A 72,089-nucleotide genomic window follows, 5' to 3' on the forward strand; every position below is an offset into this window, starting at 1 on the left:
GCGGGACAGATCTGCCCCCATGAGTTGTGTGATTGCCCATATTGTGGTCTTAGAGGACATATCGAAGTGGAATGCCAGATGAAGCTTTGCGACAAACTCTGGAAGAGTAACGCAAGTGATATTGAAGATATGTCATCAGTCACTGGACCAGAAGTGGTAGAAGTCGATAGCCATGAAGGAGATTGGCATAGTTCATCGAACTCTCCTCAGTATTCACCAAAATCCTATTTGTATGTTGTTTCCTCGTAGTCTATGCCAGATCCTCCTATTCCTCCAGTGTTGATGAAAGTTCAAGAGATATCGGATACACCTCTGAATACTTCTGCTTTTCCCCCCTCGTGTCAAGCCGCGACGATGTGGAAGTTGGAAGGATTATCAAGACCTTTACACCAGTAGGTGGTGATAATGATGTTCTGTTGTTTTTGGTAGAAACACTGAGTCAGTGTTTCATTTTTGGTTTGCCTATGTGATTAGATATGGTTTGTAACCCTGTCTTTGATGAAGGGTATTTTTGGCATGTAATGCATGAAAACATTTGCTTATGAAATGAAGTCTTGCTTTTGAAAGGTTGTATTGTTGCTTATACGATGTTTACTTGTTTAAGATGGTGTGGCATACTCGTTGTGATGATTTGATGGAATTGCTCAACAACCTCATGGAAGTCGTTGGTCGTCAGGCTGAAGCAATACGAAACATGGGTGATCATCTTCAGCAAACCGCCTAGGGATGAGAAATATATGTTTAGGCTCCTGTTACCATTATTCCCTATAAGCAGTTTATGAGCGTGAACCCTCCATCTTTTGATGGAAGATCGACTCCAAAGGCGGCAGATGACTGGATACGAGAGATTGAGCAAATCTTTTGAGTCTTGCAAGTGAGCGACGGCCAAAAAGTTGATTTCGGGACGTATCGACTTTGAAAGGATACAGAGAGGTGGTGAGCGACCACCTGGGAAATCAAGTTCGCAAACAAGCTAGTAACATGGGAACAGTTTGTGGAAGAATTCTACGCAGCATACTTCTCGGCTCATGAGAAGAGTAGGAAAATGCAAGAGTTCCTTGATCTACAACAAGGAAGCTCTACCTTGGCAGAATACATTACCAGATTTTGTTGTCTCAAGCGTTATTGTCCCAACTTATATGCCACGAAGAAGGATCAAGCATTAAAGTTTGCTCAAGGATTGAAGCTCATCCTTTGCACGAAGGTGTACACTCGTGCTCCGACGATAATCAAATTCAACTTTAGAGACAACTTCACTTTTAGAACAAGATTAGTTTGAGTCTTAGAGGACGCAATCTTTTAGAGGTCAGCAGCAGCAGCAAGGCTAAAGGAGTTGGCCTAAAAAGAGACAGTTTTAGAAGAATCCGGGTGGAAAGAAGTTCCATCCACCGATGAAGAAGAACCGATTCTACAATAATAACCAATAGCAGCAACACCAGTATCGGCGACCCCAACATCAGCATCCTCAGCAGCAATAGAGACAGATTGCAGCAACTCCGGGATGTCCAAAGTGCCATGTCGATCATCCAGGTCGATTGTGCCCTCGTGACACCGGGGGATGTCTCTATTGTGGCAAGATAGGCCACTACATAAAGAACTGTCGTAAGAAGCAGTCAGATGATTTAAAGAGAAATGTTCTCAGAACATCATAGACTACTTCAGAGACAGCCTCAACAACAACATCAGTGTGATCATGCAAAAACTTTTCTTTTCCCTTTTTCTGTCTTTCTTTTTTCCTTTCTGCCCTTTTTTCTTTTTAAAGGACAAAAAGAAAAGAAAGAAGAGAGAAGAGAAAGAAAGAAAGAAACGAAACAATTTTTGCAAGGTCTCACTTGACCTTTATTTGGAAAGGATTTTAAAATTTTACTTGCCTTCATTTTTAAAATTTTGCAGGAAAAATGGAGAGACAGGATTTGCTCATCGGTACGAGGTTCAACTATTCCTGGCACCTTTACCAGGGATAATTGAATCAAGGATCGAATTTTATGCCTTTTGCTTTGCCTAAATTTGTCTAATTGCTTATTCTAAAATCCTAAAATGTACAAAGAATCATGCTTGTGCAATGAAAATGCAAAGATGTATGCTTTTGAGGAAGTATTTCAGAAATTTTGGGATTCTTCCAAGTGATTTTGAAATAAATTTTGAAATTAGGACTGAATTAGAGAAAATCGATTTTGAGACTCAGAGTCAATTTCAAAACTTGATTTTGAATTTCAAAGTGAATTGAATTCGAGAATCAAACTCAGAATTTAGATAGAACTTGGAGGTTTTGGAGTTTAAAATGGAAATGGAGAATAAAACTTGAATTCAAACTTGAAATTTGAAATCAGAAGGGAATTTCAAAGTTGAATTGAAATTTGAAATTGGAATATTGAATTGATTTTGAAATTGAATTTTAAACTTGGAAATGAAGTTGGAAATTGAAATTTGAATTTAGATTTTAAAATTAAGATTGAAATTAGGTTGAGAATAGGATTTTGAATTTGAAATCAAGAAGGAATTTGAGAGTTGAAATTTTGAAATAAGATGGAATTGAGAATAAAAGTTGAAAATATATTTGAAAAGTTATCTCAGAAATCACTTGGAATTTGGAAAAAAAATTGAAAAATGATTTGAAAAGAAATGCAATTCTGTCCTAAATGATGAATGCTTTGAAAGGATTTGAAAATTGGAATTAAAGGCATATCTTATTCTTTAGGAGAATTGAAATAAGATTAATATTATAATACATTCATGACTATGGTCACAGATGTATTATAATATAATCTATATTTGAATTCTGATAAAGAATAAAATAAATTTTTGGTGCCTTTATAGGATTTGAAATGAGATAAACTTCAATATATCCTGACTATGGGCATGAATATATATTTTAAGTTAATCCACATACCAAATTCTGATAAAAAAAAGAAAATTTTAGAAAAATATGATGATTTTCAAAAGAGACCTAAGTGAAGGTCAAATGTTATTCCATAAAAGATAAAAACCCCAAGTATTGTTCACATTTTGACTATGGTCATAAATGTGAATCATTTACTTAGGATTAATTACCTCTTATTAGAAAGGTGCATGTGTCATTCATGTTTCACCATTCATGAATTTTTGAAATAAAAGAAAAATGATATAAAATATGTAATTTATGATATTTACATGCTCATACATTTTATTCTAGTGCTGGAAAGATAAAATTCTCATTAATATTAAACTATTACAACCCTGAAATTGAATTTGAATTTGAATTTGAAATTAAAATTCCTAGTCTAAGAAGGAAAATAGCGCTTTCTACATATTTCCTGCAAAGAATAAGTTAGCATAAGATAAAAGATGCATATGAAAAGAAATATCATATTGAATTTAAGATGCAGACGATGGAATGCTCATGTCTATGCTTCAAACTAATGAAATTTCAATGTATCATGTCAATGGGATAATGCATCTATAGATATACAAGGTGTGGAAATGAAGCACTATTACACTATAACGAAGGACATATATCTATATGCAAAAATGCAAAGATGAAACACCTATCTTATGCTGAAAGAAGAATGCATGTATGGGTATATACAATGTAAGAATGCTGGATATAGGGGTGTAGAAAGTATGTGGATAAGTAGCAAGTCGTTGTTGGGTGGAAAAGGTAAGTGTTGTTGTATATTGGAGTGTTGTGAATGACATCAGGTGGATCATACACAGCTATGAGTGCTGCAATGTAGTGTAGTGGGTGATAAGTGCAACATTGTGTAAAAGGATGTGTGAAATGGAAAAGTGTTGTGAGATGGTGAGGTTAAGAAGTGGAAGGTGGCAGCTGGAGGTTGGTATGGTGTAACATGTAAGATGGTTGATAAAAGGATACGGCAAGAGGTGTTCAGCAGGTGCACGTAGTGTACATGTGGGTAATGTCGCAAGGTAAAGGGTGCTATGCAGCAAGCAATTGGACATAGCATTTCTGCTATAAGTGACGTGGTTGTGAGTGAAGGGTTTACTGCAACGTGGAAAATGCAATGGTGTATGGATGTGCAAGTGTGGGTGTGATCATCGCAAAAATTTTCCTCTCTTGTGGTTTCTCTCTCTTCCTTCTCTTTTCCTTTTCTAACCTCTATTTTTCTCCTTTTTGAAAGGAGGAAAAATAAAAGATAGAAAAAAAAGAGAGAAGAGAAAAGAAGAGAAAGGAGAGGAATTCTTTCGCGGGGTCTCACTTGACCTTGATTTGAAAATATTTAGAAAATTACTCGCCTCCGTTTTGAAATATATTGCGGGAAAATAGAGAGACGGGATTCGCTCGTCGGTACGAGGTTCGACCATTCCTGGCGCCTTTACCAGGGGTAATCAAACAAAGGATCGAATTTATGCCTTTTGCTTTGCCTAAATATCATCTAAGAATTTATTCTAAGTCTCAATGCACAAAGAATCATGCTTGTGCAAATGCAAGGATGTATGCTCTTTTGAAAGATGTTTTGAAAATTTCCAAGTACTCTGAGATGAACTTGATAATGGAGTGAAGAAATTGTTTCTGCATAATAAAATTTAACTTGGAACTTGAGATAGATCAGAGAAATTCTAAGTCTTTGAAGCAATTAGAGTTTGGAATAATAAATCTTTAAATTTAAAAAGAATGATTTAAAGCTGAGATAAAAGGAAAGGAATGAATTTTCAAAGTCAGAAAATAGACTTTGAACTTAGATTGAGAAGAGATAAAATTTGAGATGGAATTGAATTTAAAATTCGAAATCATGATGGATTTTGAGAAATCCAAATGGTATTTAAAAATAGAAAATGGATTTAGGAAGTTCGGATGAAATCTGAAAATGGATTTAGATTTGAAATCTGGAAATGAAATGGAATTGGTTTTCAAAGTTGGAATTGAAAATAGAATTGGATTTGAAAGTTGGAATTGAAAATAGAATTTGATTTGAAATCTGGAATTCAAATCTGAAGTCTGGATCTTAAGATGGATTTGGATCTGAAATCTGAGATCCAAAGTAGAATTGGATTCTGGATCCTAAAATGGAATTGGATCTGAAGTCTGAGATCCAAGATGGAATTGGATTCTGGACCCTAAAATGGATTTGGATCTGAAGTCTGAGATCCAAGATGGAATTGGATTCTGGACCCTAAAATGGAATAGGATTTGAAGTCTGAGATCCAAAGTAGAATTAGGTTCTAGATCTAGAATTGGATTTTTGGAGTTTAAATTCAGAAGATGAATCAAGAACTTCCAAGTTCGAATTGAACTTGGAAAATGAAATTTAGAAATTGAATCTTGAATATACAAATGAATTTCAAAGTCAAATTAGACCTTGAATTTGAAGTTTTTGAATTTAGAATCAGAAGATGAATCAGAAATTTCAAAGTTAAATTGAACTTTGAAAATGGAATTTTGAGATATTGAATTGAATTTGAATTTGAATCTTGACAATGAGTTCGGAATTTGATTTGAAAATTGAATTTTGAGTATACAAATGAATTTCAAAGTCAAATTGGACCTTGAATTTAAAGTTTTGAATTGAGAATCAGAAGATGAATCAGAAATTTCAAAGTTAAATTGAACTTTGAAGTTTGATTTGAATTAGAATTTGAATTTTGGATGTACAAATGAATTTCAAAGTCAAATTGGACTTCGAATTTAAAGTTAAAATCTGAAAATGATATTTGAATTTTCAAGAGTTGAAAATTGATTTGAGAAGTGAAGAAGATATCTGAAGGAAATCACTTGGATTTATGAAAAAGAATTTTGAAAATATGATGCAATTTTATCCTAAAGGATGAATGAATTTAAAGAATTTTGAAATTGGATTTTGAAAAGCTATATTTCATTCTTCAAATGAATTGAAACAAGATTTGAAAATATAATACATCCTTGACTATGGTCATTGAATGTATTATATAATAATCTATATTTAAATTTTGGTGAAGAATGAAACATATTTTGGTGCTTTTATAGAGTTAAGAATGAAACTAACTCTCAAAATACCCTGACTATGGCCATTGGTATATGTATTGAATCAATTTTAGACTAAACTCTGATAAAAGAGGAAAATATTTAAAGAAAATATGATGAATTTTGAAAAAAAAGGATCCAGTGTTATTTTATAAAAGATAAAGATCCTAAGTTTTGTTTACATCCTGACTATGGCCATTGATGTAAATCATCAACTTAGGATTAATTACCTTTTACGAAATGGTGCACGTGCCATTCGTGTTTCACCATTGTGGGATTTTGAGAAATAAAGGCAAAAAGCATGAAAATAGATAGTTTATGATATTTACAATGCTCATTCATTCTATCTAATAGTTGGAAATGTAATTTCTCATTGATATCTAAGTTATCACAATCTTTGAAACTGAAAATTTGAAACAACTTCTATAATCCGAGAAGATTTTTCATGACTTCCTTGCAAAGAAATGAGTTAGCATAAAAATAGAAAAATGGCATATATCATATGGATATCTAAGAAAGTGTTTATATACTAAGATATAAATGATGGAAAGGATGGAGAATGAAAGACATACCTATATGTTTATATATACATATATATATATATATATATATATATATATATATATATATATATATATATATATATATATGAGTATATACATATATATATGTACATATATACACGTGTATATATATATATATATATATTCATATATATATATAGACATATTACATGTGACATACACTCAAAGTAGGTGGATGAGAGATAATCTGGTAGATGCAACAAGAAGGTACAACAGTGGATGTTGTATGAATTATAGCAAATGATGCATTTTGGATTTACAATCAGTAAACAACATACCTTTGGGGGGTAACTTTCAGCAAGTGTTAACAAAGTACTAAGGCAAATGTTCACTGAATACTAACAGGACGCAGTGGTGGTTGGGCATAGATGACAATTGTGAAGGTGGACATAGACAATGTGTGCACAGGGAAAAGTAAGATGTTTAATGGGATGATAATTACACAGCTATATAATGTAAATACTGATAAATAAGCATCAATTACTATCAAAGCACATGAATAAATTAACTAGTCAACTTCAGCAGGAGGGCAACTTGATTTTTCTGAACTAATCCATCCCAGTATAATCTCTTGGCGAGTTACACTCGGCAGCAAATATTAATCGGCAGTATGGTTCAGCAGATGAATTCCAAAATAAATTGAACCAATTAGTTTTAGCAAGACTTCAGTAGGTTGAACCTCCAGCGATATCTCTGATTTACAGCCCCTTTTCCCAGGTCATGACATGGTTAATATAAAATTAATGATGAAATGGCAGATAATGTATAGGAAAAAAGATCAGAGCATACAGTGATGACATCAACATGCTGAAACGATTTTCATTGAAAAGGTTTTGTAATATTGTTGACACCTGGTGATGTGATCTTGTGTCTTCCACAGCTTGACTTTTGATCCATAAGACCGGAGAAAGAGGTCAGTCACCCTGGGGCAATCCTGCACAAACATCTCCAATTAGCAGCAATGGTTCAAATTATAAATATAACATGATAAGTCAGCTTATTGAATAAGACCAAGACAGTTTCATCAACATATTATCCCACAAATGGGGTGCCTACACCATACCTCCGACCCTGACTCACTCATCTATCAGAGATGTATAAACAATAGCATTAGGCATTAATCTCCTCTCGTGCATTTCTTCCGACAAGCGATAAACTTCGTACAGGTGTGTTTGCTCATCCCATAATCATTGATAGGAATTCTGTAAGCCACCTTGTCAGGCACGAATGATTTTGCCACCATCTTTTCTAGCAATTACCCAACTGTCTGAAGGTTTTCAAACTTACAGTGACCATTTATCAATAGGATCAGAGGTTGGAAATTCTGGTATAATATTCTCATGTTCAACAGCAAAACCTTGCAGACGTATGTGAGTTAATACCTTGGGAGATGGGTACTGTATAAAACCATATGCAATCATGGAAAGTATATGATGTAATGATCGTGATGCATATTAGATGCAGCAAATGCGAAAGGCAACGACGATGATGTTACTCACAGCGAGAAATAAGAATTCCAGCAAAATACAGAAGATGTAAATCAAAACAGAGATAATATTGATACAGAAATTCATACGGACCATGGAAAACATAGCAAATCCAAATACTAAGATACAAAGGGAGGGCTGGTTCAGAAGATTCACTAATAAGCCTCTATTAGCACCCAGTGATGAAATATAAGTTTATCAACCAAAAAGCCAAAAAGTGGGTAGCTGCAGTGAATATAAAAAAAACAAAAAAAAAAAACTGATTTTACCTGTTAAGCAATACCTGAGTCAAAATTCTGAAGAGAGAAAAGGAAATTTTACAACCAACAATTTTCAGCAGAAAGTGAATTTAATCAAACCCAGAACATATATACATTGTTGTGCAAGTATGTTGAACCAACCAATTTGGTTGAAGATGGGCCTGCATATTTCAATCTAAATGACAAGTCCGAGAGAAGATCTTTATATTAAGATGACCATCAGACTAATGACTCCAAGATTCCAATCAAAACCCTGGATGAGCCGAGCTTATGGATTTAATATTTGTCACATTTATAACCAATGGATTTAATACTCGATACAAATGAAATTAAATTTGAAGTGGTTTGACATCAAACCTTCATGCGTGGATTGAGCATGATGAAACCCAGTTAATACCTCAGATTAACCATGGATGGACGCAAAATCAAAGGAATGATTGGATAGACCAGTACAACAATCACTCAGATTCAAGTTCAAGTAAATAAAAGAAAATGAGAGAGAAAACGAGGTGGTACTGAATGGAAGGGGTAGGCTTCACAAACCTGCAGCGAATGGTAATATACACAGAGAATGTTGTGCTGCTAATAGTGTCTGGACTCCATAATTCTTTTTGCAGAGGCTTTCCCTGGTGAGCCAAAAGACCCTTCAGAGGATTTTTCGCAACCTACTTGTGCTTTCGCATCTTACTTGAAGGCCAAAATATTGCTTATAGCATGAGAAAATTCCAGAGTTCCAGCAGTTTAGCAGCGGTACCTCTGCCACTCAAATGAACATTTAAAAAAAAACATTAGTGGCAAATGGCTTTACAGAGAACATAACTTAGGGATAGAACAAAGTCTACAGAACCACAGTTCAGCATTCCCCAGCACCCACACGCCCGGCGCAGCTGAATATTATATTTCAGTTTTAGATCCTAACTTGTTTTTAAGAAGACTTCCCTCTTTCAGACTCATAGCCAGCAAGAATGATGAGCAAGGGCAACCACAAAGTAAGTTTCGATCATTATGAATCATAAAGCGCCTTAATTTGGATAACCATTGTCCCAAAATCTGCTTAAAAGAAAGAAACATAGCCCTCCATATACGTGCACCAGAAAAGGAATGATATCTACCAGAAGTAAGTTTTGAACTTCTAATAACCACGAATCATAAAATGCCTCGACTTCGAGAGCCATCATCTGAAAGTCAGTTCCAAAGAACAAAGTCATAACCTTCCACACACACATACGTCTGAAAAGGAATCGCTACTCCACCAAGATCAAGCAACCACTTCAACCACCAGAATGTAAAAGTGATACTTTTCTTTACCAACAAGAGGATCCAAAAGAGAGAGATGATCAACCCTGACCCTAAATTATTGATGAATCTTTTAAGGACATTTGAATCTTAACGAGAAAGCAAACAGAACACTATGACGGATGAAATGAACAAATATAATCATGAGATCAAATGATTCAAAGTAGAAAATTCACTATAAAACCAGAACTCGACATGTAACAAGTTGTCTAAGTAAATGAATGCAAAGGGTCAGGGATCAAAACGCAAATCAAATCTGGTTAAACATAGATATACAATTTACTGAACATGGGGTGGGGATTTCCTGATATCATCCGATACTGCTAAAAAAAAATCACATGCTAAGGGATAAGTAATAGGAAGAAATAGAGAAAGATAAAAAAAAAGTGTAACGAAAGAAAACAAGGGAATGAAATGCAAAACGAGACCTCAAAACGCAAAACGATCCAGGGAAAACACACAGAAGATGCAGAAATATAAGAAAAATATATGAAAATCAAAGAAAATAAAATAACAGAATATAGATATGGGGATTAAAATTAACACGAGAACAGGAAATAGGATTCGGAGGCAAGGGAGTGTTGAATCAATTAATACCCAAATTGCTTGTAAGAAAAGAAAAAAAAAATAAAAGAAAGCAAAACAAATGTCAGAGTCAGATGACTTCCCTTGATGTCGCATATGTATGGATTGATCTTGCTATGAGCAGATCGACCCTCTACGAATGCTTTAATGGATTACCAAAATATAAGAAAGCAGAAAAGAAGCAAACAAAAGAACAGAGAAGAAGAAGGATGCTCACCACGGTCCCATGCTATATGATCAACCCTTCGTTCAACAGCCAGCAGGAAGATCAGAAGATGGGGAAAATGATAGAAAAAATGCGATTACTTACCTCTGGTGGCTAGGATAATCGATCGGCTTCCTTCAGCTGATCAGGAGGGTGAAACTAAGACAAGAGGAAGAAGAAAGAGGCAGAAAAGGGTAATGGTGGGGTGAAACACGATGATTCTGAAGGAAAGAGAAAGGGGGAAAAGGTGGAAACGGATCCTCGTGGAGGAGAAGAAGATGCAATGCGGAGGTGAAGAAGCGATGGTCTGAGGGTTTCCCCTTAACCAGTTTTTAAAGAAGGGGAGGAAGGATCCCGAATGGAGCAGTTAGGGATCGAGGGTGGAAAATGGCGATGGAGGATCGGTGGGTGGCGAAGAGAGGAAGAGAATGGAGTTTGAGAGTGGAGACTTCCGTTTCATATGTATAGAGGAGAGAGAGGTGCGCACATGGGGGTTTGGTGATGGTGGGATGAAGGGGGAAGAGCTTTGCGGTTGGAGGCACATGTGTGCTTCCGGAGGGAGAGAGATAGGGGCGATCGGCTGGAGTTGCTCTGGAGCGGAAGGTCTCGGTGGTAAAGGGGTTTGGGCGAGGGAAGGGTTCGAGAGGGTTCTCGAAACCCTCAGGTCTTCGTTAAAAAATGAACTTCGGTTTTAAAAGATTTTCAAAGAGCTCCCCCTCCTTTTTAAAAGTTCTTCAAAAAAAGGTTTTTTAGAAAATATTTTCAAAAAGAAAGTTTTCAACAACTTGTTTTTTTCCTTTTCTATATATATATATATATATATATATATATATATATATATATATATATATATATATATATATTTGTTCTTTTCTTTCATTTTCTATATTTTTTTTGATATTTTCGGAATAAAATCCTAAAATTTACGGAAAAACATAGATTTAAACTACTTTTTTTGTATTTTTGAGAAATATTTACAAAAGAAGGGTTTTTCAAGGCTATTTTGAGGAAATTTCTCCAGAAAATGGGTTTGGACCCAAGTTTTGATAAAATATTCGAGTTTTAAACCTCGAATCGAGGAATATAACACGATGGGTCCAAACGGATACCGGACGAAGTGTCTGAGCCTTTTAAAAGTTATTTTGGTAATTTTGAGAATTTAATTTAAAATTGGATGACAATGCTCAGATTTGGATCTTTTATCTGGATCTGGATCTGAAATTGAGTCAGATGTATAAAATGGATTTAAATTCAGAAAAAAACTTTGAGAAATAAAATGAAATTTAGATTTAAAAGTGACTCAATTACCCAGAAAATGAGGTCAGAGGCAAAAAGGAAATATTTACAATATTTTGAAAAATTTGGGGTGTTCACAAATGCCCCTCTTTGCTACTAAGTCGGTCGAAAGCCGAGCTTAGTGGCAAAGAAAACACTCCAAATTTTGAAAATGCCCCAATTTAGCAAACCTGAACTGGGTGTGGAAGAATTATGGCTTTTCAGGCTTAAAGCCTTGTCCTGAATGGCTTGGGAGAGACAAAACCCTCGAAAATGATATGACTGAATAGTAGAAATGAGGAAATCGTGATGGGACTTTGGGTGAAGATCCCAAAATTATGAAGGATAAGCATTTTGATCAAGTCTCATGGGTGAGACAAGATCAGCCTTTGGGATGACTCAGGTTTAGCCCTTAACCTGGATGGGAAGAAGACATATCAAAATAATTTGGATGGGGAAAATGGATATATGAGGACCTTGATGGGACATTTTTGAGAAAATGCCTCATGAAATGAAGCTCAAGTATGATCCATTCCTGAATGGATGTACAGAGCATGGATTCCTCGATGGGAAGAACCATGATGGGACTGGAAGAAAATACCTCGTCGAAACGAGGGAAACTCGTTGGAACGAGATTTAGGTTTAACCGAAACCTAAAAAAGGAAGATACCTCGATGAGCGAGGTTCAGGATTAACCCTTAACCTGAAGTGGACGACCAGATGGAATCCTCGAACGAAGAAACCATGATGGGACCTTTGGAGTTTGGATGAACAAATCCGAAAGGGGTTTGCGAGAAGGAGAAAAAAATGGGGTTCCTTAAAGCTTTGGAAAAAGGGATGACCTTGGGTGTCTCATTGTTGAGACTGAAATAGCTTTTGAAATTAATGACCTCTCGCAGAAAGTACAGGTTTGACCCTTAACCTAAATGGGTACGACCACACGGAATTCTTGACTGAAGAAACCGTGATGGGACAGGAGAGGTACTTCAACTGAATGAGACAACTCTTCTGGAGAACGAAAACAACTCTAGGTTGCATCAAAATGGATATTGAATACTTATTTCATTCTTGGAATAGCTAAAAATTTTTGCCAATAAGAAAAAAATTGTAGTTGATTCAAATGCTTGAAAATGTGCACGTGTGCAAAGATATTCCCTCTGTTACCTACAGCATTTTCTCCAATGAGGTTAACTCCTCGGTTTTAAGAGTCAAATTCAAAATTTTAGCGTTGATGACTTTCTGCAAGGAAGCTATCCATTTCTCTGATATGAGAAGAGAAGAAATATTCTTAATCTCATAAAAGCAAGTAGTGAAAAGACATTGATAAAAGAATTTTGCATAAGAAAATATGACTTCTGGCAATTTTGGCAGTCTGATATCTCGGTGTTTTCCCATGATGATCTTTCTTGCACTCTTTTTGAGTCATTGAGCTTTTTCGGGCTTTTTACATCATCCTTCATTTTGGAGATGTCCTGACTTTTCTCTCTTTTTCGGGGAAGGGTACGTCACAAACTCCTTCATCTTGGAGATGTTCTGATCCTTCATTTCTCTCAGGAATTATATTAATGTTATTGGCTCAAAAGGTCTTTAGATGATAGCAGAAATCAAATATCTTTTAGGGTTTGTCGGTAGGTTCATCGCACTCGCCTTCATATCGACGGTGATCTAAATTATCTCTGAAAGGATCTTTCACAAACTCCTTCATCTCGGAGATGATCCAAATCTTCTTTGGCCCCGGGGGTCTAGCTCGCCTATTCATCTTCATCTTGACGACAATTGAGAGATCCCTTTTGCAGATATTTGATTGCAACTTCAAAATGAGAGGATATGGATTAAGTGGGTTCTTTTTATCGCTCAGGATATTTCCACTGCCTAATTGCCAGAAAGTTGTCTTTAAACATGCGTCATAGCTATGATCGATATCAATTCGCTCCCGGCTTTTCAACATCATTGAATATTTCTTTCTCTGATCATACCGAGGATATTTCTTTCATCCTTTTGGTTGATCAACAGGAAAAGATTTGAATTTTACCTCTTTTTCGCAAAAAGTTTCACCTTTTTGAAAAAGAATACTACAGATAATCTGAGGTAATTCTTTTGTGCAGTAAGAATATTTGGAATCAACAAATATTTTTAGCAAATTGGCAAAATTTTCATGAATTCTTTGTGAAATAATCACTCAATATAGATTTTGATGCGACCTTAAGTTGCATTTATGATTTTGGACATTCTGACCAGTAAAACTGAGACCTTTCATTTAACGACCAGTGAAGGAGCTGAAACCTTTCATTTAACGACCAGTAAAAACTGGAACCTTTCTTTTAACGACCAGCGAAGGAGCTGGAACATTTCTTTTAACGACCAGTGAAAACTGGGACATTTCATTTAACGACCAGCAAAGTAGCTGGGACATTTCATTTAATGACCAGCGAAGTAGCTGGGACATTTTATTTAACGACCAGCGAAGTAGCTGGGACATTTCATTTAATGACTAGCGAAGTAGCAGGGACATTTAATTTAACGACCAGCGAAGTAGCTGGGACATTTCATTTAACGACCAGCGAAGTAGCTGGGACATTTCATTTAACGACCAACGAAGTAGCTGGGACATTTCATTTAACGACCAGCAAAGTAGCTGGGACATTTCATTTAACGACCAGCGAAGTAGCTGGGACATTTCATTTAACGACTAGCGAAGTAGCTGGGACATTTCATTTAACGACCAGCGAAGTAGTTGGGACATTTCATTTAACGACCAGCGAAGTAGCTGGGACATTTTGTTTAACGGCCAGCGAAGTAGCTAGGACATTTCATTTAACGACCAGCGAAGTAGCTGGGACATTTCATTTAACGACCAGCGAAGTAGTTGGGACATTTCATTTAACAACGAGCGAAGTAGCTGGGACATTTCATTTAACGACCAGCGAAGTAGCTGGGACATTTCATTTAACGATCTTTGATTTAAGATTGAGACTTTTGAAAAGACAACCAGTACGAGGACTGAGTTTTGTGACTGAACTTGATCTTTAGATTTGAAAATTTAGCAAGATAACCAGTGAGAGGACTGGGTTTTTCAAATGAACTTTGGCAAGGAGACCGACATTCTTGAGATATTTAGAGATCGAAGTAGGAAATGATTGCCGAGGTTTCAGGATTATCCCTTATCCTGAAGGGGAAATGGAATAGACATTTGATGAGAATTTAGGAAAAGAATGATTCAGGTTTATCCCTTAACCTAAAGGGAAAATAGAAGATTTTTGTGACGAGATAACTTGAAACTTGAATTTAGAAGGGATATGACAAGATTTAGAATTTATGATCTATGATTTAGATGGACCAGATATGCGGTCCAATTTTCAGGATTAACCCCTTATCCTGAATGGGAAAATAGAAGGAATAAAATTTGAGAAGACAGAAGGATAGAGAATTTTGATGAAAAATTGATAAAAATGGAGAGAATTTGAGGAAATTGATTTATTTTGTAAAACGAATTCTCACGAGTAGCATTGTTGCTCTTATGAGTGATCTCAGGATTATCCCTTATCCTGAATCGGAAAAAGAATAGAATTTAAAGAGTAATTGATATAAATTTAGAAATCAATAAAGATCGATAAAACTTGTATTTGCAAAAAGAATTCTCATAGGTAGCATTGTTGCCTCTACGAGAGATCTCAGGATTATCCCTTATTCTGAATGGGAAAAAGAATAGAATTTAAGGAAATTTAATGAAGGAAAATTGATATAAATCTAGAAAATCAATAAAGATTGACAAAACTTGTATTTACAAAAGAATCCTCATAGGTAGCGTTATTGCTCCTACGAGGTGTCTCAGGATTATCCCTTATCCTGAATGGGAAACACCTCGGACAACTTGGGTCAGGTTTATCCTTTAACCTGAGCGGGAAAAATAAAAGAATACCTCATGGGAAGGAGGCATCAGGTTTATCCCTTAACCTGAAAGGGTAATGTGAAAGAATAGAATTTTGGGAGAAAATAAAGAGAAATTAATAGGCATTTACAAAATCGAGAAAATTTGAAAAAGAATCCTCATAGGTAGCATTATTGCTCCTACAAGGGGTTTCAGGATTATCCCTTATCCTGAATGGGAACACCTCGGACAACGATGGTCAGGTTTATCCCTTAACCTGAGGGGGAAAAACATCTCGGACAACGAGGGTCAGGTTTATCCCTTAACCTAAGAGGGCAACACCTTGGACAACGAGGGTCAGGTTTATCCCTTAACCTGAAAGGGTAAAAGAATTTAGAAATACCTCATGGGAAAGAGGCATCAGGTTTATCCCTTAACCTGAAAGGGTATAGATTTGATAAAATATTAATAGAATTGAGGGAAAATTGATAAAACTTGGTAAAACTTGATAAAATTGATGTAAACTTGATAAAAATATGAATATAATGAATGAAACTGATAAAGATAACAAAATTAGATGAAAATTTATAAGTTTTGAGGAAAATAAGTTTTTCTGATCATGCCTGCATATGGGATCTTGAAAGGAAAATGTTTATTTAAAAGATAGGTGAAAAATCATTTTTGGGAAGAAAATCCACTATAAGAAGAACGATCAGCGCTAGATCTGATCCTTTAAAAAGGGGAATATCATGAGAGATCATCATGAGGTTTGATTTTAAAGATAGTGGTTCGAAACCTAATTTTGAAAAAGAAAACCAACACGAGGGATGATTTTGAAGACAAATGGTTTTTAAAAACCTAATTTGGAAAAGGAAAATCAACATGATAGTTTATTTTAAAAAGGATTAGATCAAAATATTTTGAACTTTTGATGACTACGAAGACTTTTGAAGAAATTTTCGAGATTTTATGATTTTGAAAATCCTCATAGGTAATATCATTTCTCTCATGATGGAGGAAAATGAATTTTGAAAATAGATGACAAGGATTTAAAATTTTAAAAAATAGCAGGCAGGATCAAAAAAAAATTTGAAGAAATTAGAAGAAAAAGACAATACACCTGGGTTTTAAAAGAAAAAATTTGAATAATATATACCCAGGGTTTTAGAAAATATAAGGAATATAAAATATCACAGATATACAAACAAGGATGCTCAAACAGCACTCCCTAGAGCTGACTCTAAATGCAATATTTGAAATGGTTTGATAGGACCTTAATCCTAACTCTAAGATTTAGATCATCTGATTCCAATCAAGGTATGCCGATATACTCAAGCTAAAGCTCGAAGTATGTGGCATATAAGATATCTCTTCAGTTCTAAGGTAAAGGCTTCCCAATATCTTTGAGCACCTACTGATATACCTCGGACTATGGCCCTTAGGTACGTGGTAGGGGGCGCGAACCCAAATAAGTGGTCCAGTTGTGAGGCTCTGTCCCGAACTATGGTTCAGTGAGACAACCCAGCAACGTGAAGACCGAGACAATATAGGTAGGGATGTTTTCAAAAACATGTTCAACATGCGAGAAATCAGATGGCTCTAATGCAAGTCCAAAAAGAGATAGGATTTAAATGAAAAGAAGCATACACTTGCATACATTGTTTGCATTCAATCCCTAGAATTGAGGAGAGTTGTATTTAAGACCTAGATCTAATATGAACATAGAATAATCTCCTCAATATGGTCCTAAGAAACCATACTTAAATTCCTATATGCATTGATGTCAGCTTAGGACAAAAATCTAGGCTCCTAAGGTTTGCATAGAAATGAAGCTGACATTTAAAGGATAAAGACTTAGAAAATATCAAAGCAAAGCAAAAGGCACAAATTCGACCGGATGAATACGGGTCCCATCACGGTCGCAAAAACTGTGATCATCGCAAAAAAATTCCTCTCTTGTGGTTTCTCTCTCTTCCTTCTCTTTTCCTTTTCTAACCTCTATTTTTCTCCTTTTTGAAGGGAGGAAAAATAAAAGATAGAAAAAAAAGAGAGAACAGAAAAGAAGAGAAATGAGAGGAATTCTTTCGTGGGGTCTCACTTGACCTTGATTTGAAAATATTTAAAAAATTACTCGCCTCCGTTTTGAAATATATTACGGGAAAATAGAGAGACGAGATTCGCTCGTCGGTACAAGGTTTGACTGTTCTTGGTGCATTTACCAGGGGTAATCGAACCAAGGATCGAAATTATGCCTTTTGCTTTGCCTAAATATCATCTAAGAATTTATTTTAAATCTAAATGCACAAAGAATCATGCTTGTGCAAATGCAAGGATGTATGCTCTTTTGAAAGATGTTTTGAAAATTTCCAAGTATTCTGAGAAGAACTTGATAATGGAGTGAAGAAATGGTTTCTGCATAATAAAATCTAACTTAGAACTTGAGATAGATCAGAGAAATTCTAAGTCTTTGAAGTAATTAGAGTTTGGAATAATAAATCTTTAAATTTAAAAAGAATGATTTAAAGCTGAGATAAAAGGAAAGGAATGAATTTTCAAAGTCAGAAAATGGACTTTGAACTTAGATTGAGAAGAGATAAAATTTGAGATAGAATTGAATTTAAAATTCGAAATCATGATGGATTTTGAGAAATCCAAATGGTATTTAAAAATAGAAAATGGATTTAGGAAGTTCGGATGAGATTTGAAAATGGATTTAGATTTGAAATCTGGAAATGAAATGGAATTGGTTTTTAAAGTTGGAATTGAAAATAGAATTGGATTTGAAAGTTGGAATTGAAAATAGAATTTGATTTGAAATCTGGAATTCAAATCCAAAGTCTGGATCTTAAGATGGATTTGGATCTGAAATCCGAGATCCAAAGTAGAATTGGATTCTGGATCCTAAAATGGAATTGGATCTGAAGTCCGAGATCCAAGATGGAATTGGATTCTGGACCCTAAAATGGATTTGGATCTGAAGTCTGAGATCCAAGATAGAATTGGATTCTGGACCCTAAAATGGAATTGGATCTGAAGTCTGAGATCCAAAGTAGAATTGGGTTCTAGATCTAGAATTGGATTTTTAGAGTTTAAATTCAGAAGATGAATCAAGAACTTCCAAGTTCGAATTGAACTTGGAAAATGAAATTTAGAAAATTGAATCTTGAATATACAAATGAATTTCAAAGTCAAATTAGACCTTGAATTTGAAGTTTTTGAATTTAGAATCAGAAGATGAATCAGAAATTTCAAAGTTAAATTGAACTTTGAAAATGGAATTTTGAGATATTGAATTGAATTTGAATTTGAATCTTGACAATGAATTCGGAATTTGATTTGAAAATTGAATTTTGAGTATACAAATGAATTTCAAAGTCAAATTGGACCTTGAATTTACAGTTTTGAATTGGGAATCAGAAGATGAATAAGAAATTTTAAAGTTAAATTGAACTTTAAAGTTTGATTTGAATTAGAATTTGAATTTTGGATGTACAAATGAATTTCAAAGTCAAATTGGACTTCGAATTTAAAGTTAGAATCTGAAAATGATATTTGAATTTTCAAGAGTTAAAAATTGATTTGAGAAGTGAAGAAGATATCTGAAGGAACTCACTTGGATTTATGAAAAGAAATTTTGAAAATATGATGCAATTTTATCCTAAAGGATGAATGAATTTAAAGAATTTTGAAATTGGATTTTGAAAAGCTATATTTTGTTCTTCAAATGAATTGAAACAAGATTTGAAAATATAATACATCCTTGACTATGGTCATTGAATATATTATATAATAATCTATATTTAAATTCTGGTGAAGAATGAAACATATTTTGGTGCTTTTATAGAGTTAAGAATGAAATTAACTCTCAATATACCCTGACTATGGCCATTGATATATGTAATGAATCAATTTTAGACTAAACTCTGATAAAAGAGGAAAATAATTAAAGAAAATATAATGAATTTTGAAAAAAAAGGATCCAGTGTTATTTTATAAAAGATAAAGATCCTAAGTTTTGTTTACATCCTGACTATGGCCATTGATGTAAATCATCAACTTAGGATTAATTATCTTTTACGAAATGGTGCACGTGCCATTCGTGTTTCACCATTGTGGGATTTTGAGAAATAAAGGCAAAAAGCATGAAAATAGATAGTTTATGATATTTACAATGCTCATTCATTCTATCTAATAGTTGGAAATGTAATTTCTCATTGATATCTAAGTTATCACAATCTTTAAAACTGAAAATTTGAAATAACTTCTCTAATCCGAGAAGATTTTTCATGACTTCCCTCCAAAGAAATGAGTTAGCATAAAAATAGAAAAATGGCATATATCATATGGATATCTAAGAAAGTGTTTATATACTAAGATATAAATGATGGAAAGGATGGAGAATGAAAGACATACCTATATGTTTATATATACATATATATATATATATATATATATATATATACGAGTATATACATATATATATGTACATATATACACGTGTATATATATATATTCATACCTATATGTCTATATATATATATACATATATATACATGTACATATATACACATATATATATATATATTCATATATATATATATATATGTATATATATAGACATATTACATGTGACATACACTCAAAGTAGGTGGATGAGAGATAATCTAGTAGATGCAACAAGAAGGTACAGCAGTGGATGTTGTATGAATTATAGCAAATGTTGCATTTTGGATTTACAATCAGTAAACAACATACCTTTGGGGGGTAACTTTCAGCAAGTGTTAACAAAGTACTAAGGCAAATGTTCACTGAATACTAACAGGACACAGTGGTGGTTGGGCATAGATGACAATTGTGAAGGTGGACATAGACAATGTGTGCACAGGGAAAAGTAAGATGTTTACTGTGTAAGAAACATAATGCCATGAATAAATGAAGGGTGCAAATGTATAGAATGTAATGAAAACATAAGTGGGCAATGGGATGATAATTACATAACTATATAATGTAAATACTGATAAATAAGCATCAATTACTATCAAAGCACATGAATAAATTAACCAGTCAACTTCAGCAAGAGGGCAACTTGATTTTTCTGAACTAATCCATCTCAGTATAATCTCTTGACGAGTTACACTCTGCAGCAAATATTAATCGGCAGTATGGTTCAGCAGATGAATTCCAAAATAAATTGAACCAATTAGTTTTAGCAAGACTTCAGTAGGTTGAACCTCCAGCGATATCTCTGATTTACATCCCCTTTTCCCAGGTCATGACATGGTTAATATAAGATTTAATGATGAAATGGCAGATAATGTATAGGAAAACAGATCAGAGCATACAGTGATGATATCAGCATGCTGAAACGATTTTCATTGAAAAGGGTGTGTAATATTATTGACACCTGGTGATGTGATCTTGTGTCTTCCACAAATTGACTTTTGATCCACAAGACCGGAGCAAGAGGTCGGTTACCCTGGGGCAATCCTGCACAAACATCTCCAATTAGCAGCAATGGTTCAAATTAATAATATAACATGATAAGTCAGCTTATTGAATAAGACCAAGACAGTTTCATCAACATCTTATCCCACAAATGGGGTGCCTACACCATACCTTCGACCCTGACTCACTCATCTATCAGAGATGTATAAACAATAGCATTAGGCATTAATCTCCTCTCGTGCATTTCTTCCGACAGGCGATAAACTTCGTGCAGGTGTGTTTGTTCATCCCATAATCATTGATAGGAGTTCTGTAAGCCACCTTGTCAGGCACGAATGATTTTGCCACCATCTTTTCTAGCAATTACCCAACTGTCTGAAGGTTCTCAAACTTACAGTGACCATTTATCAATAGGATCAGAGGTTGGAAATTCTGGTATAATATTCTCATGTTCAACAGCAAAACCTTGCAGGCGTATGTGAGTTAATACCTTGGGAGATGGGTACTGTATAAAACCATATGCAATCATGGCAAGTATATGATGTAATGATCGTGATGCATATTAGATGCAGCAAATGCGAAAGGCAATGACGATGATGTTACTCACAACGAGAAATAAGGAATTCAGCAAAATACAGAAGATGTAAATCAAAACAGAGATAATATTGATACAGAAATTCATACGGACCATGGAAAACATAGCAAATCCAAATACTAAGATACAAAGGGAGGGATGGTTCAGAAGATTCACTAATAAGCCTCTATTAGCACCCAGTGATGAAATATAAGTTTATCAACCAAAAAGCCAAAAAGCCAAAAAGTGGGTAGCGGCAGTGAATATAAAAAAAAAACAAAAAAAAATTGATTTTACCTGTTAAGCAATATCTGGGTCAAAATTCAGAAGAGAGAAAAGGAAATTTTACAACCAACAATTTTCAGAAGAAAGTGAATTTAATCAAACCCAGAACATATATACATTGTTGTGCAAGTATGTTGAACCAACCAATTTGGCTGAAGATGGGTCTGCATATTTCAATCTAAATGACAAGTCCGAGAGCAGATCTTTATATTAAGATGACCATCAGACTAATGACTCCAAGATTCCAATCAAAACCCTGGATGAGTCGAGCTTATGGATTTAATATATGTCACATTTATAACCAATGGATTTAATACTCGAAACAAATGAAATTAAATTTGAAGTGGTTTGACATCAAACCTTCATGTGTGGATTGAGCATGATGAAACCCAGTTAATACCTCAGATTAACCATGGATGGACGCAAAATCAAAGGAATGATTGGATAGACCAGTACAACAATCACTCAGATTCAAGTTCAAGTAAATAAAAGAAAATGAGAGAGAAAACAAGGTGGTACTGAATGGAAGGGGTAGGCTTCACAAACCTGCAGCGAATGGTAATATACACAGAGAATGTTGTGCTGCTAATAGTGTTTGGACTCCATGATTCTTTTTGCAGAGGCTTTCCCTGGTGAGCCAAAAGACCCTTCGGAGGATTTTTCGCAACCTACTTGTGCTTTCGCATCTTACTTGAAGGCCAAAATATTGCTTATAGCATGAGAAAATTCCAGAGTTCCAGCAGTTTAGCAGCGGTACCTCTGCCACTCAAATGAACATTTAAAAAAAAAACATTAGTGGCAAATGGCTTTACAGAGAACATAACTTAGGGATAGAACAAAGTCTACAGAACCACAATTCAGCGTTCCCCAGCACCCACACGCCCGCCGCAGCTGAAAATTATATTTCAGTTTTAGATCCTAACTTGTTTTTAAGAAGACTTTGGTTGTACTTTTGGAGATGCTATTTTTAAAACAATATTTTCAATAAAAAACATGGGAAAATAGTAAACCAAAGATATAAAAACCGACTTTCCACCGAAGTGGCGAATACGGGTCGAATCCACAGGGAACGAGATAATTCTAAAATACTTCTAAAATAACACTTTATTAATCAAACAAAGTTTACAATCTATGTCAATGTTTACAAGTTACATTAAATAACAATCTAACTATGAAAATAAACTACAATAGGCGGCTAAGTCTTCAGCAGGTCTCCAAGGGCAAAATTGTTTTTTCACATCAAGTGCAGTCGCATATCTCAATTGAATTTCATCTGTGAACCTGTTCTAACTTAACAACCTACATAATAAAAACACAAAGTCAGTAACTAAATCAAGAATTAATCTAAATTACCTCTACAACTATTTATAAACTATTTCTAAATTAAACTACAGTTAATTTAAATATATAAAACTAAAGTTATACTAACTAAGTGAACTAACTAAGCAAAGCAACTCTAATTACTCTAAATACTGTTAATATACTAACTATAATGTTAGAAAACAGTAAAACTACACGAAATCAGACAAATAGTTAAAAGACTGTTTTGTCCCTAAAGAATGCAAATGTGGACTCTGACAGCGTTTTGGAAAACGACTGTTTGAGGGGTCAAACGAATTCCAAAATTCATCAAATCACTTCTATTCTGTAAAAGACAGATTCAAAAAACTGACACATTTTACTTAAGTGAAAAATACATTCTGGATCTCTAGAACTAAGCGTTTCAAAATCGGGATAATCTGGGAAATCGCTGGACCCGAAATTTCAAAATCCGAAAAAGCTGTTTTCATAATATGCTTAAAAACCAAAGCAAATCAACTCGGATCGAGTTGAAATTTGGTCTGTAGACAGTTAACATGCAGATAAAGTGAATAGAAAAATACTTTTCAAGAAATTCGAGAAAAATACACATGAAATGACTAGTGCACGATCGGATAAAAATTAGGGTTTTGGTTTAGTGCACTATTCATCTCTTTGAATCCACTAATGCATTTACACATTAAATCACATGAACTACAGTCCTAAATTACTCCTAAGCTACTGCTAAACTACAGAAAACAATAACAAATAAACTAAATTATAAAATCTAAGAAATAACCTACATAACTAATATTGATTCTAATTTAAACCACTTGTTAAACCTACTCTAATCTAAACTTACTAACTCACTAACTAACTTAGGTAACTATCTAACCTAAATGACAAATCGAACTAAATCTAACATACTCTAACTAACATAATTTACTAATGAACTAATTAATCTAATGTTAATTCTAACCTAATAAAGCAACCATTAACCTAATACTACAACAAGGGTTAGCCACTAACTACTCTAACTAACTATCTAAGATTAGTAGTACGGTTAGGATTAATTAATCTAACTAAAGTAACTAATGAATTAAGGGTTAATAGGACATGATTAGGGTTAACTCGGATTTTACAAAGGTTTAACTACCTACTAGGTTCAACTACTAACTTAAGTTAACTAGGGGCGGTTAGACTAGGGTTGACTAAGTGAGATAGGTTAATAACTAACTATAATTAGTTAACTAAGGTTAGTCTCCTAGGGTTAACTAATTATCTAATGACTAGGGTTTACTAACTAAGGTTGCTAGGGTCAGTTGGGATAAGGTAGGGTTAACTAAGGTTATAGGATCGGGTACGTTAATTGACTAACTATGGTTAACTACCTAGGGTTAGTATCCTAACTAAAGTTAGCTAGGGTTGGTTGGGATAAGGTAGGGTTAACTAAGGTTCTAGGATCGGGTAGGTTAATTGACTAACTATGGTTAACTACCTAGGGTTAGTATCCTAACTAAAGTTAGCTTGAGTTGGTTAGGGTTAACTAACTAATCACTAACTAAGGTTAATTTCTAACTAAAGGGAGTTGGAGTGGCGGTTGAGGGTATTAATTCAAGTGGGTCCACGCCACCCTCTAAATTGGTTTCTAACTAGGGTTTGATATGGTTGATACGGGTTGGTTAGTATTAAACTAGGGTTAAGGATTAACTATAGTTAGTAGGGGTCGGTTAGGGTGAAATAACTAGACTATTAACTACCTAGGGTTAGTATCCTAACTAAGGCTAGGGTTAACTAGATGGCGGTTTAGGGTCTTACTTAACTATAGGTAAGGGTTAACTAATTAGGCTGGCTACTAACTATGATTAGTTAGGATTCACTATGGTTAGCTAAGGTAGGGTTAGGTTTAACTAAGGTTAACTAATTAACTAACTAGAGTCGACTATAGTTAGTTTCTAACTAAGGGGGTTAGTTGGGGAGCTATGGTTAGACTAGGGGGTCGATTATGGATATGGCATTAAATTGCACGTCACCCTAGATGAAAAACTAATTATGCTAATAACTAAATATTACTTAATAGCATGAGTAAATACCTAAGTTAATTTCTAAATTAATCTATCTAAGTAAAACCAATAAATAAAATATAAAATAAGGTTACAACATATCTAATTAGGCCTACACGAATTTACAAAATATAAACTATTACTACCTAATTAATGCTAAGTTAAAAACTAGGAAAGAATTGATTAGGGCTAGTAAATATGAGCAACACGATTTTGGTAGGAGCCAACTCCTCCATATCTACCTTTAAAAACACATTAGGAAAGTATTCATTTCAAAAACCGTCCAACCATTTAAGACCCACATGTTTTTCCAAATTGGCATTAAAAGCACTAACTCTTTTTGAAACCTTTCCAAAATCACATTCCACGAATTTGGCTTGATGTAAAAGAGGCTATAGCATTAAATTCTTGCCTTAATTACTCCTTGGGAAAGCTTTTGATTTCAAAAACCGCCCAGCCCCATGGCCATACGAATTTCATTCTTTTCATTAAGAGCATTAACTCCCTTTTCTTAAAAATCTTTCCCAAAGCATCACACACGATTTTGGGTTAGCTTTAAATGCACATTTCAAATTTCAATTCTTGCCCAAAACGTGTAGACACTTTTAGCAAAACCCTTTGGAATTCACAAGGGTTTCCAAAAATCGTGTAAACCTCTTTAAAGAATCCTTGGAATTCCAAAGGGTTTCCACATTGGAAAGGGAATTCATTTATAACCGGGCTGGGGAATAGAAATTTCCTTAAAAGTAATTTACGAATTTGGAGGAGTTGGCCTTCTACCAAAACGAATTTCAAGACAATGACCACGTTACCCCTTTACTAAAATCTACACTAATTACATACCTAGGCTAAAATAAAATTAATCTCACTAACTTAATACATATACAAATCAAACAAAAGGCATAAAGCGGAAAAACGAAATGACTATCTAGCCTATTAAATCCTACACGTAAAATTAAAACAATAAAGTAATGCTATACATTAAATTAAATTACTACATTAATACTAAATTAATTCAAACGAAAATTAAAGACTATAGCTATTCTAATGAACACATGCTTACCTTAATTATCAAAACACGTTAACCAAGAATCTATGAACTGCTATCTACCAAACTTTACACTAACAATGAATTGCATAATATCTAATTTGAAATCTACATTAAATTAACAACTAAAAATTATAAACTAAATACTCTAAAAAAATCTAATTTATATTCTAAATTAATACACGTTAAAACTGAAATTGTAAAAACTAAAAAAACATAAAAACTAACTTACTATGTTGTACAGAAAATCAAAACAGAAAAACGCTAGATCAAGAACATAATGCAATCGACTTCCTAAATCTAAAATGAAAATACACCAACAACTAACATTACGACCAGATTAAATCTATTGACATCTAAACAAAAATTAATGAATCTAAACTAATCTAACAATATGCTGAACATGAAATAGAAAACACAAAAATCGAATTCTAACAAACCCCTACAATCGGCTACTAAGAACAAAACAGAAATTCCATTATCTAAATCGACTCTTATGCTAAATAGACATAAATCTACAAAGTAATTTAACTACACAACTAATCTAAATACAGAAAATGCTACAGCTGAATGGAATTAAAACTAAACACCATATAGATTCTATCTAAATCGCTATTCACCAAAATCAATCAAATGGTCTAGAATTCAAAAACGTCAACAACTAGGATAAGACCTACATAATCTAATGCTAATAAGAACGCATTCAAACCTAAATACTAATGGCAGACTAATGGAGAAAATGCAGACATATAGCAGAAATTTTAGATAACACGCACACACCCAAAACATGCCAATGTTGGATGAAAAATATTATTTTTAATAAACCAAACCCCTAAACACACTACGTGCTAGTTTTTGCACGAACAAAAGCTATACTAAGGCTGACGAAAATACAGAAAAATGCAGCACACATAACTCACACACATGATAGGTTTTAACTAGAAGAAAAGATAGAAGAAGACCTACCTCAAGGGCGATCCGAAGACTGAGGGGAAGAAGAAGAGCGGGCTTTGCTTGGCTTCGCACCGTTCGAAACCTCGTTGATGCTGGAAATACACCATGGTACCATGTCCTACAGCTGCAACACGTTGGAAATCCACCAAAGATGAAATGTGAACCGATTCTCGATCGGGTGGCGTAGAAGACCGGATGGAGGTAGAGCCGGCCCTTCTCGTTGGAGTGTTTTGCACTTCCAAACGAGAATATATGTTTTCCACCTCTGCTGCACCTGCAAAACACAGCACACATGGAGATTAGCCAACATGGAAGCTAAAGAAATGAAAAGATTTGAAAGGGAGACAAAGTAGAAGGCTTGGATCTCAAGCTTTTCGCCATGTCTTCAATGGAGATGGAAAGAGGTGAGGGTTGAGAAAGGGGTTGGAGTTAGAATTGTTCTCCTAGGGCACAAAAACGAAAGCAAAGACAAGGCAGCCATGGGCGCCCCTCTCCTTTTGACGTTTTGGCTTCTTTGGGCATTTTTACAAAAACAGGTTTAAAAACAAAAGATTTGTTGGGTGCCTCATTTTGCAAGGGGGTTTCAGAAAAGGTTTTATGAAAATGTGAATGGGTTTGGAGCTGGGTGGATTCTATGTAATTTGACCCAAATCCAGGATCCAAATGGGCGTCTGGATCCAAATCTCTCAAATCGGCTCCGATATTTGACCCGTTACACTGTAAATGCCTTAATTCTTTCAAATTAACTCTGATTTCGATGAAATTCGAACCAGAGCTTCCTAACATCATTATGCATCTAAGTGTATGCTCTTAACATATAGATGATGCATTTATGCAGTGAAAACATGTTAAGAAAACATGATATTTATGCATCATCAAATACCCCCATGCTAGAATACTTGCTAGTCCCTAGCAATACACTCTAACATGCAATAAAAATATGGACTACCCAATAATCATGACAGCTCTTATTGAATAAAATAAAATAAACTAAAACTAACTCACTTTCATAGGAATCACGGTTGCATTTAGCACATGCAACAAGCCCTTTAAACCCCTGGGTTACCCCAGTGGACGAGTAAGGTCTCGTGAGGGTTTGCAGAGATGCTACCCACAAACAACAATGTCATGCATGAATAATTTTTCAGAAATAATAGGTAATTAAGAACTCATTGTAAACATATATTTTATGTAATCTACATTTTCAAAACAAATTCAGAAATTTCTATGCCACCACAGTAAAAATTATTTTTCTTTCACTTCTCTAAACTTGTAATTATTTATGAATTTTCTCAAAAAGTCAAGTATTATCATGTTTTACTCATTTATCCTCACCTGTATATTTTCTGCACAGTAATTCAATAATTATTCTTAAGCATTGAATTTCTCTCTTTAAGCTCATTCTTTTTCTTTTGATATTAAATTTTCACTCTTTTTCATTCTTCTAAATTGATCACTATTTCGAATATCAAGTCTCATGACCCGTGTAACGAGCTTTAGGTCAGTGACTCCCAGGTCGGTCGACCTTAGGGCACTAGATACAAAGTATCCCTCGGACTTAATTGCTCGAGTCACTAAACCTTCTATTCTAATAGTATACGTATAGTTTTCCTCTTATCATGTGCAATGTCTCTATCCCTTGGGCTTTCTATGCAGTCCATGTTACAAGTTTTCGAGTCGGTGGCTCCCAAACCAGCTGGATTTAGGGCACCAGGTGTAAAACACCCTTCAGACTCTACTTACTTGAACCACAAAGGCCACAGATATCGACTAGATAAGAAGATGATCTCCTTCGTTATCCATTTCATAAGAGACTTAAACATTTCAACTCGTGTAGGAGTTCTACTACCTGGATTCACGAAGAAATCAACAACTAAATGTAGCTCTATTCTATTAAGCTCATTTTTCAAAAACATAATTCAATTGCTCACTCTTCTCATAAAACACACTGTGCATACTTATACTTAAGTGAATCCAAACTTTCTAACATATCAAATACTATCTTTTCTTTAACTATTTCATAAACAACTACTCTATTTAAATCATATAAGAAAAAAAAAATTACATGGGGCTTATACATTTCTAAATTGTCAGATTATGCAGAAATACAATCATAAATGCTACAACTTATTCTTAAAGACCTACTTTTATGAGTTTTCAAGCTATCAAACATAAAGAAAAAATTTAAAATTTGTGCATCTAAACCATCCCCCCATGCTTGAATGACATTGTCCCTAGTGGCATACAGAATAATGCAATCATGCAATGCAGATGCACACTATAGAACAATAAAATGAATAAGGAGAAAGGATTTATATAACTTGATATGCTCGATCCTCTGAAGTTGTCGATTGACTGGACTCTGCACCACCACTATGCATGTACAAATGCATAGTTTTCTGCTCATCTTGTCAATGTTCCACTTCTGAAGACTTCTTCATATCTGGTTACTTGAACTCATACATTGAAGGATCGATTGTTCATACATGTAAACAATGAAATCCAAAATGAAATTAAAACAAAATTCAAAATAAAACATATAAACAATAACTACTTTATTTCTAATATACATATGATACATTCTAAATTATAATTAATAAAATAAAAGCTCTAATACATAGAATAACTAACTATGTTAGAATTATTCTATCAATGCAAATATTAACCTAAATCTAAATCTAAATCAGTAAAATAATAAACAAAATAGCAGCTAACCTACGTTAGAATTAAACTATGATAATCAATCTAATCTAAATCAGCAAGTTAGCAATTACTCTATGTTAGACTATGTTAAAATAATCTAATTAATCTATGAAATAAAAGCAATTCTAATCTAAAACACAATATCAATAAATACAGGAAACACTACTATTTTATCTAAGACTCACCTGTTTAAATAATCATTAAAGCATGGGATTCAGTGAATCCTAAGAAAAACAGCATATGTATCCTATATTTTTCTAACTATGTTAATTCTATAAACTAAAACAAATAACTAAACTAAACTAAAACAAATAACTAAACATATTAATAAAACGATATCTCAGAACTATTCAGAATATAATCGTCGTTCTCTGGCAACGACGCCAAAATTTGGTTGTACTTTTGAAGATGCTATTTTTAAAACAATATTCTCAATAAAAAACATGGGAAAATTGTCAACCAAAGATATAAAAACCGACTTTCCACCGAAGTGGCGAGTACGGGTCGAATCCACAGGGAACGGGATAATTCTGAAATACTTCTAAAATAACACTTTATTAATCAAACAAAGTTTACAATCTATGTCAATGTTTACAAGTTACATTAAATAACAATCCAACTATGAAAATAAACTACAATAGGCGGCTAAGTCTTCAGCAGGTCTCTAGGGGCAAAATTGTCTTTTCACATCAAGTGCAGTCGCATATCACAATTGAATTTCATCTGTGAACCTGTTCTAACTTAATAACCTACATAATACAAACACAAAGTCAGTAACTAAATCAAGAATTAATCTAAATTACCTCTACAACTATTTCTAAACTATTTCTAAATTAAACTACAGTTAATTTAAATATATAAAACTAAAGTTATACTAACTAAGTGAACTAACTAAGCAAATCAACTCTTATTACTCTAAATACTGTTAATATACTAACTACAATGTTAGAAAACAGTAAAACTACACGAAATCAGATAAATAGTTAAAAGACTGTTTTGTCCCTAAAGAATGCAAATGTGGACTCTGACAGCTTTTCGCAAAACGACTGTTTGAGGGGTCAAACAAATTCCAAAATTCATCAAATCACTTCTATTCTATAAAAGACAAATCCAAGAAACTGACACATTTTACATAAGTGAAAAATACGTTCTGGATCTCCAGAACTAAGCGTTTCAAAATTGGGATAATCTGGGAAATCGCTGGACCCAAAATTTCAAAATCTAAAAAAGCTGTTTTCATAATATGCTTAAAAACCAAAGCAAATCAACTCGGATCGAGTTGAAATTTGGTCTGAAGACAGTTAACATGCAGATAAAGTGAATAGAAAAATAATTTTCAAGAAATTCAAGAAAAATACACATGAAATGACTAGTGCACGATCGGGTAAAAATTAGGGTTTTGGTTTAGTGCACTATTCATCTCTTTGAATCCACTAATGCATTTACACATTAAATCACATGAACTACAGTCCTAAATTACTCCTAAGCTACTGCTAAACTACAGAAAATAATAACAAATAAACTAAATTATAAAATCTAAGAAATAACCTACATAACTAATATTGATTCTAATTTAAACTACTTGTTAAACCTACTCTAATCTAAACTTACTAACTCACTAACTAACTTAGGTAACTTTCTAACCTAAATGACAAATCTAACTAAATCTAACATACTCTAACTAACATAATTTACTAATGAACTAATTAATCTAATGTTAATTCTAACCTAATAAAGCAACCATTAACCTAATACTACAACTAGGGTTAGCCACTAACTACTCTAACTAACTATCTAAGATTAGTAGTACGGTTAGGATTAATTAATCTAACTAAAGTAACTAATGAATTAAGGGTTAATAGGACATGATTAGGGTTAACTCGGATTTTACAAAGGTTTAACTACCTACTAGGTTCAACTACTAACTTAAGTTAACTAGGGGCGGTTAGACTAGGGTTGACTAAGTGAGATAGGTTAATAACTAACTATAATTAGTTAACTAAGGTTAGTCTCCTAGGGTTAACTAATTATCTAATGACTAGGGTTTACTAACTAAGGTTGCTAGGGTCGGTTGGGATAAGGTAGGGTTAACTAAGGTTATAGGATCGGGTACGTTAATTGACTAACTATTGTTAACTACCTAGGTAGGGTTAGTATCCTAACTAAAGTTAGCTAGGGTTGGTTGGGATAAGGTAGGGTTAACTAAGGTTCTAGGATCGGGTAGGTTAATTGACTAACTATGGTTAACTACCTAGGGTTAGTATCCTAACTAAAGTTAGCTAGGGTTGGTTAGGGTTAACTAACTAATCACTAACTAAGGTTAATTTCTAACTAAAGGGAGTTGGAGTGGCGGTTGAGGGTATTAATTCAAGTGGGTCCACGCCACCCTCTAAATTGGTTTCTAACTAGGGTTTGTTATGGTTGATACGGGTTGGTTAGTATTAAACTAGGGTTAAGGATTAACTATAGTTAGTAGGGGTCGGTTAGGGTGAAATAACTAGACTATTAACTACCTAGGGTTAGTATCCTAACTAAGGCTAGGGTTAACTAGATGGCGGTTTAGGGTCTTACTTAACTATAGGTAAGGGTTAACTAATTAGGCTGGCTACTAACTATGATTAGTTAGGATTCACTATGGTTAGCTAAGGTAGGGTTAGATTTAACTAAGGTTAACTAATTAACTAACTAGAGTCGACTAGAGTTAGTTTCTAACTAAGGGGGTTAGTTGGAGAGCTATGGTTAGACTAGGGGGTCGATTATGGATATGGCATTAAATTGCACGTCACCCTAGATGAAAAACTAATTATGCTAATAACTAAATATTACTTAATAGCATGAGTAAATACCTAAGTTAATTTCTAAATTAATCTATCTAAGTAAAACCAATAAATAAAATATAAACTAAGGTTACAACATATCTAATTAGGCCTACACGAATTTACAAAATATAAACTATTACTACCTAATTAATGCTAAGTTAAAAACTAGGAAAGAATTGATTAGGGCTAGTAAATATGAGCAACACGATTTTGGTAGGAGCCAACTCCTCCATATCTACCTTTAAAAACACATTAGGAAAGTATTCATTTCAAAAACCGTCCAACCATTTAAGACCCACACGTTTTTCCAAATTCGCATTAAAAGCACTAACTCTTTTTGAAACCTTTCCAAAATCACATTCCACGAATTTGGCTTGATGTAAAAGAGGCTATAGCATTAAATTCTTGCCTTAATTACTCCTTGGGAAAGCTTTTGATTTCAAAAACCGCCCAACCCCTTGGCCATACGAATTTCATTCTTTTCATTAAGAGCATTAACTCCCTTTTCTTAAAAATCTTTCCCAAAGCATACACATGATTTTGGGTTAGCTTTAAATGCACATTTCAAATTTCAATTCTTGCCCAAAACGTGTAGACACTTTTAGAAAACCCTTTGGAATTCACAAGGGTTTCCAAAAATCGTGTAAACCTTATTAAAGAATCCTTGGAATTCCAAAGGGTTTCCACATTGGAAAGGGAATTCATTTATGACTGGGCTGGGGAATAGAAATTTCCTTAAAAGCAATTTATGAATTTGGAGGAGTTGGCCTTCTACCAAAAACGAATTTCAAGACAATGACCACGTTACCCCTTTACTAAAATCTACACTAATTACATACCTAGGCTAAAATAAAATTAATCTCACTAACTTAATACATATACAAATCAAACAAAAGGCATAAAGCGGAAAAACGAAATGACTATCTAGCCTATTAAATCCTACACATAAAATTAAAACAATAAAGTAATGCTATACATTAAATTAAATTACTACATTAATACTAAATTAATTCAAACGAAAATTAAAGACTATAGCTATTCTAATGAACACATGCTTACCTTAATTATCAAAACACGTTAACCAAGAATCTATGAACTGCTATCTACCAAACTTTACACTAACAATGAATTGCATAATATCTAATTTGAAATCTACATTAAATTAACAACTAAAAATTATAAACTAAATACTCTAAAAAAAATCTAATTTATATTCTAAATTAATACACGTTAAAACTGGAATTGTAAAAACTAAAAAAACATAAAAACTAACTTACTATGTTGTACAGAAAATCAAAACAGAAAAACGCTAGATCAAGAACATAATGCAATCGACTTCCTAAATCTAAAATGAAAATACACCAACAACTAACATTACGACCAGATTAAATCTATTGACATCTAAACAAAAATTAATGAATCTAAACTAATCTAACAATATGCTGAACATGAAATAGAAAACACAAAAATCGAATTCTAACAAACCCCTACAATCGGCTACTAAGAACAAAACAGAAATTCCATTATCTAAATCGACTCTTATGCTAAATAGACATAAATCTACAAAGTAATTTAACTACACAACTAATATAAATACAGAAAATGCTAAAGCTGAATGGAATTAAAACTAAACACCATATAGATTCTATCTAAATCGCTATTCACCAAAATCAATCAAATGGTCTAGAATTCAAAAACGTCAACAACTAGGATAAGACCTACATAATCTAATGCTAATAAGAACGCATTCAAACCTAAATGCTAATGGCAGACTAATGGAGAAAACGCAGACATATAGCAGAAATTTTAGATAACACGCACACACCCAAAACATGCCAACGTTGGATGAAAAATATTATTTTTAATAAACCAAACCCCTAAACACACTACGTGCTAGTTTTTGCACGAACAAAAGCTATACTAAGGCTGACGAAAATACAAAAAAATGCAGCACACATAACTCACACACATGATAGGTTTTAACTAGAAGAAAAGATAGAAGAAGACCTACCTCAAGGGAGATTCGAAGACTGAGGGGAAGATGAAGAGATGGCTTTGCTTGGCTTCGCACCGTTCGAAACCTCGTTGATGCTGGAAATACACCATGGTACCATGTCCTACAGCTGCAACACGTTGGAAATCCACCGAAGATGAAATGTGAACTGATTCTCGATCGGGGGGCGTAGAAGACCGGATGGAGGTAGAGCTGGCCCTTCTCGTTGGAGTGTTTCTCACTTCCAAACGAGAATAGATGTTTTCCACCTCTGCTGCACCTGCAAAACACAACACACATGGAGATTAGCCAACATGGAAGCTAAAGAAATGAAAAGATTTGAAAGGGAGACAAAGTAGAAGGCTTGGATTTCAAGCTTTTCGCCATGTCTTCAATGGAGATGGAAAGAGGTGAGGGTTGAGAAAGGGGTTGGAGTTAGAATTGTTCCCCTAGGGCACAAAAACGAAAGCAAAGACAAGGCAGTCATGGGCGCCCCTCTCCTTTTGACGTTTTGGCTTCTTTGGGCATTTTTAGAAAAACAGTTTTAAAAACAAAAGATTTGTTGGGTGCCTCATTTTGCAAGGGGGTTTCAGAAAAGGTTTTATGAAAATGTGAATGGGTTTGGAGCTGGGTGGATTCTATGTAATTTGACCCAAATCCAGGATCCAAATGGGCGTCTGGATCCAAATCTCTCAAATCGGCTCCGATATTTGACCCGTTACACTGTAAATGCCTTAATTCTTTCAAATTAACTCTGATTTCGATGAAATTCGAACCAGAGCTTCCTAACATCATTATGCATCTAAGTGTATGCTCTTAACATATAGATGATGCATTTATGCAGTGAAAACATGTTAAGAAAACATGATATTTATGCATCATCAAATACCCCCATGCTAGAATACTTGCTAGTCCCTAGCAATACACTCTAACATGCAATAAAAATATGGACTACCCAATAATCATGACAGCTCTTATTGAATATAATAAAATAAACTAAAACTAACTCACTTTCGTAGGAATCACGGTTGCATTTAGCACATGCAATAAGCCCTTTAAACCCCTGGGTTACCCCAGTGGATGAGTAAGGTCTCGTGAGGGTTTGCAGAGATGCTACCCACAAACAACAATGTCATGCATGAATAATTTTTCAGAAATAATAGGTAATTAAGAACTCATTGTAAACATATATTTTATGTAATCTACATTTTCAAAACAAATTCAGAAATTTCTATGCCACCACAGTAAAAATTATTTTTCTTTCACTTCTCTAAACTTGTAATTATTTATGAATTTTCTCAAAAAGTCAAGTATTATCATGTTTTACTCATTTATCCTCACCTGTATATTTTCTGCACAGTAATTCAATAATTATTCTTAAGCATTGAATTTCTCTCTTTAAGCTCATTCTTTTTCTTTTGATATTAAATTTTCACTCTTTTTCATTCTTCTAAATTGATCACTATTTCGAATATCAAGTCTCATGACCCGTGTAACGAGCTTTAGGTCAGTGACTCCCAGGTCGGTCGACCTTAGGGCACTAGATGCAAAGTATCCCTCGGACTTAATTGCTTGAGTCACTAAACCTTCTATTCTAATAGTATACGTATAGTTTTCCTCTTATCATGTGCAATGTCTCTATCCCTTAGGCTTTCTATGCAGTCCATGTTACAAGTTTTCGAGTCGGTGGCTCCCAAACCAGCTGGCTTTAGGGCACCAGGTGTAAAACACCCTTCAGACTCTACTTACTCGAACCACAAAGGCAACAGATATCGACTAGATAAGAAGATGATCTCCTTCGTTATCCATTTCATAAGAGACTTAAACATTTCAACTCGTGTCTGAGTTCTACTACCGGGATTCACGAATTAATCAACAACTAAATGTAGCTCTATTCTATTAAGCTCATTTTTCAAAAACATAATTCAATTGCTCACTTTTCTCATAAAACACGTTGTGCATACTTATACTTAAGTGAATCAAAACTTTCTAACATATCAAATACTATCTTTTCTTTAACTATTTCATAAACAACTACTCTATTTAAATCAGATAAGAAAAAAAAATTACATGGTGGGGCTTATACATTTCTAAATTGTCAGATTATGCAGAAATACAATCATAAATGCTACAACTTATTCTTAAAGACTTACTTTCATGAGTTTTCAAGCTATCAGACATAAAGAAAAAATTTAAAATTTGTGCATCTAAACCATCCCCCCATGCTTGAATGACATTGTCCCTAGTGGCATACAGAATAATGCAATCATGCAATGCAGATGCATACTACAGAACAATAAAATGAATAAGGAGAAAGGATTTATATAACCTCATATGCTCGATCCTGTGAAGTTGTCGATTGACTGGACTCTGCACCACCACTATGCATGTACAAATGCATAGTTTTCTGCTCATCTTGTCAATGTTCCACTTCTGAAGACTTCTTCATATCTGGTTACTTGAACTCATACATTGAAGGATCGATTGTTCATACATGTAAACAATGAAATCCAAAAAGAAATTAAAACAAAATTCAAAATAAAACATATAAACAATAACTACTTTATTTCTAATATACATATGATACATTCTAAATTATAATTAATAAAATAAAAGCTCTAATACATAGAATAACTAACTATGTTAGAATTATTCTATCAATGCAAATATTAACCTAAATCTAAATCTAAATCAGTAAAATAATAAACAAAATAGCAGCTAACCTACGTTAGAATTAAACTATGATAATCAATCTAATCTAAATCAACAAGTTAGCAATTACTCTATGTTAGACTATGTTAAAATAATCTAATTAATCTATGAAATAAAAGCAATTCTAATCTAAAACACAATATCAATAAATACAGGAAACACTACTATTTTATCTAAGACTCACCTGTTTAAATAATCATTAAAGCATGGGATTGAGTGAATCCTAAGAAAAACAGCATATGTATCCTATATTTTTCTAACTATGTTAATTCTATAAACTAAAACAAATAACTAAACTAAACTAAAACAAATAACTAAACATATTAATAAAATGATATCTCAGAACTATTCAGAATATAATCGCCGTTCCCCGGCAACGACGCCAAAATTTGGTTATACTTTTGAAGATGCTATTTTTAAAACAATATTCTCAATAAAAAACATGGGAAAATCGTCAACCAAAGATATAAAAACCGACTTTCCACCGAAGTGGCGAGTACGGGTCGAATCCACAGGGAACGGGATAATTCTGAAATACTTCTAAAATAACACTTTATTAATCAAACAAAGTTTACAATCTATGTCAATGTTTACAAGTTACATTAAATAACAATCCAACTATGAAAATAAACTACAATAGGCGGCTAAGTCTTCAGCAGGTCTCCAGGGGCAAAATTGTCTTTTCACATCAAGTGCAGTCGCATATCACAATTGAATTTCATCTGTGAACCTGTTCTAACTTAATAACCTACATAATACAAACACAAAGTCAGTAACTAAATCAAGAATTAATCTAAATTACCTCTACAACTATTTCTAAACTATTTCTAAATTAAACTACAGTTAATTTAAATATATAAAACAAAAGTTATACTAACTAAGTGAACTAACTAAGCAAATCAACTCTAATTACTCTAAATACTGTTAATATACTAACTACAATGTTAGAAAACAGTAAAACTACACGAAATCAGACAAATAATTAAAAGACTGTTTTGTCCCTAATGAATGCAAATGTGGACTCTGACAGCTTTTCGAAAAACGACTGTTTGAGGGGTCAAACAAATTCCAAAATTCATCAAATCACTTCTATTCTATAAAAGACAAATCCAAGAAACTGACACATTTTACAGAAGTGAAAAATACGTTCTGGATCTCCAGAACTAAGCGTTTCAAAATCGGAATAATCTGGGAAATCGCTGGACCCGAAATTTCAAAATCCGAAAAAGCTGTTTTCATAATATGCTTAAAAACCAAAGCAAATCGACTCGGATCGAGTTGAAATTTGGTCTGCAGACAGTTAACATGCAGATAAAGTGAATAGAAAAATAATTTTCAAGAAATTCAAGAAAAATACACATGAAATGACTAGTGCACGATCGGGTAAAAATTAGGGTTTTGGTTTAGTGCACTATTCATCTCTTTGAATCCACTAATGCATTTACACATAAAATCACATGAACTACAGTCCTAAATTACTCCTAAGCTACTGCTAAACTACAGAAAATAATAACAAATAAACTAAATTATAAAATCTAAGAAAAAACCTACATAACTAATATTGATTCTAATTTAAACTACTTGTTAAACCTACTCTAATCTAAACTTACTAACTCACTAACTAACTTAGGTAACTATCTAACCTAAATGACAAATCTAACTAAATCTAACATACTCTAACTAACATAATTTACTAATGAACTAATTAATCTAATGTTAATTCTAACCTAATAAAGCAACCATTAACCTAATACTACAACTAGGGTTAGCCACTAACTACTCTAACTAACTATCTAAGATTAGTAGTACGGTTAGGATTAATTAATCTAACTAAAGTAACTAATGAATTAAGGGTTAATAGGACATGATTAGGGTTATCTCGGATTTTACAAAGGTTTAACTACCTACTAGGTTCAACTACTAACTTAAGTTAACTAGGGGCGGTTAGACTAGGGTTGACTAAGTGAGATAGGTTAATAACTAACTATAATTAGTTAACTAAGGTTAGTCTCCTAGGGTTAACTAATTATCTAATGACTAGGGTTTACTAACTAAGGTTGCTAGGGTCGGTTGGGATAAGGTAGGGTTAACTAAGGTTATAGGATCGGGTACGTTAATTGACTAACTATGGTTAACTACCTAGGGTTAGTATCCTAACTAAAGTTAGCTAGGGTTGGTTGGGATAAGGTAGGGTTAACTAAGGTTCTAGGATCGGGTAGGTTAATTGACTAACTATGGTTAACTACCTAGGGTTAGTATCCTAACTAAAGTTAACTAGGGTTGGTTAGGGTTAACTAACTAATCACTAACTAAGGTTAATTTCTAACTAAAGGGAGTTGGAGTGGCGGTTGAGGGTATTAATTCAAGTGGGTCCACGCCACCCTCTAAATTGGTTTCTAACTAGGGTTTGTTATGGTTGATACGGGTTGGTTAGTATTAAACTAGGGTTAAGGATTAACTATAGTTAGTAGGGGTCGGTTAGGGTGAAATAACTAGACTATTAACTACCTAGGGTTAGTATCCTAAATAAGGCTAGGGTTAACTAGATGGCGGTTTAGGGTCTTACTTAACTATAGGTAAGGGTTAACTAATTAGGCTGGCTACTAACTATGATTAGTTAGGATTCACTATGGTTAGCTAAGGTAGGGTTAGGTTTAACTAAGGTTAACTAATTAACTAACTAGAGTCGACTAGAGTTAGTTTCTAACTAAGGGGGTTAGTTGGGGAGCTATGGTTAGACTAGGGGGTCGATTATGGATATGGCATTAAATTGCACGTCACCCTAGATGAAAAACTAATTATGCTAATAACTAAATATTACTTAATAGCATGAGTAAATACCTAAGTTAATTTCTAAATTAATCTATCTAAGTAAAACCAATAAATAAAATATAAACTAAGGTTACAACATATCTAATTAGGCCTACACGAATTTACAAAATATAAACTATTACTACCTAATTAATGCTAAGTTCAAATTTCAATTCTTGCCCAAAACGTGTAGACACTTTTAGAAAACCCTTTGGAATTCACAAGGGTTTCCAAAAATCGTGTAAACCTCTTTAAAGAATCCTTGGAATTCCAAAGGGTTTCCACATTGGAAAGGGAATTCATTTATGACTGGGCTGGGGAATAGAAATTTCCTTAAAAGCAATTTATGAATTTGGAGGAGTTGGCCTTCTACCAAAAACGAATTTCAAGACAATGACCACGTTACCCCTTTACTAAAATCTACACTAATTACATACCTAGGCTAAAATAAAATTAATCTCACTAACTTAATACATATACAAATCAAACAAAAGGCATAAAGCGGAAAAACGAAATGACTATCTAGCCTATTAAATCCTACACATAAAATTAAAACAATAAAGTAATGCTATACATTAAATTAAATTACTACATTAATACTAAATTAATTCAAACGAAAATTAAAGACTATAGCTATTCTAATGAACACATGCTTACCTTAATTATCAAAACACGTTAACCAAGAATCTATGAACTGCTATCTACCAAACTTTACACTAACAATGAATTGCATAATATCTAATTTGAAATCTACATTAAATTAACAACTAAAAATTATAAACTAAATACTCTAAAAAAAATCTAATTTATATTCTAAATTAATACACGTTAAAACTGGAATTGTAAAAACTAAAAAAACATAAAAACTAGCTTACTATGTTGTACAGAAAATCAAAACAGAAAAACGCTAGATCAAGAACATAATGCAATCGACTTCCTAAATTTAAAATGAAAATACACCAACAACTAACATTACGACCAGATTAAATCTATTGACATCTAAACAAAAATTAATGAATCTAAACTAATCTAACAATATGCTGAACATGAAATAGAAAACACAAAAATCGAATTCTAACAAACCCCTACAATCGGCTACTAAGAACAAAACAGAAATTCCATTATCTAAATTGACTCTTATGCTAAATAGACATAAATCTACAAAGTAATTTAACTACACAACTAATCTAAATACAGAAAATGCTACAGCTGAATGGAATTAAAACTAAACACCATATAGATTCTATCTAAATCGCTATTCACCAAAATCAATCAAATGGTCTAGAATTCAAAAACGTCAACAACTAGGATAAGACCTACATAATCTAATGCTAATAAGAACGCATTCAAACCTAAATACTAATGGCAGACTAATGGAGAAAACGCAGACATATAGCAGAAATTTTAGATAACACGCACACACCCAAAACATGCCAACGTTGGATGAAAAATATTATTTTTAATAAACCAAACCCCTAAACACACTACGTGCTAGTTTTTGCACGAACAAAAGCTATACTAAGGCTGACGAAAATACAGAAAAACGCAGCACACATAACTCACACACATGATAGGTTTTAACTAGAAGAAAAGATAGAAGAAGACCTACCTCAAGGGCGATCCAAAGACTGAGGGGAAGAAGAAGAGCGGGCTTTGCTTGGCTTCGCACCGTTTGAAACCTCGTTGATGCTGGAAATACACCATGGTACCATGTCCTACAGCTGCAACACATTGGAAATCCACCGAAGATGAAATGTGAACTGATTCTCGATCGGGGGGCGTAGAAGACCGGATGGAGGTTGAGTCGGCCCTTCTCGTTGGAGTGTTTCACACTTCCAAACGAGAATAGATGTTTTCCACCTCTGCTGCACCTGAAAAACACAGCACACATGGAGATTAGCCAACATGGAAGCTAAAGAAATGAAAAGATTTGAAAGGGAGACAAAGTAGAAGGCTTGGATCTCAAGCTTTTCGCCATGTCTTCAATGGAGATGGAAAGAGGTGAGGGTTGAGAAAGAGGTTGGAGTTAGAATTGTTCCCCTGGGGCACAAAAACGAAAGCAAAGACAATGCAGCCATGGGCGCCCCTCTCCTTTTGACGTTTTGGCTTCTTTGGGCATTTTTACAAAAACAGGTTTAAAAACAAAAGATTTGTTGGGTGCCTCATTTTGCAAGGGGGTTTCAGAAAAGGTTTTATGGAAATGTGAATGGGTTTGGAGCTGGGTGGATTCTATGTAATTTGACCCAAATCCAGGATCCAAATGGGCGTCTGGATCCAAATCTCTCAAATCGGCTCCGATATTTGACCTGTTACACTGTAAATGCCTTAATTCTTTCAAATTAACTTCGATTTCGATGAAATTCGAACCAGAGCTTCCTAACATCATTATGCATCTAAGTGTATGCTCTTAACATATAGATGATGCATTTATGCAGTGAAAACATGTTAAGAAAACATGATATTTATGCATCATCAAATACCCCCATGCTAGAATACTTGCTAGTCCCTAGCAATACACTCTAACATGCAATAAAAATATGGACTACCCAATAATCATGACAGCTCTTATTGAATAAAATAAAATAAACTAAAACTAACTCACTTTCGTAGGAATCACGATTGCATTTAGCACATGCAATAATCCCTTTAAACCCCTGGGTTACCCCAGTGGACGAGTAAGGTCTCGTGAGGGTTTGCAGAGATGCTACCCACAAACAACAATGTCATGCATGAATAATTTTTCAGAAATAATAGGTAATTAAGAACTCATTGTAAACATATATTTTATGTAATCAACATTTTCAAAACAAATTCAGAAATTTCTATGCCACCACAGTAAAAATTATTTTTCTTTCATTTCTCTAAACTTGTAATTATTTATGAATTTTCTCAAAAAGTCAAGTATTATCATGTTTTACTCATTTATCCTCACCTGTATATTTTCTGCACAGTAATTCAATAATTATTCTTAAGCATTGAATTTCTCTCTTTAAGCTCATTCTTTTTCTTTTGATATTCAATTTTCACTCTTTTTCATTCTTCTAAATTGAGCACTATTTCGAATATCAAGTCTCATGACCCGTGTAACGAGCTTTAGGTCAGTGACTCCCAGGTCGGTCGACCTTAGGGCACTAGATACAAAGTATCCCTCGGACTTAATTGCTTGAGTCACTAAACCTTCTATTCTAATAGTATACGTATAGTTTTCCTCTTATCATGTGCAATGTCTCTATCCCTTAGGCTTTCAATGCAGTCCATGTTACAAGTTTTCGAGTCGGTGGCTCCCAAACCAGCTGGCTTTAGGGCACCAGGTGTAAAACACCCTTCAGACTCTACTTACTCGAACCACAAAGGCCACAGATATCGACTAGATAAGAAGATGATCTCCTTCGTTATCCATTTCATAAGAGACTTAAACATTTCAACTCGTGTCTGAGTTCTAGTACCTGGATTCACGAAGAAATCAACAACTAAATGTAGCTCTATTCTATTAAGCTCATTTTTCAAAAACATAATTCAATTGCTCACTTTTCTCATAAAACACGCTGTGTATACTTATACTTAAGTGAATCAAAACTTTCTAACATATCAAATACTATCTTTTCTTTAACTATTTCATAAACAACTACTCTATTTAAATCAGATAAGAAAAAAAATTACATGGGCCTTATACATTTCTAAATTGTCAGATTATGCAGAAATACAATCATAAATGCTACAACTTATTCTTAAAGACTTACTTTCATGAGTTTTCAAGCTATCAGACATAAAGAAAAAATTTAAAATTTGTGCATCTAAACCATCCCCCCATGCTTGAATGACATTGTCCCTAGTGGCATACAGAATAATGCAATCATGCAATGCAGATGCACACTACAGAACAATAAAATGAATAAGGAGAAAGGATTTATATAACCTGATATGCTCGATCCTCTGAAGTTGTCGATTGACTGGACTCTGCACCACCACTATGCATGTACAAATGCATAGTTTTCTGCTCATCTTGTCAATGTTCCACTTCTGAAGACTTCTTCATATCTGGTTACTTGAACTCATACATTGAAGGATTGATTGTTCATACATGTAAACAATGAAATCCAAAAAGAAATTAAAACAAAATTCAAAATAAAACATATAAACAATAACTACTTTATTTCTAATATACATATGATACATTCTAAATTATAATTAATAAAATAAAAGCTCTAATACATAGAATAACTAACTATGTTAGAATTATTCTATCAATGCAAATATTAACCTAAATCTAAATCTAAATCAGTAAAATAATAAACAAAATAGCAGCTAACCTACGTTAGAATTAAACTATGATAATCAATCTAATCTAAATCAGCAAGTTAGCAATTACTCTATGTTAGACTATGTTAAAATAATCTAATTAATCTATGAAATAAAAGAAATTCTAATCTAAAACACAATATCAATAAATACAGGAAACACTACTATTTTATCTAAGACTCACCTGTTTAAATAATTCTTAAAGCATGGGATTCAGTGAATCCTAAGAAAAACAGCATATGTATCCTATATTTTTCTAACTATGTTAATTCTATAAACTAAAACAAATAACTAAACTAAACTAAAACAAATAACTAAACATATTAATAAAATGATATCTCAGAACTATTCAGAATATAATCGCCGTTCCCCGGCAACGACGCCAAAATTTGGTTGTACTTTTGAATATGCTATTTTTAAAACAATATTCTCAATAAAAAACATGGGAAAATCGTCAACCAAAGATATAAAAACCGACTTTCCACCGAAGTGGCGAGTACGGGTCGAATCCACAGGGAACGGGATAATTCTGAAATACTTCTAAAATAACACTTTATGAATCAAACAAAGTTTACAATCTATGTCAATGTTTACAAGTTACATTTAATAACAATCCAACTATGAAAATAAACTACAATAGGCGGCTAAGTCTTCAGCAGGTCTCCAGGGGCAAAATTGTCTTTTCGCATCAAGTGCAGTCGCATATCACAATTGAATTTCATCTGTGAACCTGTTCTAACTTAATAACCTACATAATACAAACACAAAGTCAGTAACTAAATCAAGAATTAATCTAAATTACCTCTACAACTATTTCTAAACTATTTCTAAATTAAACTACAGTTAATTTAAATATATAAAACTAAAGTTATACTAACTAAGTGAACTAACTAAGCAAATCAACTCTAATTACTCTAAATACTGTTAATATACTAACTACAATGTTAGAAAACAGTAAAACTACACGAAATCAGACAAATAATTAAAAGACTGTTTTGTCCCTAAAGAATGCAAATGTGGACTCTAACAGCTTTTCGCAAAATGACTGTTTGAGGGGTCAAACAAATTCCAAAAATCATCAAATCACTTCTATTCTATAAAAGACAAATCTAAAAAACTGACACATTTTACAGAAGTGAAAAATACGTTCTGGATCTCCAGAACTAAGCGTTTCAAAATCGGAATAATTTGGGAAATCGCTGGACCCGAAATTTCAAAATCCGAAAAAGCTGTTTTCATAATATGCTTAAAAACCAAAGCAAATCAACTCGGATCGAGTTGAAATTTGGTCTGCAGACAGTTAACATGCAGATAAAGTGAATAGAAAAATAATTTTCAAGAAATTCGAGAAAAATACACATGAAATGACTAGTGCACGATCGGGTAAAAATTAGGGTTTTGGTTTAGTGCACTATTCATCTCTTTGAATCCACTAATGCATTTACACATAAAATCACATGAACTACAGTCCTAAATTACTCCTAAGCTACTGCTAAACTACAGAAAATAATAACAAATAAACTAAATTATAAAATCTAAGAAATAACCTACATAACTAATATTGATTCTAATTTAAACTACTTGTTAAACCTACTCTAATCTAAACTTACTAACTCACTAACTAACTTAGGTAACTATCTAACCTAAATGACAAATCTAACTAAATCTAACATACTCTAACTAACATAATTTACTAATGAACTAATTAATCTAATGTTAATTCTAACCTAATAAAGCAACCATTAACCTAATACTACAACTAGGGTTAGCCACTAACTACTCTAACTAACTATCTAAGATTAGTAGTACGGTTAGGATTAATTAATCTAACTAAAGTAACTAATGAATTAAGGGTTAATAGGACATGATTAGGGTTATCTCGGATTTTACAAAGGTTTAACTACCTACTAGGTTCAACTACTAACTTAAGTTAACTAGGGGCGGTTAGACTAGGGTTGACTAAGTGAGATAGGTTAATAACTAAATATAATTAGTTAACTAAGGTTAGTCTCCTAGGGTTAACTAATTATCTAATGACTAGGGTTTACTAACTAAGGTTGCTAGGGTCGGTTGGGATAAGGTAGGGTTAACTAAGGTTATAGGATCGGGTACGTTAATTGACTAACTATGGTTAACTACCTAGGGTTAGTATCCTAACTAAAGTTAGCAAGGGTTGGTTGGGATAAGGTAGGGTTAACTAAGGTTCTAGGATCGGGTAGGTTAATTGACTAACTATGGTTAACTACCTAGGGTTAGTATCCTAACTAAAGTTAACTAGGGTTGGTTAGGGTTAACTAACTAATCACTAACTAAGGTTAATTTCTAACTAAAGGGAGTTGGAGTGGCGGTTGAGGGTATTAATTCAAGTGGGTCCACGCCACCCTCTAAATTGGTTTCTAACTAGGGTTTGTTATGGTTGATACGGGTTGGTTAGTATTAAACTAGGGTTAAGGATTAACTATAGTTAGTAGGGGTCGGTTAGGGTGAAATAACTAGACTATTAACTACCTAGGGTTAGTATCCTAACTAAGGCTAGGGTTAACTAGATGGCGGTTTAGGGTCTTACTTAACTATAGGTAAGGGTTAACTAATTAGGCTGGCTACTAACTATGATTAGTTAGGATTCACTATGGTTAGCTAAGGTAGGGTTAGGTTTAACTAAGGTTAACTAATTAACTAACTAGAGTCGACTAGAGTTAGTTTCTAACTAAGGGGGTTAGTTGGGGAGCTATGGTTAGACTAGGGGGTCGATTATGGATATGGCATTAAATTGCACGTCACCCTAGATGAAAAACTAATTATGCTAATAACTAAATATTACTTAATAGCATGAGTAAATACCTAAGTTAATTTCTAAATTAATCTATCTAAGTAAAACCAATAAATAAAATATAAACTAAGGTTACAACATATCTAATTAGGCTTACACGAATTTACAAAATATAAACTATTACTACCTAATTAATGCTAAGTTAAAAACTAGGAAAGAATTGATTAGGGCTAGTAAATATGAGCAACACGATTTTGGTAGGAGCCAACTCCTCCATATCTACCTTTAAAAACACATTAGGAAAGTATTCATTTCAAAAACCGTCCAACCATTTAAGACCCACACGTTTTTCCAAATTGGCATTAAAAGCACTAACTCTTTTTGAAACCTTTCCAAAATCACATTCCACGAATTTGGCTTGATGTAAAAGAGGCTATAGCATTAAATTCTTGCCTTAATTACTCCTTGAGAAAGCTTTTGATTTCAAAAACCGCCCAGCCCCTTGGCCATACGAATTTCATTCTTTTCATTAAGAGCATTAACTCCCTTTTCTTAAAAATCTTTCCCAAAGCATACACATGATTTTGGGTTAGCTTTAAATGCACATTTCAAATTTCAATTCTTGCCCAAAACGTGTAGACACTTTTAGAAAACCCTTTGGAATTCACAAGGGTTTCCAAAAATCGTGTAAACCTCTTTAAAGAATCCTTGGAATTCCAAAGGGTTTCCACATTGGAAAGGGAATTCATTTATGACTGGGCTGAGGAATAGAAATTTCCTTAAAAGCAATTTATGAATTTGGAGGAGTTGGCCTTCTACCAAAAACGAATTTCAAGACAATGACCACGTTACCCCTTTACTAAAATCTACACTAATTACATACCTACGCTAAAATAAAATTAATCTCACTAACTTAATACATATACAAATCAAACAAAAGGCATAAAGCGGAAAAACGAAATGACTATCTAGCCTATTAAATCCTACACATAAAATTAAAACAATAAAGTAATGCTATACATTAAACTAAATTACTACATTAATACTAAATTAATTCAAACGAAAATTAAAGACTATAGCTATTCTAATGAACACATGCTTACCTTAATTATCAAAACACGTTAACCAAGAATCTATGAACTGCTATCTACCAAACTTTACACTAACAATGAATTGCATAATATCTAATTTGAAATCTACATTAAATTAACAACTAAAAATTATAAACTAAATACTCTAAAAAAAATCTAATTTATATTCTAAATTAATACACGTTAAAACTGGAATTGTAAAAACTAAAAAAACATAAAAACTAACTTACTATGTTGTACAGAAAATCAAAACAGAAAAACGCTAGATCAAGAATATAATGCAATCGACTTCCTAAATCTAAAATGAAAATACACCAACAACTAACATTACGACCAGATTAAATCTATTGACATCTAAACAAAAATTAATGAATCTAAACTAATCTAACAATATGCTGAACATGAAATAGAAAACACAAAAATCAAATTCTAACAAACCCCTACAATCGGCTACTAAGAACAAAACAGAAATTCCATTATCTAAATCGACTCTTATGCTAAATAGACATAAATCTACAAAGTAATTTAACTACACAACTAATCTAAATACAGAAAATGCTACAACTGAATGGAATTAAAACTAAACACCATATAGATTCTATCTAAATCGCTATTCACCAAAATCAATCAAATGGTCTAGAATTCAAAAACGTCAACAACTAGGATAAGACCTACATAATCTAATGCTAATAAGAACGCATTCAAACCTAAATACTAATGGCAGACTAATGGAGAAAACGCAGACATATAGCAGAAATTTTAGATAACACGCACACACCCAAAACATGCCAACGTTGGATGAAAAATATTATTTTTAATAAACCAAACCCCTAAACACACTACGTGCTAGTTTTTGCACGAACAAAAGCTATACTAAGGCTGACGAAAATACAGAAAAATGCAGCACACATAACTCACACACATGATAGGTTTTAACTAGAAGAAAAGATAGAAGAAGACCTACCTCAAGGGCGATCCAAAGACTGAGGGGAAGAAGAAGAGCGGGCTTTGCTTGGCTTCGCACCGTTTGAAACCTCGTTGATGCTGGAAATACACCATGGTACCATGTCCTACAGCTGCAACACGTTGGAAATCCACCGAAGATGAAATGTGAACTGATTCTCGATCGGGGGGCGTAGAAGACCGGATGGAGGTAGAGTCGGCCCTTCTCGTTGGAGTGTTTCACACTTCCAAACGAGAATAGATGTTTTCCACCTCTGCTGCACCTGAAAAACACAGCACACATGGAGATTAGCCAACATGGAAGCTAAAGAAATGAAAAGATTTGAAAGGGAGACAAAGTAGAAGGCTTGGATCTCAAGCTTTTCGCCATGTCTTCAATGGAGATGGAAAGAGGTGAGGGTTGAGAAAGGGGTTGGAGTTAGAATTGTTCCCCTAGGGCACAAAAACGAAAGCAAAGACAAGGCAGCCATGGGCGCCCCTCTCCTTTTGACGTTTTGGCTTCTTTGGGCATTTTTACAAAAACAGGTTTAAAAACAAAAGATTTGTTGGGTGCCTCATTTTGCAAGGGGGTTTCAGAAAAGGTTTTATGGAAATGTGAATGGGTTTGGAGCTGGGTAGATTCTATGTAATTTGACCTAAATCCAGGATCCAAATGGGCGTCTGGATCCAAATCTCTCAAATCGGCTCCGATATTTGACCTGTTACATTGTAAATGCCTTAATTCTTTCAAATTAACTTCGATTTCGATGAAATTCGAACCAGAGCTTCCTAACATCATTATGCATCTAAGTGTATGCTCTTAACATATAGATGATGCATTTATGCAGTGAAAACATGTTAAGAAAACATGATATTTATGCATCATCAAATACCCCCATGCTAGAATACTTGCTAGTCCCTAGCAATACACTCTAACATGCAATAAAAATATGGACTACCCAATAATCATGACAGCTCTTATTGAATATAATAAAATAAACTAAAACTAACTCACTTTCGTAGGAATCACGGTTGCATTTAGCACATGCAATAAGCCCTTTAAACCCCTGGGTTACCCCAGTGGACGAGTAAGGTCTCGTGAGGGTTTGCAGAGATGCTACCCACAAACAACAATGTCATGCATGAATAATTTTTCAGAAATAATAGGTAATTAAGAACTCATTGTAAACATATATTTTATGTAATCTACATTTTCAAAACAAATTCAGAAATTTCTATGCCACCACAGTAAAAATTATTTTTCTTTCACTTCTCTAAACTTGTAATTATTTATGAATTTTCTCAAAAAGTCAAGTATTATCATGTTTTACTCATTTATCCTCACCTGTATATTTTCTGCACAGTAATTCAATAATTATTCTTAAGCATTGAATTTCTCTCTTTAAGCTCATTCTTTTTCTTTTGATATTAAATTTTCACTCTTTTTCATTCTTCTAAATTGATCACTATTTCGAATATCAAGTCTCATGACCCGTGTAACGAGCTTTAGGTCAGTGACTCCCAGGTCGGTCGACCTTAGGGCACTAGATACAAAGTATCCCTCAGACTTAATTGCTCGAGTCACTAAACCTTCTATTCTAATAGTATACGTATAGTTTTCCTCTTATCATGTGCAATGTCTCTATCCCTTAGGCTTTCTATGCAGTCCATGTTACAAGTTTTCGAGTCGGTGGCTCCCAAACCAGCTGGCTTTAGGGCACCAGGTGTAAAACACCCTTCAGACTCTACTTACTCGAACCACAAAGGCCACAGATATCGACTAGATAAGAAGATGATCTCCTTCGTTATCCATTTCATAAGAGACTTAAACATTTCAACTCGTGTCTGAGTTCTACTACCTGGATTCACGAAGAAATCAACAACTAAATGTAGCTCTATTCTATTAAGCTCATTTTTCAAAAACATAATTCAATTGCTCACTTTTCTCATAAAACACGCTGTGCATACTTATACTTAAGTGAATCAAAACTTTCTAACATATCAAATACTATCTTTTCTTTAACTATTTCATAAACAACTACTCTATTTAAATCAGATAAGAAAAAAAAATTTACATGGGGCTTATACATTTCTAAATTTTCAGATTATGCAGAAATACAATCATAAATGCTACAACTTATTCTTAAAGACTTACTTTCATGAGTTTTCAAGCTATCAGACATAAAGAAAAAATTTAAAATTTGTGCATCTAAACCATCCCCCCATGCTTGAATGACATTGTCCCTAGTGGCATACAGAATAATGCAATCATGCAATGCAGATGCACACTACAGAACAATAAAATGAATAAGGAGAAAGGATTTATATAACCTGATATGCTCGATCCTCTGAAGTTGTCGATTGACTGGACTCTGCACCACCACTATGCATGTACAAATGCATAGTTTTCTGCTCATCTTGTCAATGTTCCACTTCTGAAGACTTCTTCATATCTGGTTACTTGAACTCATACATTGAAGGATTGATTGTTCATACATGTAAACAATGAAATCCAAAAAGAAATTAAAACAAAATTCAAAATAAAACATATAAACAATAACTACTTTATTTCTAATATACATATGATACATTCTAAATTATAATTAATAAAATAAAAGCTCTAATACATATAATAACTAACTATATTAGAATCATTCTATCAATGCAAATATTAACCTAAATCTAAATCTAAATCAGTAAAATAATAAACAAAATAGCAGCTAACCTACGTTAGAATTAAACTATGATAATCAATCTAATCTAAATCAGCAAGTTAGCAATTACTCTATGTTAGACTATGTTAAAATAATCTAATTAATCTATGAAATAAAAGCAATTCTAATCTAAAACACAATATCAATAAATACAGGAAACACTACTATTTTATCTAAGACTCGCCTGTTTAAATAATCATTAAAGCATGGGATTGAGTGAATCCTAAGAAAAACAGCATATGTATCCTATATTTTTCTAACTATGTTAATTCTATAAACTAAAACAAATAACTAAACTAAACTAAAACAAATAACTAAACATATTAATAAAATGATATCTCAGAACTATTCAGAATATAATCGTCGTTCCCCGGCAACGACGCCAAAATTTGGTTGTACTTTTGAAGATGCTATTTTTAAAACAATATTCTCAATAAAAAATATGGGAAAATCGTCAACCAAAGATATAAAAACCGACTTTCCACCGAAGTGGCGAGTACGGGTCGAATCCACAGGGAACGGGATAATTCTGAAATACTTCTAAAATAACACTTTATTAATCAAACAAAGTTTACAATCTATGTCAATGTTTACAAGTTACATTAAATAACAATCCAACTATGAAAATAAACTACAATAGGCGGCTAAGTCTTCAGCAGGTCTCCAGGGGCAAAATTATCTTTTCACATCAAGTGCAGTCGCATATCAGAATTGAATTTCATCTGTGAACCTGTTCTAACTTAATAACCTACATAATACAAACACAAAGTCAGTAACTAAATCAAGAATTAATCTAAATTACCTCTACAACTATTTCTAAACTATTTCTAAATTAAACTACAGTTAATTTAAATATATAAAACTAAAGTTATACTAACTAAGTGAACTAACTAAGCAAATCAACTCTAATTACTCTAAATACTGTTAATATACTAACTACAATGTTAGAAAACAGTAAAACTACACGAAATCAGACAAATAATTAAAAGACTGTTTTGTCCCTAAAGAATGCAAATGTGGACTCTGACAGCTTTTTGCAAAATGACTGTTTGAGGGGTCAAACAAATTCCAAAATTCATCAAATCACTTCTATTCTATAAAAGACAAATCCAAGAAACTGACACATTTTACATAAGTGAAAAATACGTTCTGGATCTCCAGAACTAAGCGTTTCAAAATCGGAATAATCTGGAAAATCGCTGGACCCGAAATTTCAAAATCCGAAAAAGCTGTTTTCATAATATGCTTAAAAACCAAAGCAAATCAACTCGGATCGAGTTGAAATTTGGTCTGCAGACAGTTAACATGCAGATAAAGTGAATAGAAAAATAATTTTCAAGAAATTCGAGAAAATACACATGAAATGACTAGTGCACGATCGGGTAAAAATTAGGGTTTTGGTTTAGTGCACTATTCATCTCTTTGAATCCACTAATGCATTTACACATTAAATCACATGAACTACAGTCCTAAATTACTCCTAAGCTACTGCTAAACTACAGAAAATAATAACAAATAAACTAAATTATAAAATCTAAGAAATAACCTACATAACTAATATTGATTCTAATTTAAACTACTTGTTAAACCTACTCTAATCTAAACTTAATAACTCACTAACTAACTTAGGTAACTATCTAACCTAAATGACAAATCTAACTAAATCTAACATACTCTAACTAACATAATTTACTAATGAACTAATTAATCTAATGTTAATTCTAACCTAATAAAGCAACCATTAACCTAATACTACAACTAGGGTTAGCCACTAACTACTCTAACTAACTATCTAAGATTAGTAGTACGGTTAGGATTAATTAATCTAACTAAAGTAACTAATGAATTAAGGGTTAATCGGACATGATTAGGGTTAACTCGGATTTTACAAAGGTTTAACTACCTACTAGGTTCAACTACTAACTTAAGTTAACTAGGGGCGGTTAGACTAGGGTTGACTAAGTGAGATAGGTTAATAACTAACTATAATTAGTTAACTAAGGTTTGTCTCCTAGGGTTAACTAATTATCTAATGACTAGGGTTTACTAACTAAGGTTGCTAGGGTCGGTTGGGATAAGGTAGGGTTAACTAAGGTTATAGGATCGGGTACGTTAATTGACTAACTATGGTTAACTACCTAGGGTTAGTATCCTAACTAAAGTTAGCTAGGGTTGGTTGGGATAAGGTAGGGTTAACTACGGTTCTAGGATCGGGTAGGTTAATTGACTAACTATGGTTAACTACCTAGGGTTAGTATCCTAACTAAAGTTAGCTAGGGTTGGTTAGGGTTAACTAACTAATCACTAACTAAGGTTAATTTCTAACTAAAGGGAGTTGGAGTGGCGGTTGAGGGTATTAATTCAAGTGGGTCCACGCCACCCTCTAAATTGGTTTCTAACTAGGGTTTGTTATGGTTGATACGGGTTGGTTAGTATTAAACTAGGGTTAAGGATTAACTATAGTTAGTAGGGGTCGGTTAGGGTGAAATAACTAGACTATTAACTACCTAGGGTTAGTATCCTAACTAAGGCTAGGGTTAACTAGATGGCGGTTTAGGGTCTTACTTAACTATAGGTAAGGGTTAACTAATTAGGCTGGCTACTAACTATGATTAGTTAGGATTCACTATGGTTAGCTAAGGTAGGGTTAGGTTTAACTAAGGTTAACTAATTAACTAACTAGAGTCGACTAGAGTTAGTTTCTAACTAAGGGGGTTAGTTGGGGAGCTATGGTTAGACTAGGGGGTCGATTATGGATATGGCATTAAATTGCACGTCACCCTAGATGATAAACTAATTATGCTAATAACTAAATATTACTTAATAGCATGAGTAAATACCTAAGTTAATTTCTAAATTAATCTATCTAAGTAAAACCAATAAATAAAATATAAACTAAGGTTACAACATATCTAATTAGGCCTACACGAATTTACAAAATATAAACTATTACTACCTAATTAATGCTAAGTTAAAAACTAGGAAAGAATTGATTAGGGCTAGTAAATATGAGCAACACGATTTTGGTAGGAGCCAACTCCTCCATATCTACCTTTAAAAACACATTAGGAAAGTATTCATTTCAAAAACCGTCCAACCATTTAAGACCCACACGTTTTTCCAAATTCGCATTAAAAGCACTAACTCTTTTTGAAACCTTTCCAAAATCACATTCCACGAATTTGGCTTGATGTAAAAGAGGCTATAGCATTAAATTCTTGCCTTAATTACTCCTTGGGAAAGCTTTTGATTTCAAAAACCGCCCAGCCCCTTGGCCATACGAATTTCATTCTTTTCATTAAGAGCATTAACTCCCTTTTCTTAAAAATCTTTCCCAAAGCATACACACGATTTTGGGTTAGCTTTAAATGCACATTTCAAATTTCAATTCTTGCCCAAAACGTGTAGACACTTTTAGAAAACCCTTTGGAATTCACAAGGGTTTCCAAAAATCGTGTAAACCTCTTTAAAGAATCCTTGGAATTCCAAAGGGTTTCCACATTGGAAAGGGAATTCATTTATGACTGGGCTGGGGAATAGAAATTTCCTTAAAAGCAATTTATGAATTTGGAGGAGTTGGCCTTCTACCAAAAACGAATTTCAAGACAATGACCACGTTACCCCTTTACTAAAATCTACACTAATTACATACCTAGGCTAAAATAAAATTAATCTCACTAACTTAATACATATACAAATCAAACAAAAGGCATAAAGCGGAAAAACGAAATGACTATCTAGCCTATTAAATCCTACACATAAAATTAAAACAATAAAGTAATGCTATACATTAAATTAAATTACTACATTAATACTAAATTAATTCAAACGAAAATTAAAGACTATAGCTATTCTAATGAACACATGCTTACCTTAATTATCAAAACACGTTAACCAAGAATCTATGAACTGCTATCTACCAAACTTTACACTAACAATGAATTGCATAATATCTAATTTGAAATCTACATTAAATTAACAACTAAAAATTATAAACTAAATACTCTAAAAAAAATCTAATTTATATTCTAAATTAATACACGTTAAAACTGGAATTGTAAAAACTAAAAAAACATAAAAACTAACTTACTATGTTGTACAGAAAATCAAAACAGAAAAACGCTAGATCAAGAACATAATGCAATCGACTTCCTAAATCTAAAATGAAAATACACCAACAACTAACATTACGACCAGATTAAATCTATTGACATCTAAACAAAAATTAATGAATCTAAACTAATCTAACAATATGCTGAACATGAAATAGAAAACACAAAAATCGAATTCTAACAAACCCCTACAATCGGCTACTAAGAACAAAACAGAAATTCCATTATCTAAATCGACTCTTATGCTAAATAGACATAAATCTACAAAGTAATTTAACTACACAACTAATCTAAATACAGAAAATGCTACAACTGAATGGAATTAAAACTAAACACCATATAGATTCTATCTAAATCGCTATTCACCAAAATCAATCAAATGGTCTAGAATTCAAAAACGTCAACAACTAGGATAAGACCTACATAATCTAATGTTAATAAGAACGCATTCAAACCTAAATACTAATGGCAGACTAATGGAGAAAACGCAGACATATAGCAGAAATTTTAGATAACACGCACACACCCAAAACATGCCAACGTTGGATGAAAAATATTATTTTTAATAAACCAAACCCCTAAACACACTACGTGCTTGTTTTTGCACGAACAAAAGCTATACTAAGGCTGACGAAAATACAGAAAAACGCAGCACACATAACTCACACACATGATAGGTTTTAACTAGAAGAAAAGATAGAAGAAGACCTACCTCAAGGGCGATCCAAAGACTGAGGGGAAGAAGAAGAGCGGGCTTTGCTTGGCTTCGCACCGTTCGAAACCTCGTTGATGCTGGAAATACACCATGGTACCATGTCCTACAGCTGCAACACGTTGGAAATCCACCGAAGATGAAATGTGAACTGATTCTCGATCGGGGGGGGTAGAAGACCGGATGGAGGTAGAGTCGGCCCTTCTCGTTGGAGTGTTTCACACTTCCAAACGAGAATAGATGTTTTCCACCTCTGCTGCACCTGCAAAACACTGCACACATGGAGATTAGCCAACATGGAAGCTAAAGAAATGAAAAGATTTGAAAGGGAGACAAAGTAGAAGGCTTGGATCTCAAGCTTTTCGCCATGTCTTCAATGGAGATGGAAAGAGGTGAGGGTTGAGAAAGGGGTTGGAGTTATAATTGTTCCCCTAGGGCACAAAAACGAAAGCAAAGACAAGGCAGCCATGGGCGCCCCTCTCCTTTTGACGTTTTGGCTTCTTTGGGCATTTTTACAAAAACAGGTTTAAAAACAAAAGATTTGTTGGGTGCCTCATTTTGCAAGGGGGTTTCAGAAAAGGTTTTATGGAAATGTGAATGGGTTTGGAGCTGGGTGGATTCTATGTAATTTGACCCAAATCCAGGATCCAATTGGGCGTCTGGATCCAAATCTCTCAAATCGGCTCCGATATTTGACCCGTTACACTGTAAATGCCTTAATTCTTTCAAATTAATTCCGATTTCGATGAAATTCGAACCAGAGCTTCCTAACATCATTATGCATCTAAGTGTATTCTCTTAACATATAGATGATGCATTTATGCAGTGAAAACATGTTAAGAAAACATGATATTTATGCATCATCAAATACCCCCATGCTAGAATACTTGCTAGTCCCTAGCAATACACTCTAACATGCAATAAAAATATGGACTACCCAATAATCATGACAGCTCTTATTGAATAAAATAAAATAAACTAAAACTAACTCACTTTCGTAGGAATCACGGTTGCATTTAGCACATGCAATAAGCCCTTTAAACCCCTGGGTTACCCCAGTGGACGAGTAAGGTCTTGTGAGGGTTTGCAGAGATGCTACCCACAAACAACAATGTCATGCATGAATAATTTTTCAGAAATAATAGGTAATTAAGAACTCATTGTAAACATATATTTTATGTAATCTACATTTTCAAAACAAATTCAGAAATTTCTATGCCACCACAGTAAAAATTATTTTTCTTTCACTTCTCTAAACTTGTAATTATTTATGAATTTTCTCAAAAAGTCAAGTATTATCATGTTTTACTCATTTATCCTCACCTGTATATTTTCTGCACAGTAATTCAATAATTATTCTTAAGCATTGAATTTCTCTCTTTAAGCACATTCTTTTTCTTTTGATATTCAATTTTCACTCTTTTTCATTCTTCTAAATTGAGCACTATTTCGAATATCAAGTCTCATGACCCGTGTAACGAGCTTTAGGTCAGTGACTCCCAGGTCGGTCGACCTTAGGGCACTAGATACAAAGTATCCCTCGGACTTAATTGCTCGAGTCACTAAACCTTCTATTCTAATAGTATACGTATAGTTTTCCTCTTATCATGTGCAATGTCTCTATCCCTTAGGCTTTCTATGCAGTCCATGTTACAAGTTTTCGAGTCGGTGGCTCCCAAACCAGCTGGCTTTAGGGCACCAGGTGTAAAACACCCTTCAGACTCTACTTACTCGAACCACAAAGGCCACAGATATCGACTAGATAAGAAGATGATCTCCTTCGTTATCCATTTCATAAGAGACTTAAACATTTCAACTCGTGTATGAGTTCTACTACCTGGATTCACGAAGAAATCAACAACTAAATGTAGCTCTATTCTATTAAGCTCATTTTTCAAAAACATAATTCAATTGCTCACTTTTCTCATAAAACACGCTGTGCATACTTATACTTAAGTGAATCAAAACTTTCTAACATATCAAATACTATCTTTTCTTTAACTATTTCATAAACAACTACTCTATTTAAATCAGATAAGAAAAAAAATTTTACATGGGGCTTATACATTTCTAAATTGTCAGATTATGCAGAAATACAATCATAAATGCTACAACTTATTCTTAAAGACTTACTTTCATGAGTTTTCAAGCTATCAGACATAAAGAAAAAATTTAAAATTTGTGCATCTAAACCATCCCCCCATGCTTGAATGACATTGTCCCTAGTGGCATACAGAATAATGCAATCATGCAATGCAGATGCACACTACAGAACAATAAAATGAATAAGGAGAAAGGATTTATATAACCTGATATGCTCGATCCTCTGAAGTTGTCGATTGACTGGACTCTGCACCACCACTATGCATGTACAAATGCATAGTTTTCTGCTCATCTTGTCAATGTTCCACTTCTGAAGACTTCTTCATATCTGGTTACTTGAACTCATACATTGAAGGATTGATTGTTCATACATGTAAACAATGAAATCCAAAAAGAAATTAAAACAAAATTCAAAATAAAACATATAAACAATAACTACTTTATTTCTAATATACATATGATACATTCTAAATTATAATTAATAAAATAAAAGCTCTAATACATATAATAACTAACTATGTTAGAATCATTCTATCAATGCAAATATTAACCTAAATCTAAATCTAAATCAGTAAAATAATAAACAAAATAGCAGCTAACCTACGTTAGAATTAAACTATGATAATCAATCTAATCTAAATCAGCAAGTTAGCAATTACTCTATGTTAGACTATGTTAAAATAATCTAATTAATCTATGAAATAAAAGCAATTCTAATCTAAAACACAATATCAATAAATACAGGAAACACTACTATTTTATCTAAGACTCACCTGTTTAAATAATCATTAAAGCATGGGATTGAGTGAATCCTAAGAAAAACAGCATATGTATCCTATATTTTTCTAACTATGTTAATTCTATAAACTAAAACAAATAACTAAACTAAACTAAAACAAATAACTAAACATATTAATAAAATGATATCTCAGAACTATTCAGAATATAATCGTCGTTCCCCGGCAACGACGCCAAAATTTGGTTGTACTTTTGAAGATGCTATTTTTAAAACAATATTCTCAATAAAAAACATGATAAAATCGTCAACCAAAGATATAAAAACCGACTTTCCACCGAAGTGGCGAGTACGGGTCGAATCCACAGGGAACGGGATAATTCTGAAATACTTCTAAAATAACACTTTATTAATCAAACAAAGTTTACAATCTATGTCAATGTTTACAAGTTACATTAAATAACAATCCAACTATGAAAATAAACTACAATAGGCGGCTAAGTCTTCAGCAGGTCTCCAGGGGCAAAATTGTCTTTTCACATCAAGTGCAGTCGCATATCACAATTGAATTTCATCTGTGAGCCTGTTCTAACTTAATAACCTACATAATACAAACACAAAGTCAGTAACTAAATCAAGAATTAATCTAAATTACCTCTACAACTATTTCTAAACTATTTCTAAATTAAACTACAGTTAATTTAAATATATAAAACTAAAGTTATACTAACTAAGTGAACTAACTAAGCAAATCAACTCTAATTACTCTAAATACTGTTAATATACTAACTACAATGTTAGAAAACAGTAAAACTACACGAAATCAGACAAATAATTAAAAGACTGTTTTGTCCCTAAAGAATGCAAATGTCGACTCTGACAGCTTTTTGCAAAATGACTGTTTGAGGGGTCAAACAAATTCCAAAATTCATCAAATCACTTCTATTCTATAAAAGACAAATCCAAGAAACTGACACATTTTACAGAAGTGAAAAATACGTTCTGGATCTCCAGAACTAAGCGTTTCAAAATCGGAATAATCTGGGAAATCGCTGGACCCGAAATTTCAAAATCCGAAAAAGCTGTTTTCATAATATGCTTAAAAACCAAAACAAATCAACTCGGATCGAGTTGAAATTTGGTCTGCAGACAGTTAACATGCAGATAAAGTGAATAGAAAAATAATTTTCAAGAAATTCGAGAAAAATACACATGAAATGACTAGTGCACGATCGGGTAAAAATTAGGGTTTTGGTTTAGTGCACTATTCATCTCTTTGAATCCACTAATGCATTTACACATTAAATCACATGAACTACAGTCCTAAATTACTCCTAAGCTACTGCTAAACTACAGAAAATAATAACAAATAAACTAAATTATAAAATCTAAGAAATAACCTACATAACTAATATTGATTCTAATTTAAACTACTTGTTAAACCTACTCTAATCTAAACTTACTAACTCACTAACTAACTTAGGTAACTATCTAACCTAAATGACAAATCTAACTAAATCTAACATACTCTAACTAACATAATTTACTAATGAACTAATTAATCTAATGTTAATTCTAACCTAATAAAGCAACCATTAACCTAATACTACAACTAGGGTTAGCCACTAACTACTCTAACTAACTATCTAAGATTAGTAGTACGGTTAGGATTAATTAATCTAACTAAAGTAACTAATGAATTAAGGGTTAATAGGACATGATTAGGGTTAACTCGGATTTTACAAAGGTTTAACTACCTACTAGGTTCAACTACTAACTTAAGTTAACTAGGGGCGGTTAGACTAGGGTTGACTAAGTGAGATAGGTTAATAACTAACTATAATTAGTTAACTAAGGTTAGTCTCCTAGGGTTAACTAATTATCTAATGACTAGGGTTTACTAACTAAGGTTGCTAGGGTCGGTTGGGATAAGGTAGGGTTAACTAAGGTTATAGGATCGGGTACGTTAATTGACTAACTATGGTTAACTACCTAGGGTTAGTATCCTAACTAAAGTTAGCTAGGGTTGGTTGGGATAAGGTAGGGTTAACTAAGGTTCTAGGATCGGGTAGGTTAATTGACTAACTATGGTTAACTACCTAGGGTTAGTATCCTAACTAAAGTTAACTAGGGTTGGTTAGAGTTTACTAACTAATCACTAACTAAGGTTAATTTCTAACTAAAGGGAGTTGGAGTGGCGGTTGAGGGTATTAATTCAAGTGGGTCCACGCCACCCTCTAAATTGGTTTCTAACTAGGGTTTGTTATGGTTGATACGGGTTGGTTAGTATTAAACTAGGGTTAAGGATTAACTATAGTTAGTAGGGGTCGGTTAGGGTGAAATAACTAGACTATTAACTACCTAGGGTTAGTATCCTAACTAAGGCTAGGGTTAACTAGATGGCGGTTTAGGGTCTTACTTAACTATAGGTAAGGGTTAACTAATTAGGCTGGCTACTAACTATGATTAGTTAGGATTCACTATGGTTAGCTAAGGTAGGGTTAGGTTTAACTAAGGTTAACTAATTAACTAACTAGAGTCGACTAGAGTTAGTTTCTAACTAAGGGGGTTAGTTGGGGAGCTATGGTTAGACTAGGGGGTCGATTATGGATATGGCATTAAATTGCACGTCACCCTAGATGAAAAACTAATTATGCTAATAACTAAATATTACTTAATAGCATGAGTAAATACCTAAGTTAATTTCTAAATTAATCTATCTAAGTAAAACCAATAAATAAAATATAAACTAAGGTTACAAAATATCTAATTAGGCCTACACGAATTTACAAAATATAAACTATTACTACCTAATTAATGCTAAGTTAAAAACTAGGAAAGAATTGATTAGGGCTAGTAAATATGAGCAACACGATTTTGGTAGGAGCCAACTCCTCCATATCTACCTTTAAAAACACATTAGGAAAGTATTCATTTCAAAAACCGTCCAAGCATTTAAGACCCACACGTTTTTCCAAATTGGCATTAAAAGCACTAACTCTTTTTGAAACCTTTCCAAAATCACATTCCACGAATTTGGCTTGATGTAAAAGAGGCTATAGCATTAAATTCTTGCCTTAATTACTCCTTGGGAAAGCTTTTGATTTCAAAAACCGCCCAGCCCCTTGGCCATACGAATTTCATTCTTTTCATTAAGAGCATTAACTCCCTTTTCTTAAAAATCTTTCCCAAAGCATACACACGATTTTGGGTTAGCTTTAAATGCACATTTCAAATTTCAATTCTTGCCCAAAACGTGTAGACACTTTTAGAAAACCCTTTGGAATTCACAAGGGTTTCCAAAAATTGTGTAAACCTCTTAAAAGAATCCTTGGAATTCCAAAGGGTTTCCACATTGGAAAGGGAATTCATTTATGACTGGGCTGGGGAATAGAAATTTCCTTAAAAGCAATTTATGAATTTGGAGGAGTTGGCCTTCTACCAAAAACGAATTTCAAGACAATGACCACGTTACCCCCTTTACTAAAATCTACACTAATTACATACCTAGGCTAAAATAAAATTAATCTCTCTAACTTAATACATATACAAATAAAAAAAAAGGCATAAAGCGGAAAAACGAAATGACTATCTAGCCTATTAAATCCTACACATAAAATTAAAACAATAAAGTAATGCTATACATTAAACTAAATTACTACATTAATACTAAATTAATTCAAACGAAAATTAAAGACTATAGCTATTCTAATGAACACATGCTTACCTTAATTATCAAAACACGTTAACCAAGAATCTATGAACTGCTATCTACCAAACTTTACACTAACAATGAATTGCATAATATCTAATTTGAAATCTACATTAAATTAACAACTAAAAATTATAAACTAAATACTCTAAAAAAAATCTAATTTATATTCTAAATTAATACACGTTAAAACTGGAATTGTAAAAACTAAAAAAACATAAAAACTAACTTACTATGTTGTACAGAAAATCAAAACAGAAAAACGCTAGATCAAGAACATAATGCAATCGACTTCCTAAATCTAAAATGAAAATACACCAACAACTAACATTACGACCAGATTAAATCTATTGACATCTAAACAAAAATTAATGAATCTAAACTAATCTAACAATATGCTGAACATGAAATAGAAAACACAAAAATCGAATTCTAACAAACCCCTACAATCGGCTACTAAGAACAAAACAGAAATTCCATTATCTAAATCGACTCTTATGCTAAATAGACATAAATCTACAAAGTAATTTAACTACACAACTAATCTAAATACAGAAAATGCTACAGCTGAATGGAATTAAAACTAAACACCTTATAGATTCTATCTAAATCGCTATTCACCAAAATCAATCAAATGGTCTAGAATTCAAAAACGTCAACAACTAGGATAAGACCTACATAATCTAATGCTAATAAGAACGCATTCAAACCTAAATACTAATGGCAGACTAATGGAGAAAACGCAAACATATAGCAGAAATTTTAGATAACACGCACACACCCAAAACATGCCAACGTTGGATGAAAAATATTATTTTTAATAAACCAAACCCCTAAACACACTACGTGCTAGTTTTTGCACGAACAAAAGCTATACTAAGGCTGACGAAAATACAGAAAAACGCAGCACACATAACTCACACACATGATAGGTTTTAACTAGAAGAAAAGATAGAAGAAGACCTACCTCAAGGGCGATCCAAAGACTGAGGGGAAGAAGAAGAGCGGGCTTTGCTTGGCTTCGCACCGTTCGAAACCTCGTTGATGCTGGAAATACACCATGGTACCATGTCCTACAGCTGCAACACGTTGGAAATCCACCGAAGATGAAATGTGAACTGATTCTCGATCGGGGGGCGTAGAAGACCGGATGGAGGTAGAGTCGGCCCTTCTCGTTGGAGTGTTTCACACTTCCAAACGAGAATAGATGTTTTCCACCTCTGCTGCACCTGCAAAACACAGCACACATGGAGATTAGCCAACATGGAAGCTAAAGAAATGAAAAGATTTGAAAGGGAGACAAAGTAGAAGGCTTGGATCTCAAGCTTTTCGCCATGTCTTCAATGGAGATGGAAAGAGGTGAGGGTTGAGAAAGGGGTTGGAGTTATAATTGTTCCCCTAGGGCACAAAAACGAAAGAAAAGACAAGGCAGCCATGGGCGCCCCTCTCCTTTTGACGTTTTGGCTTCTTTGGGCATTTTTACAAAAACAGGTTTAAAAACAAAAGATTTGTTGGGTGCCTCATTTTGTAAGGGGGTTTCAGAAAAGGTTTTATGGAAATGTGAATGGGTTTGGAGCTGGGTGGATTCTATGTAATTTGACCCAAATCCAGGATCCAAATGGGCGTCTGGATCCAAATCTCTCAAATCGGCTCCGATATTTGACCCGTTACACTGTAAATGCCTTAATTCTTTCAAATTAACTCCGATTTCGATGAAATTCGAACCAGAGCTTCCTAACATCATTATGCATCTAAGTGTATGCTCTTAACATATAGATGATGCATTTATGCAGTGAAAACATGTTAAAAAAACATGATATTTATGCATCATCAAATACCCCCATGCTAGAATACTTGCTAGTCCCTAGCAATACACTCTAACATGCAATAAAAATATGGACTACCCAATAATCATGACAGCTCTTATTGAATAAAATAAAATAAACTAAAACTAACTCACTTTCGTGGGAATCACGGTTGCATTTAGCACATGCAATAAGCCCTTTAAACCCCTGGGTTACCCCAGTGGACGAGTAAGGTCTTGTGAGGGTTTGCAGAGATGCTACCCACAAACAACAATGTCATGCATGAATAATTTTTCAGAAATAATAGGTAATTAAGAACTTATTGTAAACATATATTTTATGTAATCTACATTTTTAAAACAAATTCAGAAATTTCTATGCCACCACAGTAAAAATTATTTTTCTTTCACTTCTCTAAACTTGTAATTATTTATGAATTTTCTCAAAAAGTCAAGTATTATCATGTTTTACTCATTTATCCTCACCTGTATATTTTCTGCACAGTAATTCAATAATTATTCTTAAGCATTGAATTTCTCTCTTTAAGCTCATTCTTTTTCTTTTGATATTCAATTTTCACTCTTTTTCATTCTTCTAAATTGAGCAATATTTCGAATATCAAGTCTCATGACCCGTGTAACGAGCTTTAGGTCAGTGACTCCCAGGTCGGTCGACCTTAGGGCACTAGATACAAAGTATCCCTCGGACTTAATTGCTCGAGTCACTAAACCTTCTATTCTAATAGTATACGTATAGTTTTCCTCTTATCATGTGCAATGTCTCTATCCATTAGGCTTTCTATGCAGTCCATGTTACAAGTTTTCGAGTCGGTGGCTCCCAAACCAGCTGGCTTTAGGGCACCAGGTGTAAAACACCCTTCAGACTCTACTTACTCGAACCACAAAGGCCACAGATATCGACTAGATAAGAAGATGATCTCCTTCGTTATCCATTTCATAAGAGACTTAAACATTTCAACTCGTGTCTGAGTTCTACTACCTGGATTAACGAAGAAATCAACAACTAAATGTAGCTCTATTCTATTAAGCTCATTTTTCAAAAACATAATTCAATTGCTCACTTTTCTCATAAAACACGTTGTGCATACTTATACTTAAGTGAATCAAAACTTTCTAACATATCAAATACTATCTTTTCTTTAACTATTTCATAAACAACTACTCTATTTAAATCAGATAAGAAAAAAAAAATTACATGGGGCTTATACATTTCTAAATTGTCAGATTATGCAAAAATACAATCATAAATGCTACAACTTATTCTTAAAGACTTACTTTCATTAGTTTTCAAGCTATCAGACATAAAGAAAAAATTTAAAATTTGTGCATCTAAACCATCCCCCCATGCTTGAATGACATTGTCCCTAGTGGCATACAGAATAATGCAATCATGCAATGCAGATGCACACTACAGAACAATAAAATGAATAAGGAGAAAGGATTTATATAACCTGATATGCTCGATCCTCTGAAGTTGTCGATTGACTGGACTCTGCACCACCACTATGCATGTACAAATGCATAGTTTTCTGCTCATCTTGTCAATGTTCCACTTCTGAAGACTTCTTCATATCTGGTTACTTGAACTCATACATTGAAGGATTGATTGTTCATACATGTAAACAATGAAATCCAAAAAGAAATTAAAACAAAATTCAAAATAAAACATATAAACAATAACTACTTTATTTCTAATATACATATGATACATTCTAAATTATAATTAATAAAATAAAAGCTCTAATACATAGAATAACTAACTATGTTAGAATTATTCTATCAATGCAAATATTAACCTAAATCTAAATCTAAATCAGTAAAATAATAAACAAAATAGCAGCTAACCTACGTTAGAATTAAACTATGATAATCAATCTAATCTAAATCAGCAAGTTAGCAATTACTCTATGTTAGACTATGTTAAAATAATCTAATTAATCTATGAAATAAAAGCAATTCTAATCTAAAACACAATATCAATAAATACAGGAAACACTACTATTTTATCTAAGACTCATCTGTTTAAATAATCATTAAAGCATGGGATTCGGTGAATCCTAAGAAAAACAGCATATGTATCCTATATTTTTCTAACTATGTTAATTCTATAAACTAAAACAAATAACTAAACTAAACTAAAACAAATAACTAAACATATTAATAAAATGATATCTCAGAACTATTCAGAATATAATCGTCGTTCCCCGGCAACGACGCCAAAATTTGGTTGTACTTTTGAAGATGCTATTTTTAAAACAATATTCTCAATAAAAAACATGGGAAAATCGTCAACCAAAGATATAAAAACCGACTTTCCACCGAAGTGGCGAGTACGGGTCGAATCCACAGGGAACGGGATAATTCTGAAATACTTCTAAAATAACACTTTATTAATCAAACAAAGTTTACAATCTATGTCAATGTTTACAAGTTACATTAAATAACAATCCAACTATGAAAATAAACTACAATAGGCGGCTAAGTCTTCAGCAGGTCTCCAGGGGCAAAATTGTCTTTTCACATCAAGTGCAGTCGCATATCACAATTGAATTTCATCTGTGAGCCTGTTCTAACTTAATAACCTACATAATACAAACACAAAGTCAGTAACCAAATCAAGAATTAATCTAAATTACCTCTACAACTATTTCTAAACTATTTCTAAATTAAACTACAGTTAATTTAAATATATAAAACTAAAGTTATACTAACTAAGTGAACTAACTAAGCAAATCAACTCTAAATACTGTTAATATACTAACTACAATGTTAGAAAACAGTAAAACTACACGAAATCAGACAAATAATTAAAAGACTGTTTTGTCCCTAAAGAATGCAAATGTGGACTCTGACAGCTTTTTGCAAAATGACTGTTTGAGGGGTCAAACAAATTCCAAAATTCATCAAATCACTTCTATTCTATAAAAGACAAATCCAAGAAACTGACACATTTTACAGAAGTGAAAAATACGTTCTGGATCTCCAGAACTAAGCGTTTCAAAATCGGAATAATCTGGGAAATCGCTGGACCCGAAATTTCAAAACCCGAAAAAGCTGTTTTCATAATATGCTTAAAAACCAAAACAAATCAACTCGGATCGAGTTGAAATTTGGTCTGCAGACAGTTAACATGCAGATAAAGTGAATAGAAAAATAATTTTCAAGAAATTCGAGAAAAATACACATGAAATGACTAGTGCACGATCGGGTAAAAATTAGGGTTTTGGTTTAGTGCACTATTCATCTCTTTGAATCCACTAATGCATTTACACATTAAATCACATGAACTACAGTCCTAAATTACTCCTAAGCTACTGCTAAACTACAGAAAATAATAACAAATAAACTAAATTATAAAATCTAAGAAATAACCTACATAACTAATATTGATTCTAATTTAAACTACTTGTTAAACCTACTCTAATCTAAACTTACTAACTCACTAACTAACTTAGGTAACTATCTAACCTAAATGAAAAATCTAACTAAATCTAACATACTCTAACTAACATAATTTACTAATGAACTAATTAATCTAATGTTAATTCTAACCTAATAAAGCAACCATTAACCTAATACTACAACTAGGGTTAGCCACTAACTACTCTAACTAACTATCTAAGATTAGTAGTACGGTTAGGATTAATTAATCTAACTAAAGTAACTAATGAATTAAGGGTTAATAGGACATGATTAGGGTTAACTCGGATTTTACAAAGGTTTAACTACCTACTAGGTTCAACTACTAACTTAAGTTAACTAGGGGCGGTTAGACTAGGGTTGACTAAGTGAGATAGGTTAATAACTAACTATAATTAGTTAACTAAGGTTAGTCTCCTAGGGTTAACTAATTATCTAATGACTAGGGTTTACTAACTAAGGTTGCTAGGGTCGGTTGGGATAAGGTAGGGTTAACTAAGGTTATAGGATCGGGTACGTTAATTGACTAACTATGGTTAACTACCTAGGGTTAGTATCCTAACTAAAGTTAGCTAGGGTTGGTTGGGATAAGGTAGGGTTAACTAAGGTTCTAGGATCGGGTAGGTTAATTGACTAACTATGGTTAACTACCTAGGGTTAGTATCCTAACTAAAGTTAACTAGGGTTGGTTAGAGTTAACTAACTAATCACTAACTAAGGTTAATTTCTAACTAAAGGGAGTTGGAGTGGCGGTTGAGGGTATTAATTCAAGTGGGTCCACGCCACCCTCTAAATTGGTTTCTAACTAGGGTTTGTTATGGTTGATACGGGTTGGTTAGTATTAAACTAGGGTTAAGGATTAACTATAGTTAGTAGGGGTCGGTTAGGGTGAAATAACTAGACTATTAACTACCTAGGGTTAGTATCCTAACTAAGGCTAGGGTTAACTAGATGGCGGTTTAGGGTCTTACTTAACTATAGGTAAGGGTTAACTAATTAGGCTGGCTACTAACTATGATTAGTTAGGATTCACTATGGTTAGCTAAGGTAGGGTTAGGTTTAACTAAGGTTAACTAATTAACTAACTAGAGTCGACTAGAGTTAGTTTCTAACTAAGGGGGTTAGTTGGGGAGCTATGGTTAGACTAGGGGGTCGATTATGGATATGGCATTAAATTGCACGTCACCCTAGATGAAAAACTAATTATGCTAATAACTAAATATTACATAATAGCATGAGTAAATACCTAAGTTAATTTCTAAATTAATCTATCTAAGTAAAACCAATAAATAAAATATAAACTAAGGTTACAAAATATCTAATTAGGCCTACACGAATTTACAAAATATAAACTATTACTACCTAATTAATGCTAAGTTAAAAACTAGGAAAGAATTGATTAGGGCTAGTAAATATGAGCAACACGATTTTGGTAGGAGCCAACTCCTCCATATCTACCTTTAAAAACACATTAGGAAAGTATTCATTTCAAAAACCGTACAACCATTTAAGACCCACACGTTTTTCCAAATTGGCATTAAAAGCACTAACTCTTTTTGAAACCTTTCCAAAATCACATTCCACGAATTTGGCTTGATGTAAAAGAGGCTATAGCATTAAATTCTTGCCTTAATTACTCCTTGGGAAAGCTTTTGATTTCAAAAACCGCCCAGCCCCTTGGCCATACGAATTTCATTCTTTTCATTAAGAGCATTAACTCCCTTTTCTTAAAAATCTTTCCCAAAGCATACACACGATTTTGGGTTAGCTTTAAATGCACATTTCAAATTTCAATTCTTGCCCAAAACGTGTAGACACTTTTAGAAAACCCTTTGGAATTCACAAGGGTTTCCAAAAATCGTGTAAACCTCTTAAAAGAATCCTTGGAATTCCAAAGGGTTTCCACATTGGAAAGGGAATTCATTTATGACTGGGCTGGGGAATAGAAATTTCCTTAAAAGCAATTTATGAATTTGGAGGAGTTGGCCTTCTACCAAAAACGAATTTCAAGACAATGACCACGTTACCCCCTTTACTAAAATCTACACTAATTACATACCTAGGCTAAAATAAAATTAATCTCTCTAACTTAATACATATACAAATCAAAAAAAAGGCATAAAGCGGAAAAACGAAATGACTATCTAGCCTATTAAATCCTACACATAAAATTAAAACAATAAAGTAATGCTATACATTAAATTAAATTACTACATTAATACTAAATTAATTCAAACGAAAATTAAAGACTATAGCTATTCTAATGAACACATGCTTACCTTAATTATCAAAACACGTTAACCAAGAATCTATGAACTGCTATCTACCAAACTTTACACTAACAATGAATTGCATAATATCTAATTTGAAATCTACATTAAATTAACAACTAAAAATTATAAACTAAATACTCTAAAAAAAATCTAATTTATATTCTAAATTAATACACGTTAAAACTGGAATTGTAAAAACTAAAAAAACATAAAAACTAACTTACTATGTTGTACAGAAAATCAAAACAGAAAAACGCTAGATCAAGAACATAATGCAATCGACTTCCTAAATCTAAAATGAAAATACACCAACAACTAACATTACGACCAGATTAAATCTATTGACATCTAAACAAAAATTAATGAATCTAAACTAATCTAACAATATGCTGAACATGAAATAGAAAACACAAAAATCGAATTCTAACAAACCCCTACAATCGGCTACTAAGAACAAAACAGAAATTCCATTATCTAAATCGACTCTTATGCTAAATAGACATAAATCTACAAAGTAATTTAACTACACAACTAATCTAAATACAGAAAATGCTACAGCTGAATGGAATTAAAACTAAACACCATATAGATTCTATCTAAATCGCTATTCACCAAAATCAATCAAATGGTCTAGAATTCAAAAATGTCAACAACTAGGATAAGACCTACATAATCTAATGCTAATAAGAACGCATTCAAACCTAAATACTAATGGCAGACTAATGGAGAAAACGCAGACATATAGCAGAAATTTTAGATAACACGCACACACCCAAAACATGCCAACGTTGGATGAAAAATATTATTTTTAATAAACCAAACCCCTAAACACACTACGTGCTAGTTTTTGCACGAACAAAAGCTATACTAAGGCTGACGAAAATACAGAAAAATGCAGCACACATAACTCACACACATGATAGGTTTTAACTAGAAGAAAAGATAGAAGAAGACCTACCTCAAGGGCGATCCAAAGACTGAGGGGAAGAAGAAGAGCGGGCTTTGCTTGGCTTCGCACCGTTCGAAACCTCGTTGATGCTGGAAATACACCATGGTACCATGTCCTACAGCTGCAACACGTTGGAAATCCACCGAAGATGAAATGTGAACTGATTCTCGATCGGGGGGCGTAGAAGACCGGATGGAGGTAGAGTCGGCCCTTCTCGTTGGAGTGTT

The sequence above is a fragment of the Nuphar pumila genome, chromosome 5 (genome assembly GCF_984573655.1).
Source record: "Nuphar pumila chromosome 5, dmNupPumi1.hap1.1, whole genome shotgun sequence".
NCBI lineage: Eukaryota > Viridiplantae > Streptophyta > Magnoliopsida > Nymphaeales > Nymphaeaceae > Nuphar > Nuphar pumila.